Source organism: Bubalus bubalis, chromosome 17, assembly GCF_019923935.1.
Source record: "Bubalus bubalis isolate 160015118507 breed Murrah chromosome 17, NDDB_SH_1, whole genome shotgun sequence".
NCBI classification, from domain to species: domain Eukaryota; kingdom Metazoa; phylum Chordata; class Mammalia; order Artiodactyla; family Bovidae; genus Bubalus; species Bubalus bubalis.
In genome coordinates, this window is record NC_059173.1 from 12,535,978 (window position 1) to 12,606,267 (window position 70,290).

General features: G+C 49.5%; 1 protein-coding gene and 1 long non-coding RNA gene across 4 annotated transcripts; one reads left to right on the forward strand and one right to left on the reverse strand.

Annotated features, from left to right (window-relative positions):
• Window positions 1-16,611: 16,611 nt before the first annotated feature.
• TBX3 (T-box transcription factor 3) lies at window positions 16,612-39,566 on the reverse strand. 3 transcript variants are annotated; one of them, XM_044930131.2, is made up of 9 exons: window positions 39,403-39,566; window positions 29,443-30,993; window positions 27,522-27,789; window positions 26,558-26,617; window positions 26,151-26,297; window positions 23,838-23,914; window positions 22,579-22,736; window positions 20,488-21,164; window positions 16,612-18,674 (listed from the first exon to the last, which is right to left on the reverse strand). In XM_044930131.2, exons 2-9 carry the CDS (start codon window positions 29,829-29,831, stop codon window positions 18,204-18,206), a joined length of 2,247 nt encoding a protein of 748 aa, XP_044786066.1. In that variant the 5' UTR covers window positions 29,832-30,993; window positions 39,403-39,566; the 3' UTR covers window positions 16,612-18,203. The 3 variants fall into 3 exon arrangements, with proteins under 3 accessions (XP_044786066.1, XP_025123361.2, XP_044786067.1); XM_025267576.3 differs by lacking the exon at window positions 39,403-39,566 and adding an exon at window positions 39,162-39,292; XM_044930132.2 differs by lacking the exons at window positions 26,558-26,617; window positions 39,403-39,566 and having other exon boundaries at window positions 29,443-30,901.
• Window positions 39,567-39,632: 66 nt separating this feature from the next.
• On the forward strand, window positions 39,633-55,032 carry LOC112579922. Its single transcript, XR_006545522.2, has 2 exons — window positions 39,633-51,789; window positions 54,620-55,032. It is a non-coding gene; the product is annotated as an uncharacterized LOC112579922 (long non-coding RNA).
• The last annotated feature ends 15,258 nt before the right edge of the window (window positions 55,033-70,290 follow it).

Genomic DNA, 70,290 nt, shown 5'->3' on the forward strand with positions numbered 1-70,290 from the left:
AAGGAGGGAGTAAATGAATGAGTGAATGACTGTTGCTGCTGCCACTGCTGCTGCTAAGTCACTTCAGTCGTGTCCGACTCTGTGCGACCCCATAGACAGCAGCCCACCAGGCTCCCCCGTCCCTGGGATTCTCCAGGCAAGAACACTGGAGTGCGTTGCCACTTCCTTCTCCAATGCATGAAAGTAAAAAGTGAAAGTGAAGTCGCTCAGTTGTGTCCGACTCTTATCGACCCCATGGACTGCAGCCCACCAGGCTCCTCCATCCATGGGATTTTCCAGGCAAGAGTACTGGAGTAGGGTGCCATTGCCTTCTGTGGAATGACTGTTAGGTGAGTCAATAAATGAGTAAGTGAATGAGTGAATGAATATCTGCAAAAATGGTTAGGTGGTTGAGTAAACGAGCAGGTCCACACATGACTTAGTGAAGGAGTGAGTGAATGAATGAATAAATGGCTTAGTGAGTAAAATAGTAAACGAATGAGTGAATTAGGAAGTGAATGAATGAGTGAACTAGTCAACGAATGAATGAATGAGTGAGCGACTAGATGAGTGTATAAAAATGGTTGGATCTCATTTGCCTTGATTCGCTCTGTGATTGTGGCGATGTCATGTGACTTCTCCAAGCCCATTTTCTAATGTGCAAAGTGAGGTTTACGCCTGATGGAAAGGAGTGAAGTTTCTAGAGGAAGGTTTCCAAAGGACTCGGCTCATACTCTGCTCTTGGTAAAAAGGAAGGTGCTGTCAGATTCTTGTTAGAACAAAATGCTGCCCAAGAACTTTGCTAGAATCTGAGTTGGAAACATGGCACCGTTTTCTAAGGTGATGGCAATGACAGTAAATTGATAACAGAACTGCACGTTCCCAGGGTGACCTCTTCAGGACTGCATTTGTGTTTTGTTTTGTTTTGGGGCACATCATGGGGCAGGCAGGCTTTTTTTCCCTGACCAGGGATCGAACCTGTGCCCCCTGCAATGGAAGAGTGGAATCTTAACCTCCGGACCACCAGGAAAGTCCCAAGATCGCATTTTTAATACGTACACAGGAAATGTGATCTGTCAGAATGGTAGGTTGTAGACCTTGAGGGCAAGCGCTGCTGAGTGCCTGCAGCAAACCTTATCTGCCATTTAAATTTGAATCGATCAGTTGGCAAACAATTGAATTTCTCAGCTGAAGTCTGGAAATTGAGGATTCTAGGTGAGTGGATCTAGCTGGCATACTCTTACATGCAGAAGACAAAACCTGAAAAAGCTGATTCTGTGAATTCCTAATAATAAAAATAACAGTGACAAAGGCTAGATGCCAGATGCTGGTCTAGCCACTTTAGATGTATTAAAACTCCAAGTCTGTACACAGGGTTATAGCATGGTGTGTGAAAATGATGGATTCAGAGAGGTGAGTAACTGGCTCAAGGACACACAGCAAGAAAGCTAAAAAGCTGGGTTTTAAATGCAGATCCTCCGAAAGAATCTATATTCTCTGGGCCAGTGTTTTTCAAACTTTTTAGTATTGTACCTCTTAAGGAAATTTTTTAGACATTTTTTTCCTAATGACCCCGAGCCCCAGGAAACTTTAATATTACAGATACTGTGACATTAAAAGGAAACTTTAATATTACAGATACTGTAATATTAAACACTGCACATCTGTATATGTACTGTATGTGTACCCTTGCTTTCTTACACAGAGTAAGATTTTTGGCCCCACCCAGAGTCAGTCTTAACCCTCCTTGAGAATGTTTGCTCTAAATTGCCTTCCTCAGCCAGGGGCTCACTGCTCTCCTTCATGTTATTAGCCTGGCTTGAGGGGAGCTGGAGGGGGTGGGTATTGTGGTTGCCATGCTCCCCTCCAAAATGCAGATCCGGGTCATCTAAAGTTCCCATCTCGAATACACATTAAGCCATTTTCATCCAGAAATAGTATTTGGTTCCTAATACCAGCTATTTGGGCTTCCCAGGTGGCTCAATGGTAAAGAATCTGCCTGCCAAAGCAGGAGATGCAGGTAGACATGGGTTCAATCCCTGGGTTGGGAAGATAGCCCTGGAGAAGGAAATGGCAACCCATTCCCAGTATTCTTGCCTAGAGCATCCCATGGACAGAGGAGCCTGGAGGGCTACAGTCCATGGGGTTGCACAGAGTCGGACACGACTGACCATGCACACACACGTGCACACACGTGCACACACACACACACACACTAGCCATTTATTATTTCTGAGTCCATTCCTTGACCTCAGCATCTCAATCTCATGTTTTGAAATTTCACGGATAGAATCAAGGAGCAGGGAGGTTTTCCAAAAACAAAGTGGACATTTTATTTTTTAAAAAAGAATGAACAGTGTGGATGCTTTTTGATTCTGAGTCAAAACCTCATGGCCTTAAGTCCTCAGGAGCCCCAGGGGGGATTGTGCAAACCCCCCACCCCTTGCCTTCCACTAATCCCTGGAGACTCAGGGGTCTGTCTGAAGTGGTCTTCAAGAGCCTCTGGGGTGGCGGGGTGCCTCACTGGGGACCCACTTGAGCCTCCCGGCCGGCCATGCACAATAAGGCTGCATTCTTGCCCGATTTCCGCTCAGCCGGGCTCTCTCTGACCCTGAGATGAGGGACCACAAACAAGGCTCTTATTGGAGGGGCTGACATGGTGAGGCCAGCTTTTGTGCCTCCGCAGTTCCAGTAGGATCTCCCCCCACCGGCCCCCTGCTCTCGGCCACTTCCTCCCCACTCCTGTGAACTGATGTCAGCTCCAGAAAGAATGGGATTGTTCTCCGGGACTGCCCGGCGGCAGGGCCCATGGTCCCAGCCTGGGAGAGGGAGCGGGCGTGGAATAGGAAGCACCCACCACCCACCACCCTGAAGATGGAAAACTCATTAAACGTCTTGCCAAAGACACCCTCATCCGCAGGCGCCCATTCCAACGTTCGAGCAAACAAAGCTGGCATTCCTGATGAGGGAGGGGGGGAACGTTTGCAGTCCCTTTTGAGCTCGTAAAAAAACCAAGACGGTACAGAAAGGAAATGGAACAGGGAGGGTGGGAGTGGGGGTCAGAGAGGGGTAGTTTTGAAGTCTATCCTTGGCTACAAATGTGTGCCCGCCCTATTTTCTCTGAGGACTCATGGCCTTCAGCCAGTGAAACACAGCATCTCCGTGGGTGCCAGGGGACTTTGATGTGAAACACGAAGAATCTTTTAGGAAACAGAAGCTAACTGAAATTCAGCCTGGAATCTTAACTGTGTGAGGTGGCTGAGGGCCTTGGGAATTCCACTGGCCCAGTGTACCCATTTCACAGTGATGAACGTGGAGGTCCGGAGGAAAAGAAGGAACTTACCTGAAGCTCCTTTCTGGACCTCAACTCCTGGTAGACCCTAGGTGCCTCATGTACAACTGTTTCCACAATAGGCTTCTTCTTCTTTTTAAATGTTTATTTCTTTATTTGGCTGCACCAGGTCTTAGCTGCAACACTTGGGATCTTTGGTCTTTTCAGCATGCAGAATCTTAAGCAGCATGTGGAATCTTTAGTTTCAGTATGCAAAGTCTTAGTTGCAGCATGTGGCATCAGCTCCCTGACCAAGGATTAAACCCACGTCCCCCTGCTTTGGGAGCATGGAGTCTTAGCCACTGGACCACCAGGGAAGTCCCCCACAACAGTCTTCTTCTGCCCAAAGCTTTCCATTGTATGTCACATCTTTGTGGAACAAGTAGAGAAATCTGCTGTTTGGTGACACCCAGAGATGCTGAGAAAACCTCTGGGAATTGAATTCACTTCATAACTTCACTCCATCTGGTGGGCGGCCATCTGCAAGCCAAGGAAAAAGGCCTCAGGAGAAACTATCCCTGCCCACTCCTTGATCTTGGACTTCCAGCCCGCAAAGCTTGTAAGATAATACGTTTGTGCTGTTGAAGCTCCCCAGTCTGTGGTCCTGTCTTACAGCAGCCCAAGCAAAACGAAGACCCTCAGTGTTGAGCTCACTTGTCGTATGATGTCTGCCTTAATCTTCCTGGTGACCCTGAGAGTGGGGGATTGTATTTTAGTCACTAAGTTGCATCTGACTCTTTGCAACCCCTGGGTTGGAAGATCTCCTGGAGGAGGGCATAGCAACCCACTCCGGTATTCTTGGCTGGAGAATCCCATGGACAGAGGAGCCTAGTGGGGTGTCCATAGGATCACAAAAGAGTCGGGCACCATCGAAGCGACTTAGCATGCTAAGTAGGAAGACAGAAGACTGGTTGTCTGCCTGGAGAAGGACAGATTTTGAAACTGGCAATGCAATGATGGACAGAGAATAAGGAAGAGGTGTACACAGAGGGGAGGGGAGGACCAGGGGGCCAACTGAGAAGCTGTGTAATGTACAGATGGCAAAGAGCAGGAACCTACGAGTACGCTGATGGGAAGATGGCCAGAGATGCCGGGGGACAACCAGAGGGCCTGGGGGTCATGGGAACTGAAGGGAGAAAGAGGCGTGGAGAAGGCATGGTCACCAGGATCAGTGGAGCCAGGAGGACAGAAGAAGACAAGGCCATGACCTCGAGCAGCTTTAGCCCGGTGCCAAACGTGGCAGCAGTGGATTTAGTGCCAAGAGATGGAGGCTGATCCCTCAGCAATCCCTTTCCAGGAATATATTAATTTGACTTAATCTTGGAGCAGGGACTTTTACATGTTTGGGAAGAAGGGCAGGGGTGCTCACTCTGAGAATTTGACGAAAACCTTGGACCATCTCCCTCGAAAAATGCCCCTCTGTTCAATCACCCGCCACCTTTGCCTACGATGCCAGGGGGTCATAGGTCCAATAAACCAGAGGCCGGGGGGAAGAAACCTAATCATCCAAATATCAGAGCTGGGGTTCAATGCCTTCCTTCCTGTTCTTTTCAAAGCCTCTTTTGACTCAAAAAGAAGAAAATATTAGTGGTCTTTTTTTTTTCTCACTGCTAAACATGACTTATGAATGAGATTTGAGTCCCCTGGTGGGATTATCAACACCTCTAAATGGTTCAGTTTTTCTTTGGAATTACTCAAGGAAACTAAAAAAAAAAAAAAACAAACAAAAAAACAATACCAAGGCCAGGGCCTGTCCCCAAAACTCTGATTCCACCAGTCTGAGGCTGAATACAAATCTGACGTGTTTGTGGAGAGGACGGCTGCTCCAGATGAGAGGTTGTCATAGACGCAAAGTCATCAGAGATAATACACCTGCTGGATTTTCATTGTCTCTGTCCCTGTTTTGATCCACACTCAACATTCATATCTTCCTTTACGCTTGCTGAGTTGGTCTTGTTTTTTACTGAACACTGTGTTCTCTGGCCCTGAAATGGCTTCAGGTCCTGACATAAAACCTTGACCTTCCCGGCCCTTCCTTTGCTTATCTCTAAGTGAGGGGTAAGCCTGCCAACCTCCTGCTTCCCGGAGTGGTGTGAGCAGCAGCGATAAATAAATAAGAAAAGAAGCAAGAAGCTTATGTCCTCGGGGGCTCCTGGTTCTACTTGTTGTCACCGGACCCCAGCTTGCCTTACTCCAGACTCTGTTTTCTTTTGAAGTAAACAACCGCCATCTATAAAACTTTAATGCAGGGATTTCCCATTGTTGGGGTGTCCGTGAGGCACAGACTTTCTGTTTCACTGTGTGTATACTAACCGACCAGGAGAAGGAACGGACTGGGAGGTCTGGGAGTTGTTGGCTTGTTTCTGGAAATGCACGGGCTTATGTCCACTGGAGCAGACAGTCTCTTAGACTCCATCCCTGATAATAATGGCAGGCGGGCATTGGACTTACTCTATGTCCGTCCCGGACTCTCTGTTGTATCTATATTATCTCCCAACAACCCCATAAAGCAAGGATTACTATCAACCCTGTTTTAAGAGCAGAGAAATGAAGGTTCCTGGAGCTGAAGCTTTTTTTTTCCTCCTAAGGAAACTGGAAAAGGGGTGAGGTGGGGGGATGGGAGGGAAAGGAGGGAGTGGGGGGGTTGGGAGGGTGGTGGTGGAGGGTAAGGAGGGAGGAGGGTACAAAATGACTCCACAATTCATTCTCTTCTTCTCAGAAATTAGAGAAGGTTTATTTTCAGTTTTTAAAAACTCCTCTACCATTTCCTTTGGACAAATCCGCATGATTATCGATTCGAATTTCTCAAAGCCAAAACTCCCCTGTCTAAAGATGTCAAGGAAAGTAGTCTGGCAAACAAAAAGCATAAAAGAGAAATAAAAAATCCTCCTTTTTGTGCCTTGTTTTCTTTTCTAACGGGTGCGAGTACACACACACACACACACATACACACACACGGAGGTGTGTGACGCTGTCGTGGCTTTGATGTTTCCTACGTGGGGAGCGTTTCCACTGTCAAATTGCTAGGGGGTGGAGTGTGCCTCTGGGATGGGGTTTTGATGGAAACACAAAGGTTATTGACCTCAAACACAAATTGGCTTGGCCCTCTAGAGTTTGCCCGGCTTCTAGCCTGCTCTCCTTAGCTACCGGGGCCCTGTTCAACCCGGGACAAAACAAACAGGGGCTGTCGGGAGAATTGCCTCTTCAAGGGCACAATGAGAAGGAGAAGTGGAAACAATTACGCCAATAATTCAGACTGGGATGTTAAAACACTCACCATACAACCCCAACGTTTACCTAAATTATCTGGGTAATTGCCTCCATTTTCAGCTTGGATTTGGGTTCTGTAAATCCTGGGGCTTCCAAATGATAAATAAGGAGGCTCTGCTTGAAGCCAAAGCTGAGAGAGAGGGAGGTAAGTCCTCATGGTATGATGAACACAGAGGAGGTGCCCCCAAATTTTGTGATGAAGTCACCCTTCGGATGCAAAACCTTGGGTTCAACACTGAAGTTCTTGGAGCCTCTGTTTTCTCCCCTGACCTTCAGAATGAAGGCTGCTATCTGGAATAAGGTGGAAGGAAGGAAGAATGGGAGGGAAGGAGCCAGGGAGGGAAGAAGAGAGAGAGAGAGAAATGGTTGTAGCCTCTTTTGTGTTTTGAATCATTACAAGCTGTGAAGAGGAATAAACATGACCTTATGGCGCCCCCATTCATACCAAAGAAAAGCAAACCACAAAAAAAGTCACTCAAGGCAGGCCTCAGCCTTTGTCTCCCCTCCTGCAGGCCTCCTGCTCTTCTCTTCCCCAAGTGTGAGGTCTAAAACAAAGCTGATTCCACCTTGAGTCTACACAAGCCTGCACCATTCTCTTCCCTTAGACTCTGATGGTCTGTTATTTTTAAACTTTGTTGGAGATTTTTAAAACCAAAACCGTCTAACTTCACTTTGTGTAATAGGCTCTAGGTTCATCCACTTCATTAGAACTCACTCAAATATCGTATACTAACGCCAATATATGGAATCTAGAAGGATGGTACTGATGATCCTATCTGCAGGTCAGGAACAGAGACTCGGACATAGAGAACTGATTTATGGATGGGGGAGGAAGGAGAGGGTGAGATGCATGGGAAGAGTAGCATGGAATGTCTATATACTACCATATGTAAAATAGATAGCCAATGGAAATTTGCTGAATGACTCGGGGAACTCAAACTGGGGCTCTGTAACAACCTAGAGGGATGGAAAAGGGTGGGAGGTGGGAGGGAGGTTCAAGAAGGAGGGGACATATGTATACTTATGGCTGATTTGGGCTTCCGAGGTGGCTCAGATGGTAAAGAATCTGCCTGCAATGCAGGAGACCCAGGCTCCATCCCTGGGTTGGGAAGATCCCCTGAAGGAGGGCATGGCTACCCACTCCAGTATTCTTGCCTGGAGAATCCCATGGACAGAGGAGCCTGGAAGGCTACGGTCCAAGGGGTCGCACAGAGTCAGACACAGCATGGCTAATTCATGTTGCTGTATGGAAGAAATCAAACCAATGTTGTAAAGCAATCGTCCTTCAATTAAAAATAAATAACACACACACACACACACACACACGCAAATTAAGAAAAAAACAAAAACAAAAACTACATCTTGCAACTGGTGCCTTTTCTCTAGGACATGTGCCCCTGCCCTGAGGAGGTAACCTTATTGAGAACCTACTATGTGTTGGGTGTCTCTTCCTGCTGCAGTTCATTTCTATTTCAAAGCAACTTTGAAATAATTACCCTGAGCTTCATGTAACACATTTTGAGTCCAAACCAGGCCGGGAGGCTTTTTTTTTTTTTTGGTTTCCCCAAAGCAATTTGGGAGACCTGAGTTCGATCCAGGTCTGGGAAGGTTTGATCCAGATCTTCCAGGACTGGGAAGATCCCCTGGAGAAGGGAAAGGCTACCCACTCCTGTATTCTTGCCTGGAGAATTACATGGACTGTATAGTCCATGGGGTCGCAAAGAGTCAGACACAACTGAGCAACTTTCACTTAAAAAGAAAGAGCTTCCCTGATAGCTCTGTTGGTAAAGAATCCACCTGCAGTGTAGGAGACCCTGGTTCAACTCCTGGGTTGGGAAAATCCACTGGAGAAGGGATAGGCTACCCACTCCAGTATTCTTGGGCTTCCCTGGTGGCTCAGCTGGTAAAGAATCTTCCTGTAATGTGGGAGACCTGGGTATGATCCCTGAATTAGGAAGATCCCCTGGAGAAGAGAAAGGCTACCCACTCTAGTATTCTGGCCTGGAGAATTCCATGGATTGTATCGTCCACGGGGTTGCAAAGAGTCAGACACAACTGAGCGACTTTCATTTCACTTCTCTTCAAAGGCCTCCAGACTTTCTCCGGATTTGTAGCGCTGTTTTCCATTTTGAAAAATCAGGGGGTAGTAGCCAACCTTTTCTTTAGATGTGAGGCCAGCAAACTTTTTCTGCAAGAGGCCACAGAAAGAAAATTTTTGACTCTACAAGTCACAGGGTCTCTTGTCGAAACAATTCAATCTGGCAGCCATACAGAATGTGTAACTGAATGGGTGCGGCTGGATTCCAATGAAACTTGATTTCTGAATACTAAAATTTGAATATCAAGTCATCAGCACACGAAGTATTCTTCCTTTAATTCCCCCACCCCCAACTATTTAAAACTGCAAAAACCATTTCTAGCTTACAGGCCACATGAAACACGGGTGGGTCACAGGACCTGGTTCTTTCTTCTGACATCTGTATCTTACTTACAAGGGGTGGCCATGAAGCTGGATTTACTGGGATGCAAATCTGATGAGAACAGAGATCGAGTCTCAGACACAGCTATTTGCTTAATAAATAAATGGATAAATGAATGACTCTTCCCCCTTGAAAGTCTTGAAAAAGTGCCCTGCACGTCCCACAATGAACCAGCAGATGGCGGCAAAGGAACAGCCAAGCAAAGGCGCTAGAGCGGTGGCCGGGAGCCGTTTTTATTTCTGATTCTTCCTCCCCTGAGCTCTGCAAAACAGGTAGCTCGAATTTTTTTTCCCCCGCCCGGAGGAAAAACCAAGAGTTAGTGTTGATTGACTGTGCAGTCCTCCCTTCCTGTTTGAGCTTTCTCACCTCCCCTGCTCTAACTCAGAAACCAGGATGTATCAAGAAATCTAGGGAAATAACACTAGAGAGGATTTTATGTCAAATAAACCCAGCGCAGAAATGGCCTGTTTATTAACAAATAGAAAACAAAAACGCTGCGTCTTCATCTCCCTGAGTCAGATCCAGGCTTTTGCCAAACACTGGTCACACCATGCACACTTTTCTTGTGATTTCCCTTCGGGAAAGTTTTGGGGGGAAGTTTGGAGTGAAGTTGGGGAGAGGGCTGGAGGTTGTTGATTCAGGAGGGCTGAGAAGGCATCGGTGGAGAGAAGTAAGGAGCCCTTGCTTATATCATGAAATCCATCTTGTCTTGATGCTGGGAGGAAATCCATCTCTAAGTGGCCAAGTACCACCAAAAGGTGTGTTTTTTTTAGGCAAAACTTGGGAGTGGGGATGGGGGGTTCCCCTGGGGCCCTATTTTATCAGAGAGGAGGAAACAGGAGAACCCTCCCCTCTCTCCTCGCACATTTTGCCCTGTCTAGGAAGTTTCTTTTAAGTGCTTGTGAATTTTCATGTGTGCTTGATGTGTTTGCCTAAATAAAACAAAAGAGGGAAGCATGACAGAGAAAAATGCAGGCAACGTTTTAAAATGTTTCCACTATAACCTCTGCCTTCTAAGTTAATGGGGTTCCTGAGCATGTTTAGGCTGGCCTCACACACAATTTGGGTAGGTGCCTACTTTGTTCTAGGCTCTGCTGGGCAGTAAAGATAAAGGGAATTTTCTGCAGTGAAAAGAGGTCCCAGCCTTCCCCTTGTCCTTTATTTCACCCAGGGGTGGGGGTGGGGGGGGGGGTGGGCAAGCTCCAGTGATCCTCAGATCCTAAACACTCAGATCCCCACCCTGGTCAATACATACACATCTATCTTCCACAGTTTAGAGCCCTGATTCCACCAAGTGTGGTTTTAATTAAAAAAAAAAAACCATGAAAAACTAAGCCCTTAGCAAGATCTAAATAAAGATGAAATCTGCCAACTCCCCACGATGTACATGGAGGTGGCTCTAAGGGGGTGTAGATGCAGGGGGACCCCTAACCTGGACCCCAGTGTTCTCTCCCCAAAGGAGACTCCTCTGCGGCTCCCCTTGCCCTGGATTTTAAGGTGGGAGGAGGGTGTGCAGTAAAAAGCAATTTTGTTTTATGAAAAGTGGTTTCCTTTTATTACCTGTGATAGTCGAATGGGGGGTGACCTTAGCAACAGGAAATTAACACAGAATTCATTGGGAGTGATAATGACTGTTCATAATCATTGGGTTGATAAGTTAATATCATTAATTAGTCAGCTAATTAGATGCTGCCTGAAGCCTTCCGGGTCTGGAGGCTCAGCTTCAAAATAAGCCAGGAAACAGTGTCCTTGCCGAAGGTGAGCAAGATGGATACACAGAGAGATGGAGCTGGTCCCTAAAGCTACATTCCACGTGACCAAAACCAAACTCTCTGAACAAAACCAGAGTCTCTAAACTCTGGAGGTTTTCCTCCCCAAACCCACCCCCTATTTCTTTTTGTCCCTCAAGCACCGAGTGCACCTTAATTTGCTTGGGTTCATATACCTCTGAGAAGCTGAGGAAATTGTAGGGTTTCCTCCCTTAAATCTGTATATATATACAAAGTACGAAATTTTTGTATATGATTTGTGGGGATCTGCTGAAGTCAGGAGTCCTGGCATCCAGTTAAGAGCCCTCACCCTAAAGAATGCCCAGTAGCTAAATGGTGCGCGCTTTCTGGAGAAGGGGCGCCGGGGCAAGGCCTGGTGTTGATTGGGGTACACCACTGGCAGCCACACGACAAACCGGCTCCTACCCTGGACTGGGGCGTAGGAGCGACTAAAATAACGGCCCGCGACAACTGGCGCTCCTCAGGAGCTCCTGAGAAAGCGAGGGGTGCCTGGTTCCCGCACAAAAAGAAAGGGGGCGGGGAGTGACGTCGAATATGCCCGTGCTGGGGACTAGGGTGGGCGGTAAAGCGCAAAAGCGGGAGGAAGTCAGTGCCCCGAGCGTCAGTTCCGTGCCTAGGTGTCCTTGACACTTCGGGGACCTTGAAAGGGGCCAGGGGGCGCCCCAGCCTGGGCCCACGGCGCCGGCGGGAAGAGAGCCTAGACGGGGGGTGGGCTGGCGCGGGCCCGGAGAAGCAGCCCTCAGCTCCGGGTGCCATTCGCCAACCCGAAACCAGAGCCCGGGTCATTAGCGGGAAACCGAAGTGGCGCGGGGGATCGCATTTCAAAAGCTCAAATAGACTGACTGACTCGGATCGTTGGACTGGGGAGGGCGAGGAGGTGTCGAGAGCCGGACGGCTCGGACAGGGCCAATGTCCCTTCTCTAAATCTCCCCCGTACCCCACACTCTCACCCTCACCCTAACCCAGGACTGGCTCGAAGTTGCAGGATCCAAGGGACACAGGCCGCCAGACTTCATCCCAGCCGCGGGGGCAGAAAGCGCCTTGCACCTGGGGCGCAAGGACGAGGGGCCCTTATTCCCTACCCAAGCCCAAGGTGGGGGTGCTGTGTCCACCCGTCACCCCCGCTCCCCGCCACGTCCTCGCCTAGGTTCCATCCAGACCCCGGCCTAGGTCCCCCGGCTGTTTGGGGCCTCCAGATGCCCAGGCTGGGGAGCCTGGGCCGCACAGTTCCCTAAGCAGGCACCCCCTTTCCTGAGCGGGGCCGCGTCCTCGGTAGCCCCCTCTCCCGCCTCTCGGAGGATCTATCTCCCCACCTGCCTAGCCCTCGGCTCCCACCTGGGACCAATGAGTTCAGAGAACGAGAGAAAGTAAATTTGCTTAAGTTCCTGGAAGCTGCTCAGGATCGAACCAGAAAAGAAAAAACTATGCCTGCGCCGGGAGTGTCCCCACCTGCGGTCCCCGGCTTCCGCGCCTGGGAAGATGGAGCACCGCGAGGGCTAGGGACGCAGGTGAGGACCCGAGGGCGGCGGAGAAAAGCCGGAGTCTCGCCCTCCCACCCGGCGGGAGAGGGAAACGTGTTAGCGTGGTCACCCCGGCGCATGACCGCGCGATTGTAACGCGCTGTCCCTCTGGATCCGGACCAGAGCACGGTATCCACTTGCGTGCCCCGCCGCGTGCGTTTGTAAGTGGGGGTTTGTCCCCATTCCACCTTCGCTGCATCCGCCTGGGAACCATGGCCCCAAGCGTGGGGTCTCCTCCCTTGACCCGGGAGACAGGGCCAGAGAATGAGACCCCGAGATAGAAACTGCACTTTCGCCCTGCCGGACAGACGCCAGTACAAATGTAAAATGGTCTCGCGTCTGAAAACCCGGTGAGACACACATCAAAATCCGACACACACGCCCATAGATTTCTCTACGTCCGGGATATAAGCACACCTCCACCTGAACTAGATAGACTGAGTGGTTCAAGTGGATTCCGGGGCCCACTTGGTCTCAAATGCTGGCTCACAGTTTCCCCGGGCGCTCCCGGGTCAGTGCTTTCAGGGTTCTGAGCCTCCGTTCCCCCTACTTCGTACAACAAGGCTAAAGGTCGTCCGCGCACACCATAGGGTTAATTGTGAGGCGGCGTTAAAGGCGATCTCTTTTGTGGGGCGCTGAACCCAGTGCCTGTCTCTTGCACGTGCCTCGGTCTGCCAGCTCATTTTATTATTGTTGTTTCGTGTACTTTGAACGCCGACATCTGCAACATATACATCTTGATTATACGCATCTTGATTATAAAGCAACCAAAGGCATCTACATCCGGAACTGTCTTGCGCAGCAACTTCGAAATACAAATTGGAAGAGACGTCTCCTGGTGGGGCACGTACAAGTCCACGCGGACACACACGCATCTACTTCTAACACCTGTAGCTCCTGGCTCCAGAACGCCCAAAGAATTACCCATAGGTACGAACTTTCTAGAGTTCTGTCTCTAAGAGCCAGGTCGCGATTGAGGCCTGGCATCTGCATCCCAACAGCCACTCTTTTGGCTGGCTGCCGTGAGGTCAAAATTGGAAACCAGCGAGGCAGAAAAGCGCACGGACTCGAAGCGTTTCAAGCTTCTCGAAGAGCCCAAAGGCGGCTGCCTGTCTGCTGGCTTATGGGAAAGGTCAGCACCAGGGTTTTCCTTCTTGGATGGAATTTTGGGAAGGGCCTACCCGCCGGGAACTTGCCCCACAAAAGAAGGGTGGGTTCTAGGACAGCTCAGATTCAGAGGGAGGCTCTACACACAAACACACACACTAGCACACGCACGCCCGTGAGCGCACACGCGGCTCCCTCGAGCTTGGTGGGACCCGGGAGGAAGGAGCGCAGGGTCGTGACCCCGGCCTCTGCTAGAGCGCGCCCTTCGGCCCCTGCAATTAGCGCCGGGAGGTCAGCAGGAACTCGGACGCCTTCACCCGCGGCTCAGAGCACAGCAAAAAAAAAAAAGAAAAAAAAAAAGAAGAAGAAGAAGAAGGGGGAAAAAAAAAAAAAAGAGCCTGCCCCCTCCCCCGCCGCCGGTCTCAGACGCCCGGGCGCAGCCAGGCTCGGAGCCGATCTTCCCAAGGGGAGGGGGCCGAAGGGCTCAGGCTGGCACCCGCATTTGTCACCTTAAATCTACAAATCACGAAATCGCTCGGCCCAGCAGGCTGCGGTAGCTGACCCCAGCCCGGGCCCTTTACGGACTGCTGCTCCCACGAGCCGGGTGCCCTTCGTCCCCGTAGAAGCGACCAGGGTAGAAACCAGAAAAAAAAAAAAAATCCAGCGTTGTAAAATAAGGACGAGATAGTGCACCAGGCACAAGGGAGTTGCGTCCAGGGGAGATTCTGAGTGGTGTAGACTGGGGAGCGGGGATCCTTTCTCTCTATCTACCGATAAGGAACTCAGGTTATGCCCTACAGGGTCGGGGGAACTAGTGGAGGTTTCTACACGGATCAGCAAGGTATTTGGTGAGAAAATAATAAGAGGGTGTCCCCTTCAACTGAATTTCCGAAGGCTCTTGGAAACCCAGAGTTGGGAAGGACTGTTTTTCTCATCTGAGGCCCAAACGGGAGTGAAAGTGATATTCAGGAAAGAGATGAAGGCGGCTTCTTCCGATGCTGGGGGGTGGGGGGTGTGCTGGGGTGGTGCCCAGAGAAGGAGGGGAGCCCGGGCTGGGGGTGGAGAGGATGAGAAGGGGCAAAGATGAAACACCCCAGTTCCGGAACCCGGGAGGCTCCGGGGAGTCGAGGAAGCGGCCGTCACCGGGGCGCATTCGTGGGCCAGACAGATAGGTGGCACTCGAAGCCCGGGAAAAAAAAAAAAAAAGGCGAAGGCGCCGGCCCCGAGTGGCCTCCGCAGCGGCCGCCGCCACCATAAAGCCCGCGGCGAGATTGCGACCGGCGCCAGGTGAGTAATAGGCAACGAAATCCAGAGAGATTGTGAGCCGCTCACCCCCCGTCCATCAGCGCCACAAGAGTTACTCATTAACATCACTATATACAAATAAGATACACGGGAGATTAAATTAAAAAAAAAAAAAGGAAGCACTGGGGTAGAGAGGCTGACCACACGTCTGAGCACCGTCCGAGAATTTGGGGGTGGGGTGAGGAGGAGGTGAGCAAATCGGGACCGAGAAAGGAAAGCATTCGTTCTCTCCTTGAGGCCGAGGCAGTTTTCTGCCTCTCCCCACCCGGGTTAGGGAGAGCGCCTCCCGGGCACCCCCAACCGACTGCCACTTTCCCGGGGCGCAGGCACTGCGCTTAATCGTTGGGCCAATAAACAGCCCCGGTCAGCTGCAGCTTCTGCGCGTAGGGCGCGCGCCCTGGAAATCTTCGGGCCCTTTGGAGAGCTAGCGCCCCAAAGGCCCCCAGGCCCCGCAAAGCTCCCCCACGCACCCACCTCCGACCCCGGTGGTTTTCCCTCCCACCCTGGGAGAGAGTGCTGGAGAGGCTGTGGGCTCCCCACGTGCCTGGTTGGAGATGGAAGGGGCTATGCCCCCTCTCCAAAAGGTCTCGACCTCGATCTCCTTCCAAGTACAGGATGGGGGCGGGGGGGGGGGGGCGGTTCCTCCTCGCCGGCCATTCAAGAGGCCCCGAAGGTGACAGGGACTTGGGGCCGGGCTGGCGGGCTCCAGGGAGGTGGGGGGCGGGGGCGGGGATGGAAAGGCAGCCGCCAGGCAGGCTCCGGCTGCGTCCTCACGTCAAGGCCCCCCGGGGCAAGAGACGGCCTGGAGGACCTTCCCGTCCTCCAACCCCTGCGACCCCCACCCTACCCCCCGCCCGCCCCAGCACACACACACACACACACACACACACACACACCCTCCGAGGCGAGGCTGGGGGTGGGGAGGCCAGGAGACCAAAGACTGTCACGGCCTCACCATTTTTTATTGAATGTTTCAAAGATAAATCGAACTTCAAAAGGCAACTCCCCAAACAGCCCCGGAGGCTGGTTGGAGGGAAGAACTGGAGGAGGGTGTCAGCCTCCTGGTGACTTTTCCCTCGGAGGGGGTCAAATATGTGCCCTGGAATTACCTTTTGGAAACTGCCCTCCTCCCTCGCGGGACACAAAGTTTGCGCAGAGCTGGCCGCGCGTCGCACGCACAGTCCGGGCTGAGGACTCGGAGGGGGTACCTTGGGTCAGCCTAGTCCAATTTGAGACACCGGAGACTCCAGGGGACGTTCGAGTTTATCCCTTTCTCGGGCTGCCTGGAGGGTTGCTCCCTTGCCAGGCCGGGGCTAGCCGCGGGGAGAGTCTGCTAGATTTTTTTTTTTTTTTCCTTTTCTGCACACTGGGGCAAGAAAAAATTGACTTGGATGGCTCAGATTGAAGCGCAGAGAAAGAACGAACCCCAAACGAAAACGTTCGCGGTCCTCGCACTCATTTTTGATCGGATTCGGCTAGGAAACACTGACTTAGGGAGCGAACATTCTTTTTCCATTAAAACTTAAGTATCTGCAATTGCGATTCTATCCAATTCTAATCAGCCCCCCTTCCGCCTCTCGTTTTGCTTCCTAATTTCAAGGAAAAGTAATTTCAGATTGAAGCGGCTCCCTTCCGCCGGCCGAGTAAGGGACTTTTGTTTTTAGCTTTGTAACTTGAGTGACATCTCTTTTGGGTTCAGTGGGGGCGGTCTTAATTATTTAAAGGCAAAGAGAAGGGGCTAAAAAGGAAGCTAGGGAAGAAAAGACTTGACTCCACTTTCAGGAAAGGTCCCTAAAAAAAAACAACAAACACTTAACAGGAGGCCCAAAGACATTTCAATAAAAATTTATTGAAATTTCAATGAGATTTTTAAAGGGGGGGGGATACAGAAAACCAAAGAACTCATCAACAATTATAACACAAAATATACCTTCATGAATTTTTGTCTTTAAACCATCTCTCAGCACCTGACTTTTTAACTGTGAATATATCTCTCTAGAGGCACCAATTCAAAACATCAACTCTGAGGACAGTAAGTAGTCAATTCCACTTTGTTTTGAAGAAATCAGAGACTAGCAAATACAAATAGGAAAGAAAAATTAGAAAGTCAAACCACAGCCTCTGCACTCTCCACCCCCCCACCCGCCCCAAGCAATCTCAAAAACACTCTTAGGAATTTCAGGTGGGGCTAGGAAGTGGCACCACCTCCCCAGTTTTCGGTAAAATGGCAAATAGCACTTTCCCCCAGTTTTGGACATTAGAAAAGAAATTTTCTTTGCAGACGACTCTTTTGATAACTATGTTGGTGTCGGTGCAGAAAGTGTGTTTTCTACTTTTAAAAGCGATCCTGTGACCTTGAAATAAAACTGACTATAGGAAAACAAAACCACAAAACCTGACAGCTGCAATCCTATTTACATAGAGCTATATACAATGTCAATAAATTAAAGTTTAATTTTCTGAGCATTCATATTCCACCTATTTACAAGAGTTATCAAATAATTACATAAATACTTTGTCTAATAGTCTCGCTTCTTCTTTATTTTTTTTTTTTAAAACCTTGTTATTGCATATACAGGAAACAGAAAAGAACTGCCAGAGGGACAACATGAATCCTGCTACAGAGCTTAGATAAAATAAATTCATTTTTGGTATCTTCCCCATCCCTTCCTTTTAAGCCATCCCCCTTAAGGTTGTCAATGATCTAGGAAAAGATAAGGGGTCATATTTTCTCTCTAAAAGCAAGCATTCAAAAATAAAACCCACAAATACATTACTGTGGAACATGCAAGAGACCTAGAGCTCTTAAAACATCACAAGAATTATTAAAAAGACACAGATTTCCTTAATAGAGACTAAACAAGAATGGCAGAGACTTCCCTCCCCAAACAATGCTGCCCAGTAATTTATTTAGAACTGATATGCACGTCACTAGAAAGTTTTTAATCTTCACGAACAGAATCGTGTTAATGTATCCATTTGTCCCCAGTATTTTTTTTTCAATTTTGTGTTTCCACTTGGGACGGTGAAGAAAAAAAAAAAAAAATATATATATATATATATATATATATCTATATATCTTCACTGGGGGAGAAACTTTTCAACACCTCCCCTCCTGGGGCCTGGCTACCTCGGATCTTCCCACAGCTTCCAGACCAGCCGCCAAGGCTTTAACTCCTACCCCCAACAGCTCAATGCAACTGGGACGTTTCTGAGCCAGATCCCGGATGTATAAACCACAGCCAAGAAGACAGGGCCTGTTTCTAGCACATTCTCTCCAGGGAGTCCAGCACCCCTTTCCCAGACAGGGCTGCACAAAAAAGGGCTGACCTCACTGCACGCCCGGGGTTTATGTGACATCCAACAAAGTGCACTGCAGACTGGATTGGACTGGAATGAAGAGACTTTTCTGGGGAGGGGTTTACGGGGAAGCGCTGCGGGACCTGTCAGGCTTGGCTTCCAGGCCGCTGACCAACCGCTGGATGTTCTGCAGTTCGCTGGTGGCCGCCTCCTTCTCCGGGCAGAGTTTGGGCGACAAGGACACGGAGCTGGAGGAGAGCGTGGAGGAGCGGCTGTTGAGTTCCGAGCCCGAGTCCACGGCCACCGAGGCCGGGCTGGCGGCCAGGGCGGCGGCCTTGCCGTCGAGGGGGCCCGCTGCGGCGGCGGCGGCGGCCATGGACGGCAGGGCGGTGGTGAGCAGGCCGCTGCTGTCCGGCACCGGCAGGGGGATGGAGTACGGGCTGTAGCGCAGCCGCGGGCGCATGGTGTTCAGGTTCAGGAAAGGGTGGCGGTGCACGGAGCTGGAGGCTGCCGCCGAGGAGGCGGCCGCCGCTGCGGCCATGTACGTGTAGGGATAAGGAAACAGGCTTCCGAAAGGCGACATGGCCAGGCCCTGGGCAAGGAGGAGAACAACAGGACAGAGTGAGCAAGCGGGGCCTGCGCGGTGGGGAGGAGCCGACCTCATCCACCACCCCTCCTCCACCCCCCACCATCCCCTCGGATGAGTCCTTAACCTCACTCCCTGGGATGGGGGTGGGGGGGATGGGGAGCAGGACGCTCCAACTTCTGCGTCTAGACGCAAATCTGAGCTGTGTTACTCTAAGCCAAAGTACTCCCTAGGCCTCAGCTTTCTTGTATGGCAAAAACGGAAAAGTTCAACAACTCGTATTCTTTCGGGGGACTCTGTGGGTATGAAATGAACTGCTGCTGCCTGCAGTATGCTTCACATAAGGTGCTTGGCCATCAAGACTGCTGGAAAGTCTCCCATCAGTCAGTTGTTCCACCTGTTAAATGGGGCTACAGTCTACCCCACAAAAGTAGCTGGCTGAAAACCAGAGGGCATAAACTATTGGACATATATTTCTGCACCCTCCCCCCCATTCTTGTTGCCCCACCTCACAGCCCTTCCACTCCATTCTAGAAGTTTCTAAAAAAATAAATAAATCTGGGGAAGATCCTTAAGCAAAAGGCAAAGGGGTGAGGGCAAGTTGGAAGGGGAGAGAGTAAAGGGTATTTGCTATGAACAGAGATGGAGAAATCATCTAGCCCCACATATGCTCGTGGAGCCCCAGATATTAAAAGTGGAGAAACTGAGGTAGGCCCCAGTATAGGAAGTCACTCAGCTAGCAAGTGGCAGAAGCAGAATTCAAATCCTGGGGCCCTGGCTTGGACACATTGCCTCAGTAGTACTGTTATTACTTGTTGAGCCAGGCAGCCCCTCACCCACCTGTCACCTACCTACCAGTGACGGCTCCAGAAAGGGCTAGATCAAGAGATGGGAGGGATGGCGGAAGGGCAGAAGCCAGCCCTTTTCTGGTTCCCTCCTCCCTAGAGGGGAGGAGGCAAAAGGCAAGGGCGTGCAGAAAACCTCATAGAATCTTTTTGCCCAGGTTCAGAGCACTTCCAGCGGCCTGAAATGTCTCCCCACAGCTGCCCAAAGCCCCTACACAGCTGTCTCAGCCTTACACAGGCTGCTAGGCCTGCCATAGCCCCAGTCTGTCCTCTGACATTTCCCACGTGTGCACAAACTATTAACCCTTTGGGAAGCAGGTTGGCCTGCTTGCAGTGAGGGATGGGAGGGGGCAGGGAAGTAGCTTCATATTGGAGGGTACAGACTCAACTCATCCGCAGGGAGTCAGTTCCCATCCCCAAGCCATGATCTCTCCCTAGTCTTGGGGGAGGGCTGGCTGTAAAACATTTAAGAGACATTTCAGCTCTGAAGCTAAAATCACAGCCCCTGGAAAAGGCCCCCAGAGTCTGAGTGCCTAGGGCTAGAGACTCATGTCCACCACCTACCTCCATCACCTACCTACCAGCTGTGTGATCTTGGTTAAGTTACTCAACATTTCTGAGCTCTGCTCTTTCATTTAGAAGGTGGAGGTGATCATAGGATCACCGAAAAACAGAATAGATCAAGCACTGAGAAGAGCGTGTCTGGCACAAAGGAAGTGCTGTCAGGAGTTATTATCTATTATACCACCTAGTTACTTTGCTAGACACAGCCCTTAACTTAGGGGAAAAATTGTTTTCTTAAGTTTTGAGGGGGGGGGTATGAGGTTATGATGAATCAATGAAATAAGCCTTGCCCCTAGTAATAATAAGTTATTATTATTATTAGGCAGGGAGACTTGGTGAGGGTCTGGTTCTAAAAGGCAGGCAAAGGAGAGTGAATGGAAGGAGGGGCTACAGAGGCAGCTGATAAATACCTGAGAGGCCAGAACGTGCTGCTGGAGATGGAAGGGCAGGGTGGCCGACGCCCCCGACAGTCCCTGCGCTGCGGCAGCCGAGGCCATGGCCGTGGAATCCAGGCCCGAGACGCCTGTGGAGGCCCCGGACACGGTGGCCAGCAGGGGCCCCATGCCGGCTGCCATGCTGGAGAAGGCGCCCCCCATGGCGAACTGGCCGGGGTGCAGGAAGAGCGGGTGCCCGTTGAAGAACTGCTGGCCGGCCAGGCCAGGGGCGAAGCCGAGGCCAGGCAAGGGGCCCTGGCCCAGGTGCGCGGCGGCTGGGTCCGTCTGCACGGTGAGCGGCGCGAAGGCCTCCTTGCCCGGCAGCACGCGCGCCTCCTCGGCGGCCTTGGACGTGGCCGCGCTGTCGCGGCCCGGGCTCCGGCGCTCCTCGGCGCCCAGGCCGCGGGTGCTGGACGAGATGGTGGCCGGGCTGTGGCGCGAGTCGGGCGACGCCTTGTCAAGCCGCCCGCTGTCCCGGGGTCGGCCGCCGGGTTCGGCCGCGAAGAGGTGTGCCTTGACGGCCGGGCTGCCCTTGTCCCTGCACGGATCCTCCGACGTGGTGGTGGATATCTTGGCCGTGTCACAGGCCTCAGGGCCGTGCTCCTCTTTGCTGTCAGCCTCCGCGTCGCTCTCCCCCTCGCTGGGACACAGATCTACCGCGGGAGGGGGAACACAAGCCAGGCGGAAGGGCGTTAGCTCTAAAACCTGGGCCAGCACAACTCCAGTGCCCCACTTGGAATCCCCAGCTCGGCCACTTCCCAGCTGTGCAACCCTGGGAAAGCCTCTTAACTCCTCTGCACCTCAGTTTTCTCATCTGCAAAGTGGGAGTGTGACAATACCTCAGACTTCAGAGGAAGGGTTCCACCAGCTAGTCATGTATTTCAAGTCTCTAGCTAAAGCTGCAATCCTCCCTGCAGTAGTGAATTTTACTATTTTATACATGTGGACTGATCTCCTACTAGGTCAGACAAAGCCTTTACTGGCCTTTTCCCCCCACTGGATTGCAAATTCACTTTTTAAAAAATAAAAACTGATTTACACTAAAATTCAGGGCAGGAACACTTTCTAGTTACCCGCTTTGTTCCCTGAATGATTGATTTCAGTCCCTTCCACAGATTTGTGGACTCTTTCAGGAAGATTTGTTTGGAGAGAACCCTGACGTCTGAATCGGCAGTGGCAGACATGAACACCCCTCCCCCAACACACACACTCCCCGGAGCCTTCTCTGTTTGCCTGTCTCTGCAGACAGAGATGGGTGATGGTTGAGGGAGGGCGGGGGAGGGGGCGGGTTACTGCCTGGAGACAATCATAGATTCTCTTTTGCTCTCACCACACCCTCTGTGGGTGTCCTACCAGAAAAAAAAGAAAAAAAGAAAAAGCGATCCCATTTTGTGTTTAAAGCTTAAACAGACTGAGGACATAAAGGACTTTCATTTTATTTCACTTAAAAAACAGGTTTCTTCCCCTTGAGAGCATGTGTGTCTTTCCAAATAAATAGTTCTTTAAACACAGGAAATCAACTGAGGATCCGAGCAGCTCCTCCCCTTCCACCCCTGCCCTCCCCAGCTCCCACTCTCAGGGCTCCCATCTCCTATCATAGGTCTAGGGTGGCTCTAGAGCTGAATTTTTCTCAGCCCCCTTCCCTGTTCCAAGTGGCAGAGAATCTCCCATCCCCCCGCCCCCCCCGCCCCTCCGCCGGCTCAACACATTTTAAGCTAGAGTTCAAAGATATTAAAAAAAAAATCAGTTGTTACTTGGTTGGAGGTACAAAAGAGAGGGATGCTCCAGCCCCCCACTCCCAGAGGGGACACAGGAACAGAGACCACCCCCTCATCCCTGCCAGACCAATGTCTGGGAGAAAGGAATCTGAGAGCTCAGACTAACTTGGAGGGGCTGGAGACACCCCTGATCACCCTTGGTGAGATTTGGCTTCCGTTTTACAAGCTTCTAGAAGGATCTAAAGCTTTGGAGGGGCAGGTTCCCTGGTGGATGCTCCCAGGTCCCAACTCTTCATTCAAACCTCCAAGACCTGGAGAAATCTGAGAAGTCAGAGGTGGCCAGGCTCACCTTTGAGGTTGGATGTTCCTACAGTGGACACGGCCGGGGAGGAGGACTGGGCGAAGCAGTTGAAGGCGGCCTGTTCGCTGGAGGACTCGTCTGAGGTGCCATTCTCCTTTTTGTGTCTGTCATCAAACACCCTCATGGACTGCAGGGTGAGTTGCTTTCTGTGGCAGAAGCCGACACCCAGCATTATAGAGGGTGTTCCCCCCTCTCCAAAGCCTCACCCTCTCCAAAAGGTTTGGGCACACACACCTCACCGGGCCTGAACCCGGGATGACACTAATTCCCAGAAATCTCTGTGCCCCGGGGGCGGCCACATGGATCCAAGCATTGTTCAGGACCCTGGGACTGGGCTGAAGACTGTAGCCCAGAGGGAGGGAGGGAGGAAGAAGGCTTGTATTCAAGACCAGAGGGTTTCCCTAGGAAAGGGGCACTGGCTGGGGCTTGCTCTTTAAAAGCCAAGAGCAAGAGGGGAGATGGGAGCTGGCCAGATCGGCTGAGCAGCCAGCCTCATAGACCAACGAGAACAGAGGACTCAAAGAAGTGAACACAAACAGCGGACCAGCTCTGGACTGATTGCTAAGATTGGGAGGAAGTGGTTATTTCATGGTGCACTGTACTGTAATCATTTCACCAACACATTAATAGGACTGAAAAAGAATCTATTTCCAGGTGAGAAATTATTTTTTAATGCCCACCCATTCCCCCAGGGGATAGGTTAAAAGTTGGCGCTGATTTTCTAGATTTTCAAAATTCTTTGAAAGTGAGTGGGGGGAGGGGAGAGCTTCTTTTATATACCATCCAGCTGTCAGCTTAATGCAAAATGATACATGTCCCCACAAAAGGAGGGAGCCATATATGTCTCCAGGGGCCTAGGTTCTGTCTGAGAGTATTTGTAAGACAAGATTGCAAAAATTCCACAGCGTTTTGTGAATGGCTTAGTCCTTTCCTGGGACTTGCCCAGAATGAACTTAAATTAATTAGGAATTAATAGGCGTCTGTATATAATCTGTTATTCCTGATACTTTTCTTCCAGAGACACCTATGGGGGTGGCCTAGCTGACCTTCTTTAAGGTAATATGGAGGAAGAAGAAAAAGTAGTGTAGTAAAATCTGTAGACTCTTGATCAAGGGGGAGTAAGTTGTTTTCTACCCTTCCACCACCCTTCTCAAGAAAAGGGCCTGCATCCCACTTCTAACAGCTGAGTCCTAGGTCTCAGAAAAGTGATTTTCTAAATTGTCTGAGAAGTGACTGCCACAGCTCACCTTTTTTCTCTCCTGCCATTTCCAGTGTCCCGGAAACCTTTTGCAAAAGGGTTGTTGTCTATTTTTAACTGAGTTATCTAGAGGAGGAGACACAAGCAAGAGATATTGGCTTCATCTTCTAGAATATTCCCAGAGGTTGCCCCCCAACTCAAATGATCCATGCGAAATCTGACTTCCAACCGGAGAAGTCATTTGGATATGCCAGGTTAAAGAGAGAGAGGAGAACACAGCAGAAGTTTGAGGGGGCCCGGGAGGAAAACCAAAGGAACGTGTGCCATGGCTGGCATTGCCTATTGCTATTGCTATTGCTAAGTCACTTCAGTCGTGTCCGATTCTGTGTGACCCCATAGACGGCAGCCCACCAGGCTTCCCCATCCCTGGGATTCTCCAGGCAAGAACACTGGAGTGGGTTGCCATTTCCTTCTCCAATGCATGAAAGTGAAAAGTGAAAGTGAAGTCGCTCAGTCATGTTTGACCCTCAGTGACCTCATGGACTGCAGCCTTCCAGGCTCCTCCATCCATGGGATTTTTCAGGCAAGAGTACTGGAGTGGGGTGCCATTGCCTTCTCCGTGGCATTGCCTATAGGAGGGCAAACTAGGGATTCTGAGCTGCAATGATCCTGCCTGGGCAGCCAACCACATGGGCTTAGAAATGGAAAAGTTGTCAAAAGGGCAACCTGTGGATCTTAAAATTATGCCTTCATTTTGATTTTTTTTATATATAGGGCAATTGATCATAAAATATGTTATGGTATATTTCCTGCCCAAACACATGCACATACATTCACACAGCACACCTTCCAACTTTTTCTGTACATCTAATAAAATGATTTATGGGATTTCACTACCCTTTGCTGGACTGGGTTTGATTTTGTTTTTGCTGGGTGTTGGGGGTGGGGGGGGACGTGTTTGAGGAATTACAATATTGACAATTACAGATTTAAAAGGACCGAATGACCGCTGGAAACATTTGTTTTCATTTATATGCCCCTGCCACTGCCATTAGGTGGAGAAGGCCCGTGGCTGCTTTGATCAAAGATGCTATATTTTATTATTCCATTAACAACTTAGATTCACAGGGTACTGGGTCCAGAAGGAGTGTGCATTTTACACGCTAAGGAAAAAGTCGTTTGTCATCTCTCAAATCCCTTTCCTGGGATGGAGGCAGAGGAAGGGGATGATGTATACAGAGTTCGCTGGAGGTGGAAAAAGGGCCCCTGGATGGATTCTTGTTCTTGGAGTCAATTCCTGTTTGTACTTCTTTCAGGGAGAGGAGACCTTGATGTCTTTAGTCTTCAGATGAAGGAAACATACCCGGAACACCCCATCAGTGGGCCACAGAGACCCACCCATAGTGAGAATGAAATCAAAATGTAGGGCGGCGTTGTTTGGTGAGCTGGATTGGCACTGAGGACCAGGGTTCAGAAGTTGAAGAGCAGGGGTCCTCAGGTGCCCCCCCCACCCCACCCCTACCCCCAGTAACTGCCTGCTAACAGCCATGCCAGAGACTGGTGCCCTCGTAGCACTTTCTCTGTGTTGCTCTGTGCACACACCCATGACCTTCAGGCCACTATAGCTTACATACCAGGTGCTGTCTGCTCTTCCATTTGGGGGTACTCCTAATCCCCGGCCTCAGGCCCAGGGAGGGAAAAAAAAAAAAACCTTCAAATGAAGTGGTAACTTTGGTCATCTCATCTCAAAAGCCTCAGACAACTCAATTAGCATGACCCTGTGATCAGAGTAGTTTTTTTCCAAACACACACATACACACACACACCATAAAAAACACAGCAGCATAAAAGGTAATAAAAACCAGACCAGCTACTCGGGATTTCTGGCTAGGGGAGAAAATCTGGTCTCCGCTGAGACTCCCCTCCCAAGATCCCTACCGGCTTTTGCCTTCAATTTTTAGCTGGTTCCTTTCGAACCTGATTTCTGGATCCTTCTTCCTGAATGAAAAGAGGAGGAACCTTGAAACAGGGGAAAGCTCGGGGTGGGGGTGGGGCAGGCAACCTTAAGGTGGTTACAGGAGTTTCTCACTGGCAGTGTTAGTTTGGCTTTTTTTTTTTTTCTTCCACTCAGCATTGGATCCCTAGCTGGTTAAGTTTTTTTAGTTTTCTTTCTGCCTCTGCTATGTGCCGCTGCCCCCTTCCCCCCAAGCTCCACTGAAAGTCAAATCACAAAAGAAAAATCAGACTCCCATTGCAATGCTCTTATAACTTTCTCATCCTCGCCCCAAAGCAGTTTAAGGGATGGGGGTGGGGGTGGGGAGGTGTTAATATCACCATTAAAAAGGAAAGCGACTTTGGTTACCTTATCATTCTGGTATGCAGTCACAGCGATGAATTCGGTTTCGGGGAACAAGTATGTCCGAAAAGTACTATAAGGAAGTTTTAAGATGTCATTGGCCCTCACGATGTGGAACCGGGGCTGGTATTTATGCATGGAGTTCAGTATAGTCTGCAGGGGCCGGAAGAGGAGAGAAACACATCACAAGAGGATTTAGCAGAAGACCAATGGGTTCCTAGGACCCCTGCCAGGCTGACGTCTACCCCACCAACGGCACCGGGGAGCCCACCTTCTCGGAGTACCTCGGTGGGAATCTTCAGCTCCCCACATGTTACATTCTGGAGAATCCAAATTGCTCCTCAGTTTCCAAAGGGTGCCCTCCCCCCCACCACCCTCACCATCTAAGTTTGCTTTGTTGAACCCTAGCCTACCTGAGTACCAAAACTATAATTCCCCTGCCACGTTGCTTGATCACTTGGGAAGGCCAAAGTCTTAAAAGATAGAGAAAAACATGCATTTTAATTTACAAAATGATTCAGTCCTTTAAGCGCCCACTAATTGATGAGCCCAATCCACTTAAAGCCCTGAAAGGCTGAACTCTAGAGAGGAATATTTATGCCTTAATCAAATCAAGGGCTTCAAATGCAATTCCTGCTTGCTGAAGATATGTCCACGCCATTCATGTCTTCCTGGGCCTAATCTTTCTGCTTATTCCTCACTTATCACTCTGTTTATTTTATTGAAATGTTGGGGAGGCGTAGGGGCAGGGGGCAAAAGGTCCCTTGCTTGACTTTTACAAGCAATCTAAGTCTCTGGAAAGTTTCTAGGGACTCCCGCACTGAATCCATATATATACCCGCAACACACATACAATTTTTGTACCGGGAGATCTAGGTCTCATTTCTGGTAAACCTGACCTTCACCTGAGCCAGATTCTTTTTTAGTCCAAGGGAAGAAAATCTTTCAAAATCTGTACCCACACTATCTCACCAACGCAGTCGAGGTTTCAAACCTTAAAACCCTCCCAAACAATACTATGACTGGTTTCAAAATAGAAGTATGATATCGTAAAACAAATCCTTTACGAACACCTAACTTTAATTTTCCATCTTCACAATGGGTTTTTAACTTTCCTGTCAGGTCAAGCAGTTACCAAGACCTGGCCTTGCCACGGAACAGGAGCCGATAAAGTTCTCTCACCCCTCACTTATTTTAGAACGCCAGGCCTTGTATTATCCGAAGAGAAACACCCCGGAATTCTCTGTGGATCGAACAAGTTTGCTATGCTTTGTAACTGAGAGCGAGGGAGAAACTGGATTTTACGTGGAAGCGGAAAGCACTGCCTTTGCTAGGGAGAAGACAGGAAATTTTAGGAAGGCAAGCAGTGAAACTTACAAATCCGTGCTTGTCCGAAATGTTGTTGGTGAGTTTCAGTTTGTGGAAAGTGACAACTTTGGACATCCACTGTTCCCCAGTAGCAGGGCTGTCCGGGTGGATGTACATTCTCTTCGGCATTTCAGGATCAGCCTTTCCTGCTACCATCCACCGGGAATTGTGAAATTTATAGCGACAGTCATCCGCAGCGATAATGTCCATCAGCAAAATATATTTGGCTTTTTTATCCAGCCCAGAACACCTTACTTTAAATGGAGGAAACATTCGCCTACAAGGGAGAGAAGAGGGAAGAAAAGAAACGGGAAAAAAAAAAAAAATCACTCAGAATCTTGGGTTTCATCCTCTATGCTAAAATACTTCAATCAAATTTAAAACTTTCTGTTACAAAGGATGATCTTGTACTGGTTCAGAGTATGAGGACTGGGTGCAAAATTGCTTCCTTCAGCAACAGAAGAATTAAATACGCTTCAATGTTTCTATTTTAAACGGCCCAAGATTCAAAACAAGTGAATAAGGGGCACTGGGTTTCTCTACATTGTCTAATAATTTCCTTGTAATTTTTTGGTCCCCTGTGTGACTTTTTAGGTTGCCCTCCTTAGAGGTAAATTTTTGCTTATGCTTTTTCGTGCCGGTGTCTAGTTCTAAACAGCTTCAGGCAGGATTTCAGTCAACTTTGGTTAATCAAGGCTAGAATTTTCCACCACCCATAGATGAGAAAATGTTAAATGGATCAAGAAAAGAAATGTCAAGTCGGGACCCCTCTCGGCTGTGGAACAGTAATCCCGCTGCTGGCGAAATGAAACTACTTCGGTGAGTTCTCGAAAGGAATTCTGTAGACTGGGGTGGACTCAGAGGCCTGATCACCAGCCTGCCTAGCGCGCTGCTAACCACGTTACCCCCACTGCTCGGGACCAGACCCAAACTACAAGACTCCACCACCAAACTGGTCTTTATTTCCCTGAAGTGTTAGCATTCTGTACTTTTGACTTAAAAGGGAGGAGGGAATGCATCGCTATGAAACTGTCTTCTGGGCTGGAGGATAAGTGGCAAACTTTGGCCTCGTTCAGCTTGGAAAGACACAGAGAGCTAAAGACAAGAGGAGATTTTCCTTTTATGCCTTCAACTGTATGCCTTGATAGACTTCAATGCCATTTAAAAAAAAAATCAGTGACTTTAAATGACAGGCACGTTTTGGTCAGGCCAGGACCTCTAAACAGTATGTAAAATATAGTCACACATGAAACAGCAGTACGTGTCTCCCTTCTGGCTCCTTGGGTCTGCAAACACAATCTGAATCATCCAGAGTTGCCTGTTGAACTCTCCCTTTGATTACAGACACACGAAGCAGCATGGACAAACCCCAAATTCCCTTGGATTCCTCTCTAAACCTGGCAGGGGGCAGGCTCAGGCCCCCTCCAGACCCAGAAGCTAGGCTGGAGGGTTGAAAGGGCAGGGCAGTTTCAGCCAGGCCTCCCACTACCACACAAACAAAAAGAGCTGTTCAGTGTAAATGAAACAGACAAAAATACAACATCTACAAAGACACAGGGATGGTCCAGAAAGGTTTGCACAGTGAGTTTTCCTGCAATGGGGGTGCTTTTCTTTCTTCCTGCAGAAGATATCTGCGTACCACTGAAAAATTCTACCTATCCCATAGAGAATCCAGTATGCAGACCAGGTAGGAAAAACCACCCGCTGCAGACGCCCAGGTAAGCTGAAATTTCCTATCACTGGGGCAAGGCCGGGGAGGTTTCTGTACACAGTTCTGGGCGGGGGGGGGGGGGGGGGGGGGACTAAGTTTTCCTTTAAGTCAAAGAACTGGCAAACCGACTGTTCTGGGAGAAGATAAATAAAAGGAGAAAAGAAACCTCCAGTCCCTTAGGGGAGTTGTGGGGGCGGGGAGGGTGCGTGGCTTGCTTACCTTCCCGACTTGGTAATGACCATCTCCGTGCCCCGCTTGTGGAATTGATCCCAAAGTTCTTTGGCCTCCAGGTGTACCTTGGGGTCATCTTCTACTTCTTCTTCGGGTTCCATGGTCTTCAGGGGCCTCAGATGGGTCTGAGGTCCCAGGGACGAGAATGGGATGCCGGTCTCGGCCGCCCCCACCAATTGATCCATGATCGGCTTGGCCAGGGCGCCGGGCAGCGAGAGCGCCGCCGCGCCGTTGGGAGGCAGCGTCAGAGCGGGGAAGAAAGGCGGCTGATGACCCAGCACCGCGCTCATGGCGAAGTCCGGCGCCCGGTGAGGTAGGAACGGATGGTAGGCCATGCTTGTCCCAGGAATGACCGGATCTCTCATGGAGAGGCTCATCCACTCCAGGCGGGGCGCTGGGCTCCAGCCGGGGACAAGTCCGCAGCTGCTGTTTAGTTTTGTTTTTTTTTTTTTTTTAACAGCAGCGCATAGTTTGGAGGGGGGAAAAAAGCGAAAGAAAAAAAAAGGCGGTGGGAGGATCACAACGAAAGCACCTCAAAGTGAAGAGTGGGAAGTGTCTTTGGGGTAGGGGAAGGCCGCTTTTAAAGAGGGCAAGGCGAGAAATCAGGAGACATAGTCGCTTGGGTGACGGTCCCGGTGTCTGGCGTTTCCAAAAAGCCGCTCCTGGAAGTCGGTTTCCGAGGCGAGGGGAGCGAGCAGGGTCTGGACTCGCGCCGGAGCCCTGCTGCTTGGCTCGAAATAGACACGCCTGCCCTGGGTCCCAGCGATCGCTCCCCAGCCCCCAGTTCTTTGTTGCCAATGCGGACGGCTCTCCTAGGAGACTTTTTTTTTTTTTTTTTTACCTTTTCTTCTCCTTCTTCTTCCCCCGCCCCCCCGTCTCTAGCCTTTCCCTTTGGCTCGCGGGAGGCGTCTGCAGTTGCGCTAGACCGGCTGGAACTGCGAGCGAAGAGAGCGGAAAAAAAAAGTCTCTCTCCTTAAAAAAAAAAAAAAAAAATCTCTGATGGAAGCCCTCTTCTACCAGCGCTATCAAAACTTGAACTGCACGCGGGCTTCCGTTCGCCCTTCTCCTCCGCCTTCCTCCGCTCCGAGCCTCCGGAGGGTGTCTGGGTTTCAATCCGAATCTTGCTGTGTGTGCTCTGCTCCCGCGCCTCTCTTCCTTGTCCTAAAACGTGAGCGAATTCCCTTCCTAAATCTGCGTCCAGACGCGCAGGGCTGGGAGGATTTAGGGGGGGAAGGAGGAGGGGAATGAAAAGAAGGGAGTGAGAGAGAGAGAGAGAGAGAGAGAGAGAGAGAGAGAGAGAGAGAGAGAGAGAGACCGGAGTGGGAGAAGGAGCGCCAGGAGAGGGAGGGAGCGAAAGAAAGCCAGCTAGAGCTCCTCGCCACCCTCCTCCGCCTCTAGAATTCCCCGGGCGTCTGCTCGGCGGTCTAGAAGGTCGGGCTCTGCTGTGGGCTGCGGGGAGCCGGAGGCCTCTTGATTGGCTCTTTGACGCTTTCGGACCAATTGTGTTGCTGCATAGGCGTGGTTTTCACAGGTCGAGTGCTGGGGGATAGAGCCGAGTTATAAAAAGAAGGTGTCGGAAACTGTAACGTCGCAGCGCCGCAACGGTACTACTGCCTGTCCTGTGAATATGTCAACATGATCAGAGGGAGGGCGGGGAGCCACTGGGGAGCGCGCGCACCGAGTCGCCTCTAGGTGGCTTATCGAGAGATCGCAGCAGCCCTGGAGCTCGCTCTCTTGCTCGCTCGCTCTGGCTCAGTCCATGTCTGAAATGCCTCAGTCATCCAGCCCGGGATCGAGGGAGGAGGCTGGGCAGGAGGGAGCACGGGGGAGGGAGGCGGGAGCTAGCGAGCTTGGCCAGGAAGGCGGAGAGCGCGCCGGGCGCCGGGCAGGGGCGCTCGCCTCTCGCGCGCTCGGCTCGCTTCTCCGGCCGCCGCGGGCGTTTCTCTCTCCCGCTCACGCTTTTAACCCGGCTCCGGGCGAGCGGAGCGGACGGCCCCGGCTCCCGTGAGCTGCCATCCGGCCGCCAGGCGCCGCGGAGAGGCGAACGCCGCCGTCTCCAGGCTTGTGCGCGCTCTCCAGCCCCACGTGGAGCCAAGCTATTCCCGGCTGCCGCTCAAGGGCTCCCGAGCTCGGGTGTTTCTCGTTGCCGGTCTGCCCGGAGCAGCAGGGCTCGCGCGCGGGCTCCCGAGCACGCGGGTGCGGCCAGATCTCAGCCCACGCGAGGGGCTGTCTCCCCACCGCGCCCCACCCGAAACTATGCGCGGAGACCCAAACACCCCCAGCACATTTGTACGCGAACACGCGGCAGTCCACTAGGACTCAGCCACCCGCGGAAACCATATACACGCAAACACTGACCCAGCCTGCGCTGCAGCCCTGGGTCTGCGCTCAACTCACTCCGGAGGCGGATTCGGGCTTTTTTCAAATGGATTTACCAGCCCTTTTAGATAGATCTAGTCTTCCATTTGGACTCGGGCTCCCGGTTTTCCACCTGAATGTGTGTGTGAGAGCAGAGAGGGTATCTGAACAAAGTGAGCACAGCGAGGGACTAGGTTCTGGGCCTGTCTGCGTCCAGCCGTCGCCCTCCCCTCGGCGGTAGGCAGGGTGAGGAGCTGCTGGAATGGGGTGGGCGAGCTGGTGGGCGGAGGTGCTCCAGGCCCGTATCTTCTCCAGGCTTCGCAATTATCTCTTGGTGCCTCAGTTCTTTTCTCCACCCGGAGACTTATCTCTCCAGAAGTCGGGGGTGAATTTGTAAAACAAATCGTGAAACGCCCTCACCCCAGAGGCGAGGTGACTGGCTCCAGTTCAGGGGTGTGTGTGTGTGTGTGGGGGTGGGTGGGTGGGGGGTGCTCAGCAAGGGTGAAAGGGAGGGACGCAACAGGATCTTATCCATCAGACCTGTCGCCGAATTGGTAACTTACCGCAGGTCCCTGTCCGGGTCAGACCCACATTTCCCAATTCTAGGGGCCATCGCTGCTTAGATGGAGGGACGTCTTGGGGACAGTATTCTATTACCCTTCCTAAGCTGGGAAGTTTCTCCAGTGGAACCAAGAAAGGACTAATTGCGGGGCCTAGGGAGTTAAGAACTCCCAGGCTCGGGTTGTTCTGTGTGTGTGACTGTGTGTAGGTAACCAGCAGAGCCCTCTCTTACATTTTGCCTCGTGTACCCCCTAAACTCCCAGCTTCCAGACTCCGAAGTGGGAGCAAGTGGGGGGTGGGGAAAAATGCAGTTCCATTGTGGGCCAACCGCGCGGAGATAGGGGCGGAACTTTTGAGGCGAGGAGATTTTTCCAGCCTCGCATTTTTGACGCACATGGTTAAGAGCGCTTGGCGCCAGCGCTAAGAATTCCCTAGTCACCAGAGAGAATAAGAGTGGTTCTGCGAACTCCATCTGGCTTGCCATCTCGCCCCTTTCTCTCCCTTTAGGTCTGTCTTTCTCCTGGCCGGTCTCTCGGCCTCTCTCTGCGGTGGTGGAGCAAGAGCGGCGGGGGTCAGGGTGTCGGCTCAAGATGCCCCCTCCCGCGTCCCTGGCGGCCCGACCCCGGAGGGTGCGAGAAGCCCAGGCCTTTCCCCTTCTGACACCGACCACCGAGGTCACCGCAGGGTTTTCACCAGTCTCCGGAGGCTGAAACCGGCCCTTCCCCCACTCTGCTGGCCGCCGGAGCCTGGGGCCGCACCGCTGTGCTTTCAGCAGCGGCCCCAAACCCGGGGTCTGGTTTTGCCTGCACTCGCCGGCCAATCTCTGCTCCGACGCACCGAAGAGAAGGAAAGTAATTCTGCAAGCACGAGATGACCCCCAACACACATCCACATCCACCCAATCGGTGTCCTAAGCGTCCAGATGCCCAAGAAGAGAGACATTTTACTCGGTCGTCCGCATGCTGGCCTCGCTTCGGTTTTGGACTGTGGGAGTAGAGTTTGCTGATTTCACTTGTAAATATCTCAACTTGCCTTTGGCCTCAACGGTGGAGGTGGACTTAACCACGATTTCGGCCCCTTCTCTCACGTGCCTGTTTTTGCCCATAGCTCCACCTTAACCCTGGGGTCACCCCAGTTGCCACTCCTGACCCCCCATTGCCACTCCAGCGCGCCAGAGAGGAAGGCGGGAGAGGAAAGTTTGTGGGGTTCTGAATCGAAAATGTCGACATCTTGCTAATGGTCTGCAAACTTCCGCCAATTATGACTGACCTCCCAGACTCGGCCCCAGGAGGCTCGTATTATGCAGGGAGGCCGCAGTAACTGGGGATCAAAAGCGGGAAGGTGCGAACTCCTCTTTGTCTCTGCGGGGCCGCCGCGCCCCCCTCCCGGTGGGTGATAAACCCACTCTGGCGCCGGCCGTGCGCTGGGTGATTAATTTGCGAACAAACAAAAGCGGCCTGGTGGTCACTGCATTCGGGTTAAACATTGGCCAGCGCGTTCCGAAGACTTGTGCCAGGCCTGGCAGCTGGGACAACTTGCAGACCAGCGCGCCACGGGCCCGGGCTTTTAGGCTGTAGCCGAGGGCTCTACCATGGTCATTCCCCCCCACCCCCTCCATGCAGACCCCTTCGATCTTCTCGGTCTCTCTCCCCGCCTCACGTTCAACAAAAGACAGACGGAGAAATACTGAAGCAGCCTAGCCTGACCCTGGCAGAGCCTGAGAAACGGTGCTTTAAAAGAGCGGGAAATGGGGGCCAAAATTTGAATCCAAGAGGAGGCGCCGAACTTCTGGTGTCCCTACAATATTCCTCCATCTATATTGCAAAGAGTATTCACCTAATTGTAGGCCTGATTTTTTTTTATTCTCTCCAAATCTGGGATGTCTGAAGTGTTGAAGGTGAAGAATAGAATGAATGAGGATTTTAAAGTGGGCAAGGGGTTGAGGAGCCTCAGAATAAATGTTATATGTGCACACACGCGCACACACGCACGCGCACGCAACCAAATCTTCTATCCCCAGATCAGGCCACGCAAGAGGCAGAGAAGCCCCCTTTGCCGAAGAATCCCCCCCAAGAAGCCTCTGCAGCTCCCACTTTTCCCTAGGGCATCGTCTGCCTCCTACTCTAAAGAGGGGCAGATCGACCCTTTTGTGACCGAATGGTGTTTATCTGGAGTTTTCAAAACCCGGGGGAGGGGCGCGGTGGGGTGGAAGGAGAAAGGATGGTGGATAGGCGGGGTCGTTTACTTTGGCAAGTTTGCTGTAAATATTCTTTTCAGCATGTGTGAGGTCTGGCGAGGGACTATTACACGCTTATTCCCCCTTAAACTTTCGCCCACCGTTTGCTGCGCGGAGCTGTTTTTCAGTCCGAGGTGTCGCTGAACTGGGAACTCTGTTGACATAAGGACATCCAGGGGTTTCTCCGGGAGGGTCTGGGGCCTAATTAAGAAGTTTACTAAGGAGGTCGGTCAAAACGTAAACTTTCTCTGGGGAGGGGCTTTCTGGGTAGAGACAGTTCCCTGTTTCTGGCCAGTGCCCCTGCCCATGGGATCCCAGGCTCTTTTGATATTGACAGACATTGAAACTGACTAGGTGTCTGCTTCAGGACTCCCATAGTCCTTTGCGTTCAATTCCCCAAACCCTGGAGGTGATTTTTTTTTTAGCGGGCACCTCAGGGAGGCAGCTCCCCCGAGGTGAGGGCCTAGGTTAAGTTCCTCTAGCAGATAGCAGCCAGCACCCTCCTTTCCACATTAGCACCCCTGTGCTACCCCAAAACCTGACTCTTTCACACGCAGCTCTGAAGTCAAAGGAGGACTTCACGGACCTGGGAGGCTTGGTTTTCCTCCTGGAGTTTCGCATCTTTCCCCACCTTCCCCCTGCAAATTTGCTTTAAGAGCCTAGTGCCTCTCAGGTCTGGAGGCTTCAGGATCAATCTTTTTGATGGAGAGTCAGTTTCCCCATCTTTCTTTCCCTCCAGAGGTAGGCACAAGTGTTTTGGTTGGACCAGACAGGACACCCATTTCTGTTTCTGTTTCTCTTTCTTCTGCTTGGGCTGTCCTCTCTCTCTCTGTCCATGTCTTTCAAGATTCCATGACTGCAGATCTGTGTTCTTTATTCTGTTTTCTTCTACTTTCTCTTCTCTTCCTGGCGTCTATCTTGTTCTTGGCTTCTATAACTCCTCAGCCTCTACCTCCCAGCCTTCACTTCTCTCATTATTTTTTTAAAAATTTTATTTACTACCTTTTCTGTTCGTTCTTCTTCTCTTCTCTTCCTATTTTCTCTGGCTTTCCTGGTCCTCTATGGATTCTCTTCTGCCTTTCTGTGTTTCTGTATTGCCTCTGTATCCACCCCCAACTCTCCCTTTTTTCCAGAAATCAAGACAGGCTGGAGTTAACCTCTCCCTGGGGTTCAAGCAGACACCTTACCCTCATATTCCTGGCCTGGATGATAAGGTGTCCTCCAAGATAGAAGAATGCTGGGCCCATTTGTGTAGGTTTGAAGTCTCGCTTTCTGCATTTAGTATTCCCCAAACCACCCTTTGCCCAGGGCTGGCCTCTCACCTCTGTTCCAATGCTCCGATCTCCCATCCTTTCTCTCTCCCCCTCCTTTCCAAGGCAGGAGCCCAGGGTGAAGGGCACCATGGCAGGTTCCAAAGCCCCAGTTCCTAGCCTCTGTCTGGCCCCAGCAGCACAGGGCTTTCCTGTAAGGCACATTTCCCTGTCCTCTGACAGCCCTCTAAATTATTGATCAGGGCGATTCAGTGCAAGAGCCTGAAGCGTGTGTGTGTGTGTGTGTGTGTGTGTGTGTGAGAGAGAGAGAGAGAGAGAGAGAGAGAGAGAGAGAGAGAGAGAGAGAAGATTGTCAAAGTTGTCTAGCTTGGGGAAGCAGTATTTTTAGTACAGAGGTTCACTTTGGCGCCAGTTGGTTTATGCTGTTTCTAGAGCATCATTCGTTATATACTTAATCCATGCTTATCATACCTCCCTTTAATGTAAATATGTTTTTGGCAGAGGCAGAATGAAAAGATTTCACCCTCTGCATTATTCTTATTAGCACCCACCTTTCATCAAAGCAGATCGCTCTACAAAATGGCAAATTTGTAAACGGCCAATGATTTAGAGAAGTTGGAAGGGAAGCAAGGAGGGAAGGATGAAGGAAGTAGTGTGTGTGTGTCTGGGGAGCGTGCTTCTTATACATCTGTGAAAGGTTTTTCCCCTCTCTCTCTGTCAGGAAAAGGAACTAATTGTGGTTTCCTAATTTCAAACCAATCTACATCTTCAATGCTCTCTTTGTGTGTTTTACCCCATTACTTAAAAAAAAAAAAAGAAACGCAAGATAATGCAATGGATATTTCTTAGTCCAGTCGAAATGAGTTCACTGGGAAGAGGCTGGGAATTTTTCCTCTCATCTTATCTGATCCAGCATCTGCAAGGCGCAGAGCCAGAGCTGACTTCGGCCTCAGGCACCGGGCACTGTTGACCACCCAAAATCTTTCTTCTTTCAACATCCTCTTTCCAGATGTCTCAGTCGAGACAGGTAAGGGTGTCAATGGCACTTCAGCAATCTGTCCTAAGAATGTAGCCTCAGGGAGTGGTGGGAGTCTCGGGGACAGAATATTTCAAAGGGTAAAGGGAAATAGACCGATGTATTCTCCAATCCCCAACTGCAGACTAGGGGTGTCCACTGACTGAACAGGAGCCCTTAATTCTGTGACTTTCTGGTGTTGTTGTTAGGTGCCCTGGGGTGGGGGGGGGGGGGGCAGTGGGGTCTTGCCCTTCGAGGGCAGACAAGGTGGAGGGAACAAGAGACTGCGTAAGTGAGAGGGCATGGCAAATCAGATAACTGCTACTACTGTGTGGGAAGTTGACAGGGCAAAGAAAGATCAGCTCCTCTAAAGCTGCTGAACTAAGTGTCCCCTAGTAGCCTTAGACACGTTTCCTCAATTTGAGCACAATATCCATTACTATTTCCCATACTGGGTTTCAATTAAAAAGGGTGAGAGCGGAGAGGGAAGGCAGGAGAGAAAGGGACCAGTGAGCACCCAAGTGTATGTATCTGTGTGTGTTTTTCCTCTTTTCTTTCCATTCTTTCTTGGAGCCTCTCCACTGCTCCTCGACAGCCAGCCAATCTGCCTGTGTTCCTAAAGGTAATGCCTTCCTGTCTCCCAAATCAAGTAGGTGAAGAGACAGGAAAGGAGGTAACACCGACAGAGAATCTTTTATCTCCAGGGAAGCCCGCAAGAGATATAGTTGTGTGTGTGGAGTGCCTTTGGGAAGGACTTTGCCTTGCCTATGTAGGCATGGGGTTTCAGATATGGGAGGGATATGGGCACTGAAGGTTCCAGCCTTTTCTGTCATATTGGAAACTGATCAAATCCCTCCTTCCTTGTACAGTCTTATGGGCAACCTACCCTTTTGCGGTTCTAAGACACAGGGTGTTTAGCAGCTGGTCTCACCTGCTTCTCTGGTATGCCTGGCAGGTAGGGGGCTTGCTACCCCAGCTTCCAAAACCAGGATTTGGGTTGTGGATGCAGGGTCCCAACTCCAGGCCTTAGCCCGGCTCTCACTCTCCCACCGAACACACCTCTCAGAATTTGGAATCAAGCACCAGCTCCTTTTCTGCATCTGTGTTCTGTAATCACTGACCCTCTACCAGGGCCACTCAGATAACTGGCCAGTAGCTGCACCTCTGTGTCTTAATTACCTGACAGTCTGGGGAACCTTTTCCTCCGTGTCAGTAACGACTACAGACCTCAACAATGGGACCTCATTTTAAGTCAGAGATGTCTTGCTCCTGACCTAGTCATTCTGGCCCTCAAATAAGACATAAATCCTGCCCGAGTTTTTAGCATATCCAGGGAATGAACCAGTAGGAGCCAGAGCGACAGTTCTCTGGCTCTCAACCAGAGCTGAAGGCTTGGGTGAAAGTTTTGGCCTTAGAGATGCAAAGAGCCTTTAAACCTCTCCAGCTTGGCCTTGGAATACAGAAGGGTTCCAGAAGTTTCTCTCTCTCTCTCTCTTTTTAACTTGCAAATTATCTTACTGTCCTTTATTAGGACATATAAGAACTAATGCAAATGTGATGAGAAATAGCTGTCAAGTTTGTAAAAGCAATTTTTTAACTCACTGTTATTCTCTTTTTGGATTTTCTTTCTTTCTTTTCTTTTTGTTTTTGAACTTTTAATTTTGTATTGGGGTAGAGCCGATGAGGTGTGAAGGACTGGGAAGCCTGGTGTGCTACAGTCCATGGGGTCGCAAAGAATCGGACACGACTGAGCAACTAAACAACAAGAGCTGATGAATACAGCTGTGCCAGTCTCAGGTGAACAACAACGGGACTCAGCTATACAGAGGCATTCTCTTTCTTTTAAAATTTGTATTTCTGTTTTAGGGGAAGAAGAGAGAGCAAGGGAGCAGGGACACACACAGACATAGAAAGAGGGACTGTTTGGAATTATGAGAGAGCTTTCCTTAAGAGTTGCTTTTGCTGGCGCCCAGGCCTAGGTACATTTCATCTCCAAGCCAAATACTAAAAATCCTTCTGGCGGGCGCTTGGGAGGGCAGACAGAAGCGGCCTTCCCGATCTAGGAACCAACCTGTCCCCTACGTTTCCTCCTGACGCCCTGTCCTCCTTGCGCTTGGGAAAGGAAAACTTCGGGCCCCAGGACGGAGGGGGAGAGAGTGACAGCCCAGGGCTCCCCCTGTAAGGTGCTTTTGGGCGATGGTTTCCCCTCCCCTTCCCCCCAAGCGGGGGGTTTTCACCTACCGCCGCCCCTTCCCCTTCCCCTTACCCCGGTTCCAAATACGGAAGCTGGACGTGCTTCGCTGCGGCTCCAGGCCTCGCCTAGCGCGGTACCTGAAGACGCTCGCGGCCTCGGATTACGGGTGGAGGGGGCCCGGGGCTGCGAAATGGGGCCCCCCAACACCCGCAGCGGCAGGCGGGGAAGCACAGGGGTCCCGGACGAGGCTGGTCCGCCCCGGGCCTCGGTGGCGACAAGGTCCTGCCAGGCACTGTCTCCCCGCGCGGGTTACCTGACTTTCCTCTGCGGCGGCCGGGGCGGGGCGAGTCGGCTTCCCGGGTGGGAGGGCGGCCTGCCTACCCCGCGGAACTCACAAATTCTCCCCAAAACTAAGATCGCGGGGATTCAGTTAGGAACCCCTCACCGCGCACCGCCCCCCCACCCCCCACGTCCGATGTGTCTTTTTGCAGCCTGGATTCCTAACTCCCGCCCCGCTCCGGTAGAAAAGGATTAATGGGGGGGGGGGGGGCGTGAATAGTAATGACCTTGGGAGGGGGCACTAACAAGGAAAGAGTTGTGTAGCACTCTCTGTCTCTCAAAGGGGTGGAAAAACCATTGCAAGGGAGACAGCCTCCCGGGAGAAAAACCCGGCTCGGAGAGAACCAGGCTGAGCCTGGCGAGATTTTCTGCGCGCAAAGAGAGGGTGGAGTGGAGGGAGCCATCTCCTCTCCCACCGCTGGGGTGTGTTTTTACATGTTTTCTCAGCAGCAAGTTCTATAAACAGGTCAGCCCTATGCTGCCAGGGATCTCTGGCTGCCAGTGTAGACGCCTCTCTTCCCCCCTCTCCCTCTCTGCAAGTCAAACGCGCAGGAGATGCGGGTGGGAGTCCGGGCCGGGGGAGGGGCACCACCTTCCACTTCTGACTTGGAGGGTATATCTGCTTTTGAAATAGCTTCTCTTGTCTTCAGAGGGTAAAATATGAGTTCCCCGCATGTCTGAGTCTGGTCTTCTGGTACCTCAAGCAAAATTTGGGGAGGGAAGGGAAGGGAGGCTGTTCTAATTACCTTTGAGCTGAGCGGGGGGTGGGGCGGGGGATTCTGTCTTTTCAGTCCGGTCCTGCTGGGGTGCCCCTGAGTATTATTAAACCCAGACGCTCCGTCCAGAAGTTGGGGCCATGCGGAAAAGATTTACAATTAAGCCAATTGGGGCAGAATACAACCATCCAAAGTTTGCAGGTGTAAATAATGCCTTGCTTTTTTTGGCATTCCAAGCGACTTCATTTCAAAACCCACCCCCCTTCCACCCTACCCACCCATGGCTGGACTCTAGTTCTTTTAGGGGAGAGGGGGAGAGAGAGTAGTAGAGTTAGGATTTTTCTATTAGACAAGTTAAAATATGATGTTGCACTCACTTTTATGTCCCTGTATTAATGTCGTGGATAACCAGGACAGGCTCCTCTATTTCATTTCTCTGTCTAGAATTGAGAACTGTTGGAGTCAATGAAAGGCCTTTTGAGAGTGGGTTATGAATTCTTTCTTTTTTTTTAAGGAATGGAACAGATTTTTATATAACAGATATTAGAGTTGGACTATTTTACAGATTTTTTTTTTTTAGTTGTAGAAATTTGAGTGAGAGAGGATAAGAAAAAAAAAAGGAAATTGCCTTTAGTTGGCATATCAGAATACTGCCTGCCCCAAGCTGCATCTGGGGAAGAGGTGGTCTTTCAGACAGCAGAGCCAGATGCCTTCTAGAGCTTCAGTTTAGATCTTCCTAATATTTGGAGAAGGAAATGGCAACCCACTCCAGTACTCTTGCCTGGGAAATCCCATGAACAGAGGAGCCTGGTGGGGTAGAGTCCATGGTGTCCAAAAGAGTTGGACATGACTTAAGGACTAAACAACAGCGATTGGAGAGCTAGTTAAATGATGTATGGGCCCAACTTCAGGGCTACACTCCATTGCATTATTTAAACATAATAGAACGTGTGTGTGTGCTTCTAGGACGTTCTGTGTGGGTACAAGTGTGTATATGTGGGTAGCCCCACATAGGAAATGTGTAGCCCCAGATAGGAAAGGAAATCTCAGTATTTAAAGATGCTTTGCAATCCACCTCACAGGCAGACTCCCATTTGATCAATATAGACAGAGTTAAATTTGTTTTGCTGCTACGCAGTTACTCCTTTTCTCTTGGAGCAATAGTCTGTTACAAATTACCAGGAAATTGAAGAATGTGTCCCCCACCCCAACTGTTGTTCAGTGTTTTCAGTCTTGCACTAACCCGCTCAATAATATATGTAATGTGTGTATACACAGGCACTTTTCCAAAAAATTAGCGATAACATTCCAGCTGTATGAAGAGTGATGTTTTTTCTCCCTCTGCAAGTGGGACTCAGTCTGTGGCTGAGTTGCCACTCTGGAGACCTATTCCCTGGGGACTGACACCCCCGAGGATCTAGAAGTAGGAGGCTTTCCAGCCCTGGTTGCATGCAAAGGCAGGGAATCAAGGCGCCTGACTCCAGCCAGTATAAGGTCATAGGTGTAGAATTAGGAAGGCAGGACTTAACATGTCCGCAACAAAAAGAGAGAAAGCGTCAACTCAGCCTGGGGTGAAACCCCTGAGCCGGCACAGGAAAAGTTTCTAAGCAGTGGTGGAACAAATACTATTTTTCGCCTCCTCTTTCCTTTCTTTTGTTTTTGTTTTGTTTTGTTTTTCCCTCCTTGAAAGAACTTCCCTGTCCAGTGCATATGTTGGGCATAAATAAAGAGGGGCGGTGGGGGGGTGGTGATTATTAAACGCTGGGTGAACCCGAATCAGCCTTAAGCAATGGCGGGGGGGGGGGAGGTGTGAGGAGGGTAGAAGATAGACATGTCCTAATTTGGAGTGAGAGGGGGTGGATGGAGGAAGGGACCGACTCCAGCTTAGAAACCTCCTCGATCCTTGCGGCTGGAGGGACTCGCCAGGAACCTCTGCCCAGGGTGCCCTTGCCGTCTCACCGCTGGATGGCGCTGAGGGGAGACAGGCTGGCAGGCACTTGTCCTCCTGTGCCCCCGCAAGGCCTGAGCAAATCTCCGCCAATGCGTGGGGTTGGGACCGTGTTTTTGAGCCAGAGCAGTGGCAGTCCTGATGCACCAGGAGGCGGGAGCTATTTTTGGAGTCGGGGGTGGGAAAGGGTCACCCAGAGTCCCACCAGGTCTGGAAGCTGGACAAAGAGAGTATGGGCAAGAATGGGGGTGTGTGAAAAGATGGTTCTCAGGGCAAACTAGTGCTTCATTTCTTGGGTGTCACCTGTTTACCTAGAAAGGTGTGTGTGTAGATGGGGGAATGGACAGGAGGTCAGCTAGATAGGTATGGAGATTTGCAAAGGGTACAGGCTTTGCAGAACCTCATTGTCCAGTGTCACTTTTTGCAAAGGCCAATCTAATGGTCCCCCTCCCCCTGCCACAACCCCCTCTCCCCCCACCCAGGTATGCTCTGTCTAATTGGAGTGGCAGGCCTTCCCGGCTGGAACTGTATCTGGGATTGAGAATCTCAGGGCTGGGGTGCACTCTGATCTCAGGCTCCCTGGGGGCTGGCATGTTGCCAGACTGACCTGAGTCCTCATTTGGGAGTGTCTGTCTAAAGGCACTTAAGACCTCAGGCTGGCTGTTCCGCAGCCAAAGGAGGAACTGCGGGCTACAATTTGGAGAAGAAAAAATTCATGTCGAACTTACTAAGCACTTACTATGCACCAGGCACTGCGTTAGATGCTGCGATCTTGTCAAAAGTTACTTACAGAGCTAGAAAAAAAAAAATACCTTAACCAAAGAAGTTAATCACTCTGGGTGTGTGTTTGTGTGTGAGTCACTCAGCCGTGTCTGACTCTTTTCGACCCCCTTTTGTGCACGGAGTTCTCCAGGCAAGAATACTGGAATGGGTTGCCATTCCCTTCTCCAGGGGATCTTCCTGATCCAGGGATTGAACGTGGGTCTCCTGCATTGCATGCAGCTTCTTCACCCTCTGAGCCACCAGGGAAGCCCAATCACTCTGGGTAAGAGTGTCTAATATCAGTTATCCACCTTGAAAGCTCCTAGAGAGATAAGACTCCTCACATCTCTAGCTCTGTTTGGGAGGTGCTCAATAAATCATCTTTCAATACAGGGACAAAAATGAATGAAGGAAAGGAAAGAAGTCAAACTAAAGGTGATTTTCTGTGCATATGAAAAATAAGTGACCACTTCAAAGAGCACTTTAAAAAAAAGCATCGAATTTGTAAGCTGTTCCCCCAAACAGATCCTGACATGAGACAGTGAAAAGATGGTAGTGGGAAGAGAAATTGGGTGTAATGGATAGAAACACCCACTTGGTCATTCCACAAAATACTGACCGAGACTTCTCTGCCGAGCACCGGAGACACGGGTGAAAACATGGGTCTTCACCAGCTTGATGCTTATGGTCCTGAGTTTTGGTCACTATGGTTTAAAAAAAAAAATTGAGATCATTCCCATTTTAAAGATCAGGAAAGTTGAGGCCGAGGAGAGATGGTGTCGGGAGAGAACTCAAGGTCTTAAAGCAGGAAGGCTGAACTAAAGTTGGCCCTCAGCTCTTCTGTGCTCTAGGGAGGCAGAAGGCTGGGTGATTTTTGCTCCTGGGGAGTGTGGGGGCCCTGGGAACCCCAGCGGTGCTGACAAGTCACCTTGGGCTGGCTTGGGGGGACGACAGAAGTTTACCCCCCTTATGAGGTTGCAAAGACCACCCCAGCTCTGCTTGTCCCACCTTCAACCTTGGAACTATGACGAGGGATCTAACCTCCGAACCTCCCATCCATTGTTTTCCATTTAGCGCGTTCACCTAGCCTAGGACGGAGCAGCTCTGCTGCTTTTTACAGACCAGAATTTGTGGGACAGAAAGCTAGGGAGTCTCGTCCAAGGTCGCCTTGCTAAAGAATGACAGTAAAGAAGACTTTACGACGACCCCTCCCTGCCAGGGTTTTAGGAGTCTGCCCAAACCCCTCTCCTCATTGGTACCCCAATGCCCTGTGCAGTCGGGGCACCTGCGGTGGGTTCATCAAGTGTTGGTTGATTGAATAAACTTAATTCTTATTTGGTTCCTTTGTTTTACAAATTGCACAAACAAAAAAAATGGATCAGTGATCGAATAAAAGGGAGTGGGTTGAGAAGCTCATTCCCCTGACTGGCTGCCTGGTGGTGGGACAGCCTTGGGTCACCGGTGAGCCCTGGCAGCGGTAAGGCCACTTTCCACCAGCTTTACAAAGACGGTTGTGATTTCCTTCGGTCTATATTTTCGTCCTAGACTTCGTTGGGGTGATCGATGGAGGAGACAAGCTGACCCACCGTGAGGTCAATACAATCGATGCAGTCCTCCATGGACGACCTCTTGGAAACCGCTCCAGTGGCTGCGTGCTGGGTTCCACCCAAAAGCTTTCAGGATTTCAGATTTCTTACTCCCGTGCTGAAGTTACCGCACTGGAAGGAGGATGGGGGTAGGTGGGCAGGAAGAAGCCTCCAGCCTCACCTGAGGGAGTCTCTGGGAACTGCGGGTCGGGAGAATCTCTGCTCCCAGGCAGCCGGCCACGCTCTCAGCAAAGTCTGGTAAATTTCGTTCCGGAGCTTCCTGGCCTTGGAATCAGACACCCTCCAACTTATCCTGGCGGGTCGGCTGTCCTTAGCCCTCGGTTCCTCATCTGCGAAATGGGTTTGTTACGAAATACTGTTTATTGAAGAGAATGTCTGTGAAATCCCCTTGGAGGATGATTATGTTCTAAGACCTTTCCCATACTTTGGCTCACCGAATACAACACTCCGAGGAGGCGGGTGTCTTTCACGGATCTCTGTTTCCCAGATGAGAAAATGAGGCATGCAGAAAGATAGAGACTTGACCGAGCTCGGACAGCTGGTGAGCCCCTCCTGGAGCTGAGATTCACCCTAGGGAGGGTCTAACTCCTCGTCTGGCTTTCAACAAGGTCACAGGTGCCGCCTGCGCGTGCACACACACATACACACACACAGTAGGTACACAAGGGCGATCTTTTTCTTTGCCCTTTAGGGAGCACACATTCCATGGAACCCTTTCCCAAGCACATCTGTAAATTGCTTTGATCCGTAGGTCTCTTCCTTCTGGAAACAAATGCAGTGGTGGGGGGGGGGGGGGATGTTCGAGTCTGACAAATCTTCTTAAACTCGGAAATCCAGAGCTTTCAAGACAATTTTTTTTTTTTTTGTACGAAGGAAGGAGGGGTACGTGTGTGTATGTAGAATCAATATGGGCCAGACAGCCTTCACAAAGGGACTCCAGGCGGGCGCCTCGGCCGCACGGCCCCCGCCCCACCGCCCGCGGCGAATTAATTGGGCCCTGAAAGAAGGGGCAACGTAGCTTCCAGTTAATTAGTCAAGAAATGAATCAAGCCCCAGCGGCCTGGCAAAGGCCCCTGGGGCGCGGGTTTTGTGCAAGTCAAATCGGTCGGTGGGGCGCTCCCCTTTGGGTCGGGTGGGGGCGCAGCGGGGAACTAGGCTTGGGCGCCTCTGGCTGCCCCGCGCCCGGCGCCTTGTACCCCGCGCCCCAGAGCAGGCTCCCGCGCCCCCTCGGGCTCTCGCTTTCATCATCTATTTCCTTTTTCCTGACTCCCTCCGTCCGCCTCTCCTTTTCCTTTTCGTCTTTGCCGTAGCCCCTTCTCCCAGAACTTTGCTCGCGGTTTTCCATCCCGTCTCCCAGCTGCGTCTGGCTCCAAACTCTCCGTTTTGGGGCATCTTCCTCTAAAGCCCCTGCCTCCGCCTAGCACATCTGGGGCTGGGTGGTCAGGGAATGGCGCCTGGGATGTGGAGAAACCCGAACTTAGGGGACACAGGGTGGAAATGAGCCCTGGCTTTGGAGCTCTTTGAGGCCTGCTGTGTGTTCCTAGGTACACATTCTTCATCCTTCAACCTAGGATCCAGGTTCCTGGCTCTGGTTAGGAGAACCCTCTGAGATAATGCAGGGCTTTGAAAGGGTTCTATAACTCATGACCCATGTCCCCAGGCGATGAGGACTTAGAATTGAGGCACACCTGCCACATATAAGCAACTGTTGAGCGCCAGCGGTGTGTTTTCCTTACTTTGTTCCTCCACTCCTCCTCCAGACACTCTGGGTAACCCAGGCAGCCAAGATCCCCGGTGTTTTCCATCAAAGCAGCTCTGCTGGAGAGGAGGGAGGGGAGACACAAATCGTTAAACTCAGTTATTTCAAGGTCTTTTTGTGCCATGTACCAGCGGTCTCTCCTGAACTAAAGGGACGGAACTGGGGGCTCAGAGATGTGGACTGATCCTCCTGGAGTCACACAGCAAAGGGGAGGCAAGGCTGAGACTTTCACCTTCAAACAGGCGTTCGGTGCCTTGACACGGTGCTGCCCTTTGAGCCCGCGAAGAGCTCAGGGATCCTCAGAGGTCCTGCTGGCCTGACCTGGGCTCCGAACATTTATGTACAGGAAGAGGTTCGCTAGAATCACCTTGCCTCCTCCAGCTTGGAGCTAAGGCCCGAATCTCTCTCCAATTCTGCATTTCTTTCCCGTCTGTCTTTGTCTTTCGAGCTCAGTCTCTACTTTAGTCTCCCACCCACCAGTCTTTCTCTCTCCCCCTCGACCTGCCTTCGAATGCACAGGGCTGAGGTCAGAATCTCTCCCACTTTCTTCCAAATTATCTAGGTAGTTGCTCACATCTCGCGGCTTGGAGCGGGGTTGACACCCATCTGCCGCCAACCGCCAGGATGGGAGCCACAGACGCAGACTCGCAGACTCGATTCAATTCCATGCCCTCGCGTCTCTGCCGCCCGCCCCCCATCCCCAGGCCCTCCCCAAGCCGCATCCACCCGGTCCTAGGAGAGACCCCAGCGGATGATTCGATGAACGCCTCAGTTCCACACAGGAGCCCCGAACCGCGTTTTTTCTTTCTTCCTTTGCTTGCTATTGACCGACTTTGGCTTCGCTCAAGGCCCCGAGGTGCCTGCGCCGCGCTTGGCTTTGCTTCCTGCCTCTCGAGGCAAGCCGGGGATTGCGGTTTCCTCTCGCCAAGTCCCTGCCAGGCGCGCACGCAGGGGCTTGGCGAGCTTGGCGCGCGCGTTTGGCGCACACTGCTTTGGGCCTCAGTTTCCCCGCCCCTTTCGGATCATACAAGCGCAAGACAAAACGGCTGGGACTGGAAGCATGGCCAGCGGATTGGGTGGTGGCGGGCACCGCAGTTTCTGTGTGGAGTGGAGTTAAGCCTGGAATCACGGCCGCCGCGCCTTTCCTGTTCCTCCTCTCCGCGGACTATTACCCACCTCCACGACCCCAGTCTCCCTCAAGTATCACCAGCAGTCTGGTGGAGCTCGGTTGGCGGCGTAGGGATGCTGGCTACCTCAAGGCGAGGGCGAGCCAGCAGGTGCGGGCAGGGCTGGTTCCCTGCAGTTGCCGGCTCTACAGCCATTACTGGTGGCCTTGGGTACATAGGCGGCCTCGGACAAGCCTCGTTCCATCAAAGTGTTGGCACACACCTCCTACTGAGCTTTAACAGGGGGCCTGTTAGAGCCTTGGAACTTTGGAAGAGTCCCCTAGCTCTTCTGAGCCTCAGTTGCCTCCTCTGAAAAATGGGGAGGATAGGTCCTGCTGCGGAGGACGAAGGCAAGGAGTAAATGAGACCTCTTGTGTACATCACTCAGTCTAACCCCTGGCACATAGTAAGTGCTCATTAAGCATTAGCTGTTTGGGCACCCTAATCTCTCTGTCTCTATGTATCATATAGCTATTTTGATAAAATAGATACACTTAGTATCTACTTAGTATATATGCATTTACTAAATGTATAGACTCAGTGCATACTTAGCATATAACGTGGGTGTGTGCTCAGTCACTTCAGTCCTGTCCGGCTCTTTGCCACTCCATGGAGTGTAGCCTGTCAGGCTCCTCTGTCCTTGGGATTTTTCCTGCAAGGGTACTGGAGTGGATTGCCATGCCCTCCTCCTCAGAATCTTCCCAACCCACGGATCGAACCCCTGTCTCCTGCGTTGCAGGCAGATTCTTTATTACTGAGCCACCAGGGAAGCCCAGTATATCACATATACACTAAAAATACATGCTATGTATGTTTAGAGTATCTTTAAGACATATTCTTCTTTTCTTAGACCACTACCTCTAGGGTATATTAGGCCCTTTCTCTATTAGCATTGCTTTACCCAGTTCTTTAAAAAAAAATTTTTTTTTTTTGGCTACATGACATGGCATGCATAACCTTAGTTCCTCCATCAGGGGTCCAATCTGTGCTCCCTGCTTTGGGAGTGTGGAGTCTTAACCACTGGACTGCCAGGGAAGTCCCTCTTACCTAGTTCTGTTTACCTCTCAGCCTGAAGCCCCATTCCTTGTCCTCTCCCAAGTTGATCCTGTAGTGATCAAGCCTCCCACTCTAGGCTTCATGCCACTGCAGGCTACTTTCTGGAATCCCAGGATCTCAGAACTGCAAGTGACCCCAGAAAGTGTGCTCCCTTCTTGTCCTTGCATGGGAGTTCAGGCCCCAGAGGGGTTTGGAGACCAGGTTCCAATGCCTTTTCAGCCCTGACCATCTCCATCTCCTGACAGGAGAAAAAAGTGTCTCTATCTATCTCTTGGGATCTATTGAGGGAAAAGCACTTGTGGAAAATAAAAGAATATGGTTGGGTGCCTGGAGCATCCTTGGGCAGAGCCCCCAGAGCCAAGAGCTCTGTAAATGAGGAGACGCCTATGTGTGACCTGGGATGGAAGGGGTGCTGGGCCCTTGGGAGGGTTCCTTGATGCCTCCTGGCTCTCAGCACAGCTGTGTGTGGCTGACTCTACTCTCAGGCCCAGACTGCAGCTGCCCGATTGCTGGTCATCAGCAGGAGACCACAGTCCCCTTCCTCGGTCCTCTAGGACATACTGAGACCACTTCTTTTCAGCCTGAGAGTGAATGGTGTAGTGGGGAAGAGAGAGATGAGAAAGGAGAAATGGCAAGATGGAAAAGGAGGATGACTGGGAGTGTGGGGAGAAGTGAGTGAGAGCAAGAGAGAGAAGGGACGCTTGGGGAGCAGGGAGGAAGGAGAAAACAGAGAGAGACAGTCACCTACCCTGAGATGGACAGAAACCCTTCATACCTGGAGAGACTGGGAGAGGCAGAGAGAGAGAGAGAAACTCAAGAGACAAAGAGAGAAGCAACTAAGAGGCGCAGAGAGGGGAAAAAAGAAGGAAGGAGCTTGGAAAGGAGTGTCCCAAAAGAGACAGAAGCAAGCTGGTAGGGAAATGACAGCCCAGGGAGGCCTCAGGCAGCCCAGCCACACCCCCCGGCCCGCCCTCCCGACATGTTACTTAACTTGCCAGGAGATTATCTAGTACAGTATAAATGCCTCCATTAAATCATGATTGAACTCCTCCAACGGAACAATTCCCCAAGTAGCCTCCAGCCCTAGGGGAATATGGTTTTCAAAACCCCTCGAAGCATCAGATACCAGCAATTTAGGAGATAAATTATCATTCACTAGGGGTTTCCAGGGGCCCCCTTACAAGGCCTTTGGGGTGGGGGTGGGGGAGTGTGTGGCTAAGAGCCTCCGTCCGTGCAGGAAAAGACGCCGCATTTCTCTCTTGGCCATCGGATTTGCCTGGAAGCCTCTCTCCTCCCCCAGTGCACAGCCACCCAAACCCACAAGGAAGGTTGGGCCCGTAGGGTCCAAAGTTGGCCAAGAAGACGAAACATTCTGCCGGAGTCCTCCAGATTCCCAGAGTGCATTGGGCGAGATGGAGAGGGGCTGTGCACGCAGTTTCTTAGCTGCTCCCTCTGGAGAGGGATGGATGGAGTGGTGATGGAGAATGTCCCCAGCGACACCTGGGAAAGCAGACTTTCATTCAGCCAGGTGGGGGGAGGGGGGAGCGGTGAGAGACAAGGAGAAGGGTTAGATACTGGAGAAAAGCCTGGTTTTTAAGGCAAAGTCTCCCTACTTCCCCGTCTCATCACTCCAACTAGTTGATCAAATAAAGTAGGGCTCATCTTCCCTCTCACCCCGTGGGTCTTCCTCATTGGTCTCCCAGTGTGCTGATGAAGGTATTTTCAAAGGTAGCAAATAAAAAGATTTCCTTTTTATTCCTCTTCCTCCCAGTGCTTCCACCTCCTCTCCTTGCAAGGCTTGTTTGTTTTGCTTTAACAAACACCTTATAGAGTTTGCTTTAAAGGAGCACTTAAAAAAAAAAATTGTACCCCTAGGGCAGGCCAAGTGTTAACTGCTTGTGTGTGTGTGACTGTGTGTGTGTGTGTGTTTAGGCCTCCTGAGTGGGCTTGTAGTTATAAAGGGGACCTGTTTCAGGTGCAGAAAGCTGGGAGAGGGGAGTGGCAAGGAATGCCTGGACAGATTTACACCTGTCCTTACAGCTGCCATCGACAACACTTACAGCCTCCAGAAATGACCCTTGGTGCCGACTTGTCTGGAAGCCATCAGGGTTAGTTTTGAAGCAGGAGTCTTCAAGTGGACCAGAGGGTAAAGCTCTGCCCAGCCCCTCCCAGCCCGTCTTCTCTGTTGCTGTCCTCAAGTGCTGCCCCTTCCCCTCCTGCCCACCAGCCCCCTCACCCCGCCCCCGCTTTCTCTGTTTCCTCTGTCAGACACATATCATCATTTGACTTTCTGATCCCTTGGTGCTACCGTCTAACGAAGGCGAGGCAGGGTGCAGAGCTTGCAGCCAGCTCATCGTGGCCAGCCCCCTGCATCCCGACAAGGAGCTGGGTCTGGCCCCAGGAATCTGCGCAGGGGGGTGGGGTGGGGATTCCTGACTCTACCTTCCAGCCAGTTTCTGCCCCCTGCCACCAGCCCCACCCCAGCCCACCGGCCAGACAGTTTGAGCGACTGACTGATAATATCCAGACGCCTCTGGAATCCCGCTTGCAGTCCTCCCAGCGCTGCTCGGCCTGGTCTGCAGAAGTGGGGGCAGTGGGCAGCAGGCATTCAGCTGTGACACTTGTTGCCACCTCTCAGAGGCCGCTGAAAGGCCCACTCAGCCGGGCCCTTCAGGACGGGGGACCCTGGAGCCAGGGCACTCAGGAGACATGTTTGACACCCACGCTGGGAACTTTGAGTCCAGTCCCTGACTTTCTCCGGCTGGCCCTGGCCCTGAAGAGGTCTAGGAGGCCGAGAGGGGGGCAGATCACAGGCCATCGGGGTGGGGGGCAGGCAGCGCTGGGTTGAGGGGTGGGGAAGTCCAGCACTTTGCCTGAGAAGTAGCAGGCACTGGGCAAGTACCCAGCCTTGAGTCCCTCACTGGCAAAATTGGGAGGGGTGGAGGAGGGAGATGTGAGAGCATCTTCATGTTTATACATCTTGGTCTCACTTTCACAATGATTTCCTTAACATATATTTCAGGCATCTTCTCACTTTTTTTTTTTTTTTTTTTTTTTTTGGGCCATGCTGTGTGGCTGGTGAAATCTCAGTTCCCCAACCAAGGATTGATCCCAAACCCTCTGCCGTGAAAGCTTAGAGTCTGAAACCACCCAACCACCAGGGAAATCTCCATCTGCTGACTCTTTTGAAACACCTAACTTGCCGAAATTGAAACCTTTATCTGGGTACCGTAAATCAAACTCAAGTCTCACTTCCCAGAAGTAGAATGAAAGTGGCGAGTTGTGGAAAGAAAACAATATGACAAGGCTCCAAGCAGGGCTAATTGTTAGAAGGGTGATCGAGACAGGTAGGTGGGTGCTCATTTGGGGCTGGACTTAGTCTGAAGGTCCAAAAAAGAACTGAAGTGGGGCAGGGGGGAGGGACTTCCGTGCTGATCCAATGGCTAAGAATTTTCACTTTGACTGCAAGGGGCACGGGTTCGATCCCTGGTAGGGGAACTAGGATCTTGCGTGCCACAAGGCACAGCTGAAAAAATAAAACAAAGGAATTGAAAGGGGACTGGCTCTTTTTCTGGGAGATTTAGTCCCATTTAATGCCACTTTAAGCACCCTCCCTTGTACCCTTTTGACATTTTGGAGATGACCACTCTGTGCGCTCTCCTAGCACTTTTTAATGGCACTGAAAGCCAAAGCAGTCTTCTGCTCTGATTTGGGGTTTCTAGATTCTGCTGTTCCATGAGCCTCAGGATCATGGCTCAAGCCCTCCCTTTGTTTTCTCCATCACCACTAACAGCTTCACCACCTTTCTGGGCCATGGACTCCTCAGGCAATCTTGTGAAGCCTGTGGATACTGCCTCAGAATTCTTTTTTCTTTTTACAAGAGATGGGATAACAATTTTGAAGAAAAGAAATATTAAAAATATAAAAGTATTGGGACTTCCCTGGCGGTCCAGTGGCTAAGACTCCACACTTCCAGTGCAGGGGGTTTGGGTTTGATCCCTGGTCAGGGAATTAGATCCCACAAGCTGCAAGCAAGAGTTTGCATGCTGCAACTGAAGTCCCGCATGCTGCAATTAAAGAAACTGCATAAGATCCCATGTGCTCCAACTAAGACACAGTACATCCAAAAAAAAAAGGCATAGTAATATATGTGTACCAAATTCATTAAATCAGACAATCTAGCCATGGTTCTGATACTGTATATTTGAAATCAGGATGAGCAAAAGAACATTTGGGGGTCTCAGTCATGCTTGTAATATGGTGATGAAAATACCTGTGATGCTATTGGTGGCCATATCACAGCCAGTGCGAGTCCTCCTGGGGGCGGTCACCTGGATTCACAATGGAAGAAAATACTAATTTCAGTAAGTCATCCAAGTTCACAGATCCTGGAATTCTCTCTAGGGATACCCCTGGAAGAGTTCATTGGAGGACACCAGGGTAAGAACCCCTGAAGTGCAGAGGGAATAAATTGGGCTCTTGGTCTCTGTGAGGGACAGAAGAAGGTTCTCATGGGAAACAGGCCAGCTTTGAGAGCTGATGCAATCGCCAGATACCACGAGCTCGGGCAGAAAGGAAAGGCATTATCAGCAACATTTCAAGGAATATTTCTCAATAGGCCCAGAGGCGAGAGAGAGGTCTGGCTGGGGACGGTTTGTCTCAGAGAGGGGAATTTTCTCCCCAAAGAGGCCACCGTCAGTGTCCCCATCGTAACACACCCACGCTCCGCCTCTGGGGTGATGTTCTGGGCAACTCTGTAACCTTCAAAACGTCTGCTTTCCTACCTACTTAACGGATCGCTGCCTTTCCCCCTCCACCAACACTGTAATACCCACACAGCTACCTTGCCCCAAAGGATTTGTGGACAGGTCTGACCTTAACATCGGGTAACCCCTTCATAAATGTTAAGACACAGGACTGGTGCATTTTCTGCCTTTAGACAAAGCACTTAGTCAAACCTCTGTGATCAGGGAAGAGAAGTTGCAAATGGCCCCAGGATGGTACTGGTCACCGTCCTTGGCGAAATACAGTTTAAAGAACTCAGAGTTCCTGGGACAAGTACTTGGAGGCCTGTTAGGGGATAACCACAAACCAGAATGCTGGAAACCGTCAAAACACTCTCACGTAAATTGAGTGTAGCTTAACACTGAACAATGTAACCTCAGCAGATCCTGGGGTCCCAGCAAAAAGAGAACAAAAGCATTTATGGACCAGCTACTCTGCGTAAGACCTATGTTCTATTCTTGGCTTGTGTTACCTGAAGGTCTCATTACCAGGTCTAATATTCATTCATTCAACTCATTCCTTCAGTTAGCAAATATTTACCAAGGGTCCACTATGTATGTGTCTCAGGCTAAAGATATAGCAGCAGCCAAGCACATAAAATTGTCCCCGAGGACCTTCTAACAGGAGAGCAAATAATGAGAAACAAAAACAGGGAAAATAAATGTGTGGTAGTGAGGAATCAAATGAAAAACAAACAAAAAATCAGAAAAAGGAGTTGTGAGTGGGGGATGGGGGCTTCATTTTTATTTTAGTTATTTATTAAAAAAAAAAAAAAATCAGCCATGACATGCAGCATGTGGAAAGTGGGATCTTAATTCTCCAACCAGGGATCAAACCCATGGCCCTGCATTGGAAGTGCAGAGTCTTAACCACTGTCAGGGAAAGTCCTTATTATATTTTACTTCTTTTTTAAAATTTTATTTTATTCTTAATTGGAGGATAGTTACAATATTGTGATGGTTTCTGCCATACATTAACGTGAATTAACCACATTTTACTTTTTATTTACTTTTCTTTTTTTGGCTGCAATACGAGGCATGGGTGATCTTAGTTCCTTGAACAGAGATCAAATTTGTGCTTCCCTGCAGTGGAAGTTCAGAGTCCTAATCATTGGACCACCAGGAGAAGTCCTGGGGGCTTCATTTTAAAGGAAGTATGAGAGAGAAGACAGGTGTGGGAGACCCAGCTTTACCTGAACACCTGGTATATCCTGGATTCGGAGCCGGGCACCCTCTACCTGTCATCTCCATCATTCTAGGTCTTTCTTATTTTCATCCCTGTTTTATTGTTGGGGAAGGTGAGGCTCAGAGAGGTTAAGTGACTCACGAAGGCCTGCCTATTGCAGAGTTAGAATTTGAACCCAGGACTCAATTGCTCTTTCTTCTATCTCAGGCTGCCTCAGACACATTCCCGGGAAGACAGAAGAAAGGAAGAAACAGGAAGGTCATGGAGGAGTGGCAGAAGACCAATGAGTAAACTTGACCCTGTGAATCCTCGGCTCTGTTTTCTAAGACTGGGGAAACTGAGGCCCAGACAAGACAAGTAATTGTCCAAGGTCACAGAGGAAAAAAAAAATCCCAATGGCTACATGACTTGGCTCATCAGCACCTGTTCTTCTCTTGGGATCATATGGCAAGTCACTTTGGTGGTCTGGGCCTCAGTTTACTTATCTGTAAAATGGAGCCAAATAGATTAATCACCTGCAGTTGATCAACAAGAAAGACAAGATCCCTCAGGAGAGATAATTTATCCTAATACTTGGCACAGAATTGATAAGCAATAAATATTAGATTTCTTCACTCTTTCTCAACCAACCTGATCCTTGGCACCATTTGGTCCAGAGTAGGGGGTCAAATATCTACTTGTTTTTGTGGTCTGAGTTAGTGATCTCTAAACTTATATATATATATATATTTAAAATTTTTATTGGAGGATAATTGCTTTACAGTATTGTTCTGGTTTCTGTCATACAGCAACGTGAATCAGTCACAGGGATACACATATCCCCCACCTCTGGAACCTCCCTCGCATCTCCCACCCCATCTCACCTCGCTAGCTTGTCACAGAGCGCCGGGTTTGAGCTTCCTGTGTCATATAGCAAATTCCCACTGGCTATCTATTTTATATACGGTAATGTATATGTTTCCATGCTACTCTCTCAATTTGTCCCGCCTTCTCCTTCCCTCGCTGTGTCCAGAAGTCTGTTCCCTATGTCTGTGTCTCCTTTGCTGCCCTGCAAATAGGTTCATCAGTACCATCTTTCTAGATCCCATACACATGCATCCAAATATTTTTAATGAAAATTTTCCAACATAAAAGAATAGAGCGACTGCAGCAGGAATTCCCAAATACCCATCACCAGTTCAATAATGATCAACTCATGGCCTGTCTTGTTTCATTGATATACCCTCCCTGGATTGTTTTAATGCAAATGCAGACACTATATCATTTCATTTCTAAATACTTCAGTATGCAGCTCCAAAAGACAAGAATAAAAAAGTTTTAAAAACAGCCACAAGACTGTTATCACACATGGGCCCCATAAGCAATCACTGGGTTATTTTGTGAAATAACCTGTTAGTACTCAGTGTTCCCCGACCATCTCCATTCTCCTTATTTTTATCGCAGTTGGATGGTTGCCGTTGGGTTCCAGTTGGGTCTACACTGATTTTGATTTTATACCTCTTACATCCACTTCCCATTTTTTCCCCTGAAAAAAATTGTAAATGGAAATAATGGACTCATTCTGGCTCCTACCATTTGTCCACCCATAGACTCATTGTTACATTTCTCTGTCCCCTGTATTTCCTATAGACTAGTGGGTTGCACAGAGTCGGACATGACTGAAGCTACTTAGCAACAGTGGGTAGAAAGAGATGTTTGGTGAGCTTCAGAGTTGAATCTTTTGGCAAATCTGCTTCATGGATGACAGTATGTACTTCTGCTTTTACTATTTATTTATTTTTGGCCAGGGTGCGTGGCTTGCAGGATCTCTCTGACCAGGGACTGAACTGTGCCCTTCTCCATGGATGTGCAGAGCCCTAACCGCTGGACCGCCAGGGGACTCCTGGTGGTGTGTACTTCTACCAAAAGACTCACAAAATTGTTTGTATTTCTTCTTGGTTTGTGAGCAGCTGCTGAAGACCATTTTCGGCGTGGATCCATCATTTCTTTAAGGGTTTGCACAACAGTGATATTTCATGTCTTTCATTTCATCTTCATTATGTGAAATACTCCCAAATTTCTCAAGAGGACACCACATCACTAAACGCTAAGGTTTGAGCAGACATCGTCCACTATCTACATTTTCACGCTTTTCAGTGATAAACCTCTTCGACTGAATTTGACGTATGTTATATCACTGAACTGCACTCAACTGGAAATTAAAAGAGATAACCTTTGAAAACAAATGTGCCTAGAATTTCTTCCTGCAGTCAGTGGTCAGTCCATTCCTAATCCGGGGGCTGTGGGCAACTTTGTCGGGAATTTCTTTTCTTTCCCTTTTAAAAATTTTTATTGGAATACGGTTGATTTACAATGCTGTGTTCGTTTCAGGTGTAAGGAATTTATTTCTGCATTCAGTCAGGAAATTCAATTTGCCTCTTGCAAACAAAATGAAAAAGGAGCCTGTGAAGCTCTCTGAAAATGTTGATCGATCCGTGGGACCCTCCCCCCGCCCCCCATCGCCCCCTACTTTTCACCAGCGCTGGGAGAAGGGAAGGTCAGTTTGGGAGAATCCTGAGCAGAGAAGGTTTACAAAGTGGAAGCTGCTTTAGGGAGAAGTGCATTGTTTCTGCTTTCATTTCTCATGTCAAAGTCCTCACGCCTTCAGAGCACACAGGAGACTTTAAACAAACCACATTGCCCCCAGGTCTGCTTCTTGAAGGAGGGGATTTACTCTTTACCCCTCCCCCTGACGAGTGTTAACAGCAGAATTAAGGCTGGGGAATCTGGCAGGGGCTTGCTTGCAGCAGGGAAGGTGTGTCTGGGCTTTTTTGCAAGGCATTAATCACTTGTTTATAGAGGGGGAAGAAAAAAAAAAAAAAAAACAAACAGAAGGAAGACAGTGGGGGCTGTTCCCTATTCTGGGTTCCCTTCCAGGCAAACCCTCTCACCGCCACAAGTGAAAGTCGATCAGTTGTGTCCGACCCTTTGAGATCCCATGGGCGATACATACAGTCCATGGAGTTCTCCAGGCCAGAATACTGCAGTGGGTAGCCTTTCCCTTCTCCAGGGAACCTTCCCAACCCAGGGATTGAACCCAGGTCTCCCGCATTGCAGGCAGATTCTTTACCAGCTGAGCCACCAGGGAAGTCCACGAATACAGGAGTGGGTAGCCTATCCTTTCTCCAGGGGATCTTCCCGACCCAGGAATCAAACCGGGGTCTTCTGCACTGCAGGCGAATTCTCTAGCAGCTGAGCCTCCAGGGAAGCCCTTGCACCCGCCCTCCGTTCTCCGGCGACCAGCTCAGCTGGTCTTGGTCCTGGGGTCCAGGTTGGTCCCCTGGGGAGGTGAGCCTGGAGGTGTATCAGTGGTGAGGGCCAGGCTGCCCCACGTGTGCAGAGCTGCAGGCCTGAACTACCTTTAAGTATTTAGAGTCTCACCCCCACCTCCCCACACACATATACCCCTTTTCAAATGTACGTCAAATCACCATATTTCCCAAGTTGACTCTCCATACCCATGTTCTGAAAACAAAAACAAGAACACTGTTATTTTCACATAAATATTTACCTAAAGACACTGGTTTCCTGTGCGGAATTGAACTTGGAAACCAGAACTGGAGGTGAATCTACTTTCAACTGTAAACTGGAACTGTGTCACCTATGGATGTATTCGTTACAAAAGGGCACATGTTTTTTTTGTTTGTTTGTTTTTCCTGATAAAAAATTTAAAATATGTTTATGGGATAAATATGAAATCTAGAGAAAAACTTAGTAACAAACTCTAATAATAATCACTTTCCTTTGTCTCCCCCCATACATATTCTTAGAATAAATAAAAGTATTGTTTTCTTTTGAGTGGGTTTGTGTGTATATGTGTGGGCCTTCATGCATGCTCAGTTGCGTCTGGCTCTTTGCAACCCCATGGACTATAGCCCACCAGGCTCCTCTGTCCATGGGATTCTCCAGGCAAGAATACTGGAGTGGGTTGCCATTTCCTTCTCCAGGGGATGGATCTTCCCAAACCAGGGATCAAACCCACGTATCCTGCGTCTCCTGCATTGGCAGGCGGATTCTTTATCATTGAGCCACCTGAGAAGCCTTGTGTGTATATGTACAGAGTGTCAAATCTAGGAGGTACAAAACGGGAGAGTGAAAAGTAATATTCTTTCCCATAACTCTCTCCATAACTCTACTTCCTCTCCTCATAAGTCACCATGGTAACAACGTGTATCCAAGTGATTAATACACATGTGTATCTATATATACTAGTGTATGCACAATTTTCACTGATGTATCACTTTCGTCTATTTTTTAAAATATATTATTCATGCCAGAATATCTTTTTTTCAGGGTCCCTTTTTAAATACATTAATATAGTGGAATGTTTTCTTTCAATAATTTGTATTTCATTCAACATAGAAGGAATCATCCTTATCAAAAAAGAGAGAGTGAATTAGACAAAAATGGGTAATCCGCAGGGAAATGGTAGCATTGCAGCTAGAGGTAAATCACAAATATCCACTACGTAAACAGTAAACCTGTTGGGCCAGGTGTTATCCAGACACAAGCCATTTTTCGTTTACTTTTATCAATAATAAGTGCGGTCCCCCATCAGCTGGACCTCAAGACTTCTGCCTACCCTGCAAGCAGATCTTGCTAAATGGACAGAAACTGCTAAGCTGAGCAAGTGCACTGAAAACATTTACATATCGAAACCCTCAGCAATTTGGCTACGTGTTTAAGAGTGCTGGCCCCTGAAGGTTCCAGTTGAATCTTCATGCTCTTCTCCGACCAGGAGCGGCTTTACTGAGCCTGTGATGCTGGACAGGTCTTAAAACAAGTCACAACAGTCCCTCCGTGGTCAACAGTCTACTGTTCTGCTGTCTCAAATCCATTTGCAATGGCTGTAAAACGCCGCCCGCTGAAGCTAGCTCTAAATCTTGCCCTCTCATTCAAAAAGGCTGACAAGAGAGAAACAGCTTGAGTTTTCACCCCAGCCTGGCAAAGTCGAAATCCTGCTGTGCCTGCTTGTTTCCCTGTGTTAGACAGTGCATGATCTTTTCTCGCCCCCTCCGAATCCCTCCCCCATGGTGGCCTAGTGAGGACTTAAGCCATTGAGTCTGAAGTGTGGTCCCGTAGAGATGGAAGAAAGTCGGATTGTATTTCCTGCTACTTGGGCTGACGGCTGTTCAAATCACATGGCCCCCTCTCTTTCTGTGTCTTTGTGAAAAATGGTGAAATTTTGCTGGCAAACAGGTTTTTCTGGATGATTACCCTTAAGATGGATGTTTCCCTTGACTGAGGGAAGCCAGGGACTTTCAGGAATGTTTGTAGGTGTTTGGACGAACCCTGGGACTTGGGTACAGACAGACCTGTTTCTGAACCCACCTTTTAGAACAGTCACTGCCCCACCTGGTCAAACAGTCCTAGCAAAACAGCATTGGCTGGACTTACTGATGGGAATATCATCACCAGATCAGACAGGAACTGGCTGAAAAGTAAGCCATGGGTTTTGAGTGCAAACCGGCTTCAGATTCATCCATTCCCGATATTGTGAACAAGTCAGCCAGACAACCTCCCCAACCCTCAGCATCTATCAAAGGGGGCTGAAGCTTCCTGCCCTGTTTTCTGGGGCCCATGGATAAAATCGTCAACAAACTTAAGATACAGAATGTTTGGAAACTGGTATTGTTCTGACGGCAATTAGAATAAGAGACACACCTCTTGGGAGTGAGGTGAGTTGACACTTGTAAGGCAGGTGGAAACCTTCCTGCCCTCCATGCTGTAAAAGTGTGACTCTCGGGGAGCTTGTGAGATGGAGCCATAGAATTGTACCAGTTATGGAACTTCCCTGGTGGTCTAGTGGCTAAAACTCCATGCTCCCAATGAAGGGGGCCCAGGTTCAATCCCTGGTCAGGGAACTAGATCTCACATTTCACAACCAAGAGTTTGCATGCTAAAAGATCCCATGTGCTGCAACTAAGACTTGATGCAGCCAAATGAATAAATAAGAATTGTTGTACTAGTCAATGTACAGATAAGCAGTTCTTCAGATGTGTGGAATGATAAATCCTGGGTTACCACCTTCTCCAAGGAAAAACTGGGTATGTAAATGTGGTGGCATAAACACACCCACACATTCCTGCACACACAGGATCAAAAGCTATAGGGCATATGGAATTTTTATCATTTCATCCCTTTGTCCAATCTGCTTCCTTGTAGCAGCCAGAGGATGACTTTAGAATCCAAAGTGTCTCATTATTCACCATCAAGCTGTATGTATTTCTGATAGCTTTCCATTATTCTTATGAGAAAAACCAAATATTTTCAATAGACCCTCAAGGTCTTCTCTTGCTCAATTTATCTCAAGTTCTCAGTGATTTTTTTCCTGCTGTTGCCTTGTGATAGACTGAACTATTGAACCAGAAACCTCCACACTCCTATATCCATGCTCTTTGCTTGTATTTTGGTGGTTTCCCTTAAGAATAAAGTTTCTTCCTAGACCTTGAGCTTTTGGTATGCTCATGTGACCTGCCCCGTCCAATCAGAAGTGGGCAGAGTTGACAGCGGGCAATGTCTCCACTTGTCCTCTTGTGTGTCAGTGACCGAAGAACTTTCAGCTTCTGCTCCTTCAGGCTGATTCCACTCAGACTGAACGAACATGGATGGATCTGCCTGGACCCCAACCTGGGTTTGGGAGCTAAGCCCTGTTGGACGGGCAGCTTGAAGCTGAGAAGCCTAGCTGAGCCTAGTTAAGATCAGCCAACCTGAAAACCATGAAAAACCAAGGCTTGTTGGTGATGCCAATGAGATTTCTGTGGTTGCTTGTTTCACAGCAGTAGCTGACTGATACAAGATGCACAGCAGTCCTTGCCAGACTTCTTGGCTACAGGCCCCTGGTGTTCCCCTCCTTATCACTTGAGTAACTCCTGCTCATCCTTCAGATCTTAACTCAAAGCTAGCTTCTCTTGAGAAGCCTTTTCTGACCCTGCAGGTTAGGTACAAACCCTCTATTATATATCCTTCATGGCACTTATCAGAGTTGTACCTTTATGGGAACATTCAACTGTTATCTGACTTCTTCCCTAAAGTTCTACGAGCATACAGGAAACTTTTTTTTTTTTTTAATTCACACTGTATCCCGTGTTCCTAGCACAGAGCCTTTCCAGGCATGTAGTAGATACTCAATACATTTTGTTGAATGAATCAATGGATAAAGGAGTTGAACACAATTTCTTCAGGTTAAAAATATTATAAGCTTAAGACAAACAGCTTGTACAGTCTAAAAGACCAGCACAGAAGGAAAGAATGAAGACACAAAACAAAGAAAAATGTATACACAGCACATTAGCAAAGGTGACTGAAAATACGATTGGATTGGTTGCATTCATTCATTCATTCATTCAGATACTGGGCTTCCCTGACAGCTTCCCTGACAGCTTCCCTGAATCCGCCTGCAATGCAGGAGACCCTGGTTCAATTCCTGGGCTGGAAAGATCCCCTGGAGAAGGGGTAGGCTACCCACTTCAGTATTCTTGGGCTTCCCTTGTGGCTTAGCTGGTAAAGAATCTGCTTGCAACGCAGGAGATCTGGGTTTGATCCCTGGGTTGGGAAGATCCCCTGAAGAAAGGCTACCCACTCCAGTATTCTGGCCTGGAGAATTCCATGGACTGTATAGTCCATGGGGTCACAAAGAGTCGGACACAACTGGGTGACTTTCACTTTCACTTTCATTCAGGTACATGCTAGACTCTGAGCGTCTGCTACACAATGTCAGGGTATACTTCTAGAGTGAGTGATCCTTAGGCTGAGTCCCAAAGATTCTAGTGTCAGAACATGAAAAGCTGTGGAGATCTGAAGGAGAAAATGATGAACTCTGGGGCCATAGTGGAATGCTTTGCTTGAAGCAGACTTTTGAACTGGACCATGTAGGTGAGTCAAAGTCCCCACATCAGATTGGAGGGGAAAGGAGATATTCAAGACAGAGGGAACAGCATACAGAAAGGTGGATTGGGGCATGAAAAATTTTAGAGGATAGCAAATTGTTTAATCATCTACTTCCACCATCAAGGAAGTTGGTCCTGTCATCTACCCGTTTTACAGATCAGAAAACTAAGGCACAGAGAGGCTGAGTAACTTACCCACAGTCACAAGAGGAGGAAGTGACAGTTTAGTGCAACAATCCCACAACAGCCTGTGGATCACTGGGCTTAGCAGTTAGGGTGGTGTCCTCCTGAACCAAAGCAAACCACAGAAGGTTTTACACAATGGAGCATGGTGGCCGGCAGAGGCACCAGTGGGAACTCGGTTAGGGACAGAAGCTCAGGGAATGCACTGGTTAAACTGAAACAAACAAAAAAAAAGGGGGCTCAGGACAGGAAGTGATGATTCAACCTAGTCTGAGGTCAATTTCACCAGTGTCAGAGCTCTGCTGGAAAGTTCTAAGAAGTGGGACAGGAGAGGTTGGCAGGTTGTAGGAGAAAATGAGAGAAAGAGTGAGATGCTTGGGAAAAGATAAGGGGGATCTTAGTAAATATTTGGATGCTGGGGTGGAGAGAGGGGTATGGAGTGTTGGGGAGCCCAGTGATTTTTTTATGCCCAGACCTCAGAGCAGGAGTTATTGGGAAAATCCATAACCTGGGGTTATGGAGTATGGGTGGGGAGAAGTCAAATGGAAAAGATAGAAGTATCAAAAGGAAGGGCTAATGGAACCACACGGGAGACATTCAAAAGTAATAAATCTGGCAGCCTGGATGGTATTTACCCAGAAATTCTGCAGAGGATGGTTAACTCTTAGAACTCTGCTCACCTGGGGTTGGAGCTGGATGAGACCCACAAGGGCTTCCAATAAGAGGTCTAGATTAACCCAGAGAAGAATCGGATCTGAGAAGAGGTGTGTTTTTAGGCTGAGTGCCACCCAGGGAGTTCTTGGAGCCAGAAGGGAGCTCCAACTTGTGGGATACTGGGCTGGCAAAGGGGCTCCATCACCTCACTCTCTGGGGAACACTCTGTTGAAGAGTTAATCAGCCCGTGGGAAGGGAGAACCACAGGATATAATTTATTTACCTACTCCCCGCCGAAATCCTTCCCAGAAGACTGTGGAGGCTAATTCTCTGTAATTATATCTCCTGCGAGGTTCTGTAGGCTCTGAGACATGTTAACTCATTAGAGTTCATAGCACACCTGGGACAAAGGTGTGGGGAGAGGCAAAGACTGACTGCACCAGCCAGAAGGGGGAAACCGAGGCTCCCCATGGGAGGAGCAAAATTAGAACTGTGATTCCCTGAGTCCCAAGGGAGGAGAGAAAGAGATCAGACACTGGGGCTTGAGTTCTATTTCTTTTTTTCTCTGTGTGATCTGGGGGGATTCACTCAACCTCTCTGGGCCATGGTTTCCTGATCTGTAAAAGCAGAGAGCTGGGTGCCATGAGCTGTATGGTTCCTGACTCAAATGACCGTTTGCTTGGAAGTTTAACCTCCCTGAGTTATGAAGAAATAGCAAGTTTGTTGTGTAATAACGAGGGTGGGTGTAGGTTAGACTGTAGGTTGAACCGCCGTGTTATCCATTGTTCACCATTTGAACTATAGTGATGAATTCCTCACGGCCTTCAGAGGTTCATAAATCTGAGAGGAGGCTTTTCCGTGAACTGAAGTGACCAGTGAGGGACAGCAAAGTTGGGATGCCAGCCTGGGTGGAGGACTGGAAGAGGAACCGGTGGATTTCAAAGTTGCTTGCAAAAATCCCTCCCACAGTCCTTTGCACTGTGTTTTTTGCCACTTCTGCTCCAAGAGGCAGGAACTGTTTGCCCTCCCCTCTGGGCTGATCCCGTGACTTGGTTTGACCAATAGGATGTGGCAAACATGATGCCTGCACACATCTGAGGGTGGGCCTTCCAAGAGTTTTGTTCTCACCGCGTTGGGGCCCAGCCGCCACGGAAAGAAGTTCCCACAAGACTTTTGAGAGCACTTGTGAAGGAGACAGCTTTTAGCTGTTGCTGCCAAGCTCCAGATATATGGAGGAGGCTGTCTTGGGGGACCTCACCCCCTCAGACTGTTCATCCCCAGCCCACCCACCAAAAATAATATGCCATGGTCCTTTGAAGCTATTACCTTTCTGGTGGTTTGTTTCAAAGCTATGAGTAACTGATCAGAATGGTTAATAGAGGTTTGGGTAATAGAGGTTTTTCTGGTTTCTAAAAAACCTGATTCTTCTGGCTGTTTGATCTAAACGCTGATGCCTCCTGCTCTTGATTCAGTTGCTGGAGACAATTGTAAGCCGTGTCCTTTCACCTCTGAGTTTCAACTTGCCTGAAAGCATAGAACAGCAACCCTGTAAGTTGTTCTTCAACCATGATGCAATCCTAGTGTGTTGATATAATTTTTTTTTTCTTGCTTCCTTACTGATTGGGTAAAGGAGAGGAATTTAGGTAAAGGAAGAGGGAAACTGGAGAAAGAGGATGAGAAAGAGACCAAGAATTTTCCACGTACCTACCTTGGTACTTTGTACGATGTGATTTGCTTTCCATCCGCTATCCTGTCCACCCAACAATCCTATGAGGTGGACGTCATTCCCATTGTGGTGCTGGTTTAGTTGGTAATTTGTTTCCGACCCCATGGGCATGCAGCCTGCCAGGCTTCTCTGTCCATAGATTTCCCAGGCAAGAATGGAGTGGGGAGCCATTTCCTTCTCCGGGGATCCTCCCGACCCAGGGATTGAACCCGTGTCTCATGCATTGCAGGTGGATTCTTTGCTGCTGAGCCAGTGGGGAAGCCCCTATTCCCATTGTACAGATGAACAAATTGAGGCTCTGGGAAGTTAAGTGGCATGTCTGAGGCTTCCTAGTCAGGCTGTGACAGGCAGGATTTGATCTAAGGTCCTTTTGTAATAGATACAATGACCATATTTAGTCCGTTCTCGCCCTGGGTTGGTAAGATCCCCTGGAGAAGGAAATAGCAACCCACTCCAGTATACTTGCCTGGAAAATTCCATGGACTGAGGAGCCTGGCAGGCTATAGTCCATGGGGTTGCAGAGTCAGACACGATTGAGTGACTTAACTTTCTAGCTTTTCTTTCTACGCTGGCCTGAGCTTGTCTGAAGAGAGCTGGAGGGAGGCAGTGCCTGAAGCCACGGAAGATCTTTTGACTTCTCCTTTAGCTTCACCTGAAACTGGCTTTGGAGAGACAACTGGAAACCAAGATCTCTTCCTTTGAGTTCCACCCCTGATTTCAGATCAGGCAAGGTCTTCATAGGAAACAGAACTCATCCCAGACAATTGAATTCAATTTGATTCAGACATGGGCTATTTACGAGGGGCGGGGGGATGGGAAGCAAGGGTAAAGAAACACAGAGGGATGCTGAGGTGCTCAGGGGCTGGCCACAGTGGGAGCTGTCGCCACCCTTAGGGCTGCAGGGGCCAGGGGGAGGTAGATGGAGCCCACGAGGGCTAGAATCACGGAGCTAGGCTTTCCAGCAGGAGCTCCGGTCACAGCGGGTCACTTTCAAGAAAGGGCAGGGAATAGATACCCAGACAGGACCTCTTAACCCACCTTCCCTCCTATCTCTACCAGCGCTGCCCAGAAGGCAGAGGGCAAGGAGCTGGCGCTGTATCTGCAGGGGACCTCCCTGGGTATGAGGCAGAGCAGAGAAGATGGAACGTGGATCTGTGCGTGTGGATGGGGCAGGGGGTACAGAATCAGCAGCACAGACTTGATCCCACCCCAGTCCTTTTTCACCCTCCAAATGGGGACACATTCAGTGACCTTGAGGCTGTTTTCTTCAAAGAAAGGGGACTCTTGGGTGCCTTTTAGTAGGTGTGCTGGGAATTTCCCGGAACGGTTGCATGCTCACCGAGCCCTGCACAAAACACTCTCTCCACCTGTCAGCACCCAGATAGGTTCAAGTGTGTCTCTGTCGCACTTGGAGAGGAATTTGGAGTGTATGTGTCTTCCAGCCACTCTCCAGTCCCCCTTTAAGGGGAGTCTTATTTTAAAGATAGTGTTTATTGGCTTAATCTGTTGACTGTGTTGTTTCCCAGCTGTGTGACTTCAAGGATGTCAATGATGTCTCTAGGTCTCAGCCTTCTCATCTGTAAACTGGGTTACTAAGGAGCATTGAATAAGAATCTCCATGGATAACACTTTGAACAATGCCAAGTGCCTATTAAGCACATAGAGGTTGGTAGTTCTTTTTCTTCTTTATCCTCTCCTCCTCTTCCTTCTTCTTCGTCACAGAGGACAGTGTGTATCAGGGAAAACAACAGAGAAGCCCTATCATGGATATTCTTTCACCAGGTTGGAAAAGCACAAAATAAAAAATAAGGGAGTTCATAAATCATCAGATCTTTCCCAGCGTGCCGTGCACTGCGATAAACTCTGGATACATTCAGTTTCTATCTTTCACAAAGCTTTGGGAGGTAGATATTTCCATGCTTCTGGGCCAACCAAGAAACAGAGGTTTAGAGATTGAACTTGCCCAAGGCCACCCACCAATAAATGGCAGGACTGAGATGGAAGCCCAGGTCCGGCTGAGCTGCGGTAAACCCTTTACTGACCACCTACTATGCACTGGGGGAAAACAGGTGAAGCCACGGGAAGCTGGGACCCTGCCCTTTGGATTCGAACAGGCCTGTGACAAGACAGTTGCCAACACCACGCCACCTTCTGTATGTTCCATGTGACTAAACATGCTTCCTGGGTGTCCTCTTCCTATTTGAGATGGGCCAGTACTCCACGTATTGAGTGCTGGAGGGACCAGGGGGTGAGCAGGACTACATGAGACAGGAAGTGGGGCTTGAATGAACCAACGGAGTGCAGACTTAAGAATCACTCCTCAGAACTGTGGCCATCTTTTTGGGATAGTGTATTTTTAAAAATTGTGTTCATGAAATGGAAGTTGAAAATGAAATTAAAAGGGGGAGCTCCCTGGTGGTCTAGTGGTTAGGACTCCGAGTTTTCACTGCAGTGGCCTGGGTTTGCTCCCTGGTCTGAGAACTGAGACCCCCCCGAGCAACAGGATGCAACCCAAGAAAAAAGTGTATTGTGTTATGATAGCCAGTGTGCTTGGGCTGTCATAACAAACTACCGCAACCTGGGTAGCTTAATCAAGAGAGACTTATTCTCTTATAGTTCTAGAAGCTGGAAGTTCAAGATCAAGGTGTGCCTGGCTCAGTTTCCTCTGAGACTTTTCTCCTTGGCTTCCAAGTGTCTGCCTTCTCACCTCTTACATGGTTGTCCTTCTAAGCCCAGGTGCCCTGGTGACCTTATCTCTTTTCTAAGAACACCATCCATATGGATTAGCATCTGCCCTGAAGACCTCATTTAATTTAATCACCTCTTGAAACACCCTGTCTTCCAGTACAGTCATCTTCTGAGGTCCTAGGAGTTAGGGTTTCAACACTGGAAATTGGTGGTGGGGGAACACCTGATTGAGCCTATAACAACGTCTTTGTTGTTGTTGTTCTTCAGTCGCTCTGTTGTGTCTGACTCTTCACCACCCTGTGGACTGCAGCACCTGAGGATTCCCTGTCCTCCACTATCTCGCAGAGTTTGCTCAAGTTCATGTCCATTGAGTCAGTGATGCCATCCAACCATCTCATCCTCTGCCACCCCCTTCTCCTTCTGCCTTCAATCTTTCCCGGCATCAGGGTCCAAACAATCAGCTCTTCACATCAGGTGGCCCAAGTATTGGAGCTTCAGCTTCAGCACCAGTCCTTCCAATGAGTATTCAGGGTGGATTTCCTTAGGATTGACTGGTTTGATCTCCTTGCACTTCAAGGGGCTTTCAAGAGTCTTCTCCAGCACCACAATTTGAAAGCAACAACGTCTTTATTATTATTTTTTTTGAAATTCTTTTTAAAATTAATACATTTTATTGAAGTATAGTTGATTTACAGTATTGGGTTAGTTTCAGGAGTACAGCAAAGTGATCCAGTTATATATACATATATATCCATTTTTTTTTTTAGATTATTTCCCCTTATAGGTTATTACAAAATTTTGAGGACAGTTCCCTGTGCTATATAGTAGGTCCTAGAATTATTATTATTTTTTTATAGCTAATAAAAGGCTGAGGCTCTTATGGTTCAGATTGCTGATAATCAAGGCTTTGTGATCTAGAACAATGAAGACTTCATTCAAAGCCTGTCCTGCATTCCCAGTGGGGAACAAAGACACATGCGCCCTCCTGGCAGTGGTAACAAGGCAGTGTCACTCTGTGAACACCAGAAACGAGCATGCAAGCAAATGGCACGTGGAAAAAGAAAACCAGCTAGGCGCTCTCTTGGGTCTAGAACTGGATCTCTCTTGACTGCCTCACATGCAGTTTTTCTGGGCTGGCAAACCTGCTTTCTTGTCCTACACTTGTATACAGCACATACCCAGCCTGTGTGTCCTGCCATATGGCAGTTCACTTCTGGGGGTAGGGAGCAGAGATAAACTGGGACTTTGGGATTAACATACACACATTGGTGTATGTAAAATAGGTAAACAACAATGACCTCCTGTATAGCACAGGGGACTATCCTCAATATCTTTTTTTTTAAACAATTTATTTTTCATTGAAGAATGATTACTTTACAATGTTGTGTTGGTTTCTGCCATACATCGACATATATCAGCCATAAGTACACGTATGTCCCTCCCTCTTGAACTTTGCTCCCACCCCTTGAGGTTTTCACAGAGCACCGGGTTGAGCTTCCTGTGTTGTACAGCAAATTCCCACCGGCTGTCTGTTTTATAAATGGTAACATATATGTTTCCATGCTACTCTCTCCTTTCGTCCTGCCCTCTCCTTCCCCCATGTACTCAAGTGAACTCTTTGGCCAATCCAATAAATACAAGTATAAGTGAATCACTTGAAACTCATGGAACATTGTAAATTAAGCATACTTCAATTAAAAAATGCATTTAAAAAATAAAAAGAAGCTCACTTTCTTGTGAGTGCCTTCCTCTCCTCCCCACCAGGTTAATCTGTGTTCCACCAAAGATTTCACTACGGAAGAGTCAGCCAGCTTACCCACAGAGCAGTGGCTGTCAGGGTCCAGTTCAGTTCAGTAGCTCAGTCATGTCCGACTCTTGGCGACCCCATGGACTACAGCATGCTGGCGTTCTCTGTCCATCACCAACTCCTGAAGCTTACTCAAACTCATGTCCGTTGAGTCAGTGATGCCATGCCATCCAACCATCTCATCTTCTGTCACTCCCTTCTCCTCCTGCTCTCAATCTTTCCCAGCATCAGGATCTTTTCCAATGAGTCAGTTCTTCGCATCAGATGGCCCAAGTATTGGAGCTTCAGCTTTAGCATCAGTCCTTCCAATGAATATTCAGGACTCATGTCCTTTAGGAAGGACTGACTGGATCTCCTTGCAGTCCAAAGGACTCTTAAGAGTCTTCTCCAACACCACAGTTCAAAAGCATCAATTCTTCGGCGCTCAGCTTTCTTCACAGTCCAACTCTCACATCCAGACATGACTCCTGGAAATACCACAGCTTTGACTAGATGGACCTTTGTTGGCAAAGTAATGTCTCTGCTTTTAAATACACTGTCTAGGTTGCTCATAGCTTTTCTTCCACGGAGCAAACATCTTTTAATTTCATGGCTGCAGTAACCATCTGCATTGATTTCGGAGCCTCAAAAAATAAAGTCTCTCACTGTTTCTGGGAGAAATATCAATAACCTCAGATATGCAGATGACACCACCCTTATGGCATAAAGCAAAGAAGAACTAAAGAGACTCTTGATGAAAGTGAAAGAGGAGAGTGAAAAAGTTGGCTTAAAACTCAGCATTCAGAAAACTAAGATCATGGCATCTGGTCCCATCACTTTGTGGCAAATAGATGGGGAAACAACGGAAACAGTCAGGGTCCAGGCATCTCAAAAATACAAACTTCTTCCTTAG

Bases quoted from the DNA above. Each gene is read 5' to 3' on its own strand.
- TBX3 (XM_044930131.2), bottom strand. From the start codon at position 29,831: ATGAGCCTCTCCATGAGAGATCCGGTCATTCCTGGGACAAGCATGGCC. The intron at 26,298-26,557 runs GTAGGCTAGGGT...CGGCCCCTGCAG, and splicing joins ATTATAGTTTTGGTACTCAG to ACTATACTGAACTCCATGCA. The intron at 18,675-20,487 runs GTATTTATCAGC...CTCCTTGCCCAG, and splicing joins AGCACGTTCTGGCCTCTCAG to GGCCTGGCCATGTCGCCTTT.